Source organism: Clupea harengus, chromosome 12, assembly GCF_900700415.2.
Source record: "Clupea harengus chromosome 12, Ch_v2.0.2, whole genome shotgun sequence".
In the NCBI taxonomy this organism is placed as follows: Eukaryota; Metazoa; Chordata; class Actinopteri; order Clupeiformes; family Clupeidae; genus Clupea; species Clupea harengus.
The window spans coordinates 13977285-14049373 of record NC_045163.1 but is presented as its reverse complement, the minus strand read 5'-3'; the positions used below and the strand labels follow the sequence as shown (position 1 = coordinate 14049373).

At 42.5% G+C, this 72089-nt stretch overlaps 3 protein-coding genes and 1 pseudogene across 5 annotated transcripts; 2 read left to right on the top strand and 2 right to left on the bottom strand.

The window, feature by feature from the left end:
- The first annotated feature begins 16060 nt into the window (after positions 1-16060).
- On the top strand, positions 16061-23840 carry LOC116222878 (predicted GPI-anchored protein 58). Its single transcript, XM_042709318.1, has 2 exons — positions 16061-16520; positions 22972-23840. Exons 1-2 carry the CDS (start codon positions 16403-16405, stop codon positions 23796-23798), a joined length of 945 nt encoding a protein of 314 aa, XP_042565252.1. The 5' UTR covers positions 16061-16402; the 3' UTR covers positions 23799-23840.
- A 4727-nt stretch (positions 23841-28567) lies between these two features.
- Positions 28568-32967, top strand: LOC116222877 (annotated as a pseudogene).
- Positions 32968-55946: 22979 nt separating this feature from the next.
- LOC105901700 (interferon-induced protein 44-like) lies at positions 55947-61330 on the bottom strand. Of its 2 annotated transcripts, none has more exons than XM_031577899.2 (9): positions 61090-61330; positions 58948-58980; positions 58425-58694; positions 58188-58221; positions 57709-57907; positions 57185-57334; positions 56789-56960; positions 56518-56618; positions 55947-56236 (listed from the first exon to the last, which is right to left on the bottom strand). In XM_031577899.2, exons 2-9 carry the CDS (start codon positions 58970-58972, stop codon positions 56060-56062), a joined length of 1128 nt encoding a protein of 375 aa, XP_031433759.1. In that variant the 5' UTR covers positions 58973-58980; positions 61090-61330; the 3' UTR covers positions 55947-56059. The 2 variants fall into 2 exon arrangements, with proteins under 2 accessions (XP_031433759.1, XP_042565251.1); XM_042709317.1 differs by lacking the exon at positions 61090-61330 and adding an exon at positions 59784-59975.
- A 67-nt stretch (positions 61331-61397) lies between these two features.
- Positions 61398-67053, bottom strand: LOC116222862 (interferon-induced protein 44-like). 2 transcript variants are annotated; one of them, XM_031577898.2, is made up of 9 exons: positions 66695-67053; positions 64478-64510; positions 63954-64223; positions 63722-63755; positions 63242-63440; positions 62718-62867; positions 62322-62493; positions 62045-62145; positions 61398-61764 (listed from the first exon to the last, which is right to left on the bottom strand). In XM_031577898.2, the coding sequence occupies exons 2-9, from the start codon at positions 64500-64502 to the stop codon at positions 61588-61590; spliced, it is 1128 nt and encodes a 375-aa protein (XP_031433758.1). In that variant the 5' UTR covers positions 64503-64510; positions 66695-67053; the 3' UTR covers positions 61398-61587. The 2 variants fall into 2 exon arrangements, with proteins under 2 accessions (XP_031433758.1, XP_031433757.1); XM_031577897.2 differs by lacking the exon at positions 66695-67053 and adding an exon at positions 65510-65609.
- Between the last annotated feature and the right edge of the window lie 5036 nt (positions 67054-72089).

The following is a 72089-nucleotide window of genomic DNA, read 5'->3' as shown; positions in this document are numbered from 1 at the left end:
GTCATCGTAGACTACTTTTCCAGATTCTTTGAAGTGGTCAAACTCACCTATACAACATCTGAGGCTGTGGTGGAGCACTTCAAATCCATATTTGCGCGTCATGGCATACCAGATGTGGTGCGCTCAGACAATGGGCCACAATTTGCATCTGAGTACTTCAGAAAGTTTGCGCGAGAGTGGGGTTTCAGCCATGTCACTTCCAGCCCACACTTCCCACAAAGCAACGGAGAGGCAGAGCGGGCCGTAAGGACAATCAAAGGTATCCTGAAGAAATCCAGTGATCCTTACCTTGGCCTCATGGCCTATCGCGCCGCACCTCTGGCGAATGGACACAGTCCAGCAGAGCTCCTCATGGGCAGAAAGATTAGAACACCTATCCCTGTCATCCCATCCCAGCTTAACCCAGGCTGGACAGACATGGACAATCTGAAAAGAACTGAACAAACATGCAGACAGAAGCAGAAACAGAACTACGACCGTCGTCACAGAGCACACGACATGCCACTCCTGCAACAAGGTGACCATGTGTGGGTCAAGGACATCCTTGAGAGGGGCACAGTGGTGTCCAATGCAAGCACTCCGAGATCCTACATTGTAGAGACGCCTAGGGGCACTCTGCGAAGAAACCGATACCATCTCTCGCCCACTCCTATAGCACCAGCAACACACCAACGTACCCGAGGATGCCGCACCCGCTGCAGTGAACACACCTGTCACACCTGCAATCCCCTGTGACTCTGGGCAGCGGACACCAGTAAAAGAAAGACATGTCCCTTCCAGAGTGAGAGTACCTCCAGTGTACTTAAATGACTATGACTGTTCATGAAAAAAACAAAAAAAGGAGATGAGAACTGTACAAATGTTGACTGCTGTTTGTTAAAGTTATGATTGAATGATGTTCAAAAACATGAGAGGTGGAATGTTGAAAGTGAATGTCAACTGTTAACATTGGATATGATTTCATATTTCCAGTAACACTATTTCATAAAGGTTAAAAGGTTATGAGATTAACACAAAACAGTCTTAGTTTATAAACCTGTTTATGCTTGAATATGTGAAGTGTTGAGTTAAACATTCAAGAGGACTGAAAGAAAAATATTCACTTATTGAATATTGAATATTCACTCACTATTCTTACAGCATCTTGAAGTCAGAAAGGGGGATGTAGTATTAGTTAGAATACGGGGTAGGAACCTTCTGCATGTAACCCGTGTAACCACTAGGTGGAGGGCAATAAAGGAACACAGTTCTTAAGATGCAGTCACGTCTCTGCGAGTCTCCCTGTTATAAGTACCTATTGCAAGGCTAACTGAACAGGTATGTAGTTAGATCTCTCCTGTTGGCATGATTTTACATTGATTGTTTTTTAAATTATTCAATTCAATTGTATTTATATAGCACCAAAATAATAAAATTGTCTAGTCTAGGGTGGAGCGACTACAGCAGCGTCCCATAGCGAAGATAGTCAAGGAGAGGAAGAAAGACAGAGTGAGTCGGTAGAGTTTGGCTGTCCATATGCGTAGATGAGGAGTAGTGCTGGTGAGGAGCAATGCTTCCACATCCATCAGCATTTGAGTCATGCTATAGGTGGAGAGAAAAAAACTTTTGTTAGTGGACATCAATTTGATAAACAGATACTTATAGGTAGTCAATTAACAGTAGGTAATATTACCATTTTATCAGTGTTAATATAAGCATTAGCAATATGATATAAAAGGAGAGGGAGAGAGAGAGGCTGCCTTGGTAGGTGTATGGGAATATTATTAGCATTTAGTTTTGTTATGTTTAGTTATGGTTGGGCGACATGGTGCATGCAGATTTTAGTTAGGATGGCAGTATACACAACAGTGCCCATTTGGCTGGTGACAGCCGCAACAAGCGCTGTATGCTGTACCCGGGATCCGTAAAGGCACTCCTTCACGGTACAACATATACTGTCTGTAGCCCAGTTTTATTGATTTTGAGGATTTTATATGTGTTTAGTTATGTTGGCTGGCTGGCTGGCTGGCCCGGCAGGTGAAATTAGTGTACTCTTGTATATTTGTATGTATGCTGAGGATAAATTCATACGTACCTTGTAATTGTCTTTTTTTTTTTTTATTGGCATTTATTATTGCAATACAGTATATAAAAACATACAGACAAGAGCTCATCATATCAGTCATAAAACAAGATCAGATAAGTAATATCAGATAAATTAATAAATAATAATAATAGAATTTTATAATAAATAAATTTTATAAATGTTATACATAACATTGTAATTGTCTTTTACGTGGCCTTTTAATGCACTGATGATGTCACTAGGGTGTGTCCCAGCAGAATTCCCTTTCTCAAGACCCATGACATCATTTACAACAAAGGGCAGGTGTCAAAAATACCTCTATAGGCCAAATTGACATACAATGATGCTGTAAAAGTATATGAAGATATAATCAATTCACACCAGGGTTATTATGGTTAACGAAAACTAAGACAAAAACTAAAACTAGCTGTGAAAAAAATCAAGGCTTGAAAAACAAAAATGAACTCTAAAACTAATTTAAAAATAAAATAAAACTACTCATGCCCACAAATTTAATGTAAAAAACAAACAAACTGAAAGACAATGACAACTAATGACTCTTAACTCTGATTCAGTGTAAGTGTGAACTGTGAAAGTGTCAGTTTCAATTCTCTATCTTTGTAAAGGTCAAATAAACTGAAGGGTTACCACTATTGTGGGACCTCAGCATGGCCTAGAACACTGTTCACTGCACAACAGCAGTAGGACTATTCCATACACTGGAAATCGCATAAGACCCCAATTTAGTTTTTTAGTTATACACAGGAAAATTCCTGGGGCTATTTAGAAAACAGTGTTGGTGAAGACTCCAGTCAGAATCCTCAGGAGGTTTCAAAGGTGGGGGCAGGGGATGAGGTCGGCTGATTGACGCACTGGGCCCTCCCTGGCATGCACAAAGGATGAGGGTAGAGAGAAGTCAAAATAAAAACGAGAGGTTAAACATTTCAATTAAGATGAGGCCCACAATTCTCCCCTCAATTTGCATCGTAGCTCTACCACTTTGTCCTGATCTGTTTGACTTCTTGAGAGACACGGGCCTACTAAAAAGGACCTAGGATGAATGTCATGCATTCTGTCATATTACCTTTTTCAGATTCTATAAATCAAGGCCTGAAAAACTAAAACTAACATGGGATGAACAAGGGAGGAGGGTAGAGAGAAGTCAAAATGAAAACCTTTCAATAAAGATGAGGCCTATAATTCTAATCCAATACACTTTTTGTTATACTTGTGTCTCTTCTAGCTGTTCATTCACTGTGTTTACTCAAACAAACTCCAGTGCTCAAACTCCAGTGCTCATTGCTCTCTGAGCAATATGCATGGCTGATTGGAGATCATAGGCCAAGGACCTCACATAGGTAGGCGTAACATTGATAGAAACTAAATACATAACTATTTTATTGTATCATTATATGACTCATACTTCTGCATTGTTAGATTGTCCTCCTGTGTGTGTGTGAGTGAGAGAGTATCTGGGTGTGCCATGTGTATTGACCGTCTGATAATAACTTGTTCAGTGATTAAGGTGTTTACCATGGTGCTTACCAGCTGAATGCTGAAACATCGTTGACCAGTATTATGACTGCTACGCAGACTCTCAGCTGTCAGTTTTAGAAATACATTTTAGGCTTACAACATTGGTGCAATGGGTATGTGGCTGTCTTTTAGCTCATATTTTTGGACAGCTCTTTCTGCAATTTGGCTCTCTTTGTTATTTAGATTCAGCCACTCCAGAGAACATTCTGGGCACACCCCACGCTATGCCACTGTTTACTACTGAATGAAAGTAAGAGAATGTGAGACAGTGAGTGTGTGCGTGTGTCTATCGGTGTGGTTAGGTAAAGGAGTATAGTAACAGGTTGTGTGTGTTTGTGTGTGTGAGTGCACGCATTCTGTCTGTGAGAATCAGAGATCCTAAAAGAGAAGAATATTACTTGTCAAGAAAAAGGATGTAATAATGTCAACAATATCAACAGCAATATATACACAAACGTTTTATATAGAATATTGTTTATTGTTTCAACTGTAATACATCAATACCTTTGGCTTGCGGCTGTCGCCAGCCAGTTGGGAACTGCTGTGTGCCCTGCCACCCTTTCTATCCTAACTAAAATCTGCCGAGACTGATTGTCTGATATTGTCAGCCGAACTCTCCCCACTCACTGTGTTTCTTTGTTCCCCTCCTAGTCCAGACTGTAGACCGTGTACATTTACCACGTGTATGCTAGCATGCTCCTCATGTTACATGAATGATGTCTTCTCCTATGTACCTGATTGTCCCCCCCCCCCCCCAATATTTGATTCATCAAGAGATTCATATTTAAAGACGTAACTCCCACCAACATTGACCTTCATAGTTCACATCTAACCCTAACCCTAACCCTAGGTTATCTAGAATCTATGCATTCATGAGAAAAATGAACAATCTGTCTCAAAGCAGTTAAGATGAGACAGTCCATCTCCTGATCCAAGTCTGTCTTCTCATGGTAGTTTTTCACTGGGAAGATGCAATTCATGGGGATACCAAGTCTGTAACGGCACCTTTGCATCTGAAAAACACACACACACACACACACACACACACACACACACACAGGGGGGGCTTTTACTTTGCTGTTACATATTGAAACAGTCATTCATGAATATTTATGGAAGTAAATAATTAATAAAGAAAAATTCAATCAACTCAATGCAAAGAGGCTCAGAACAACAAACTATCACACTGCCATTAAAACGGTCCAGTCAAGATTAGAATATAGGTGAAGATATCAATTTATAGCAGCAGATGGGACAAGTTGGATCAGAATTATGTGACAGGGTCTTTATGTGACAGATTTCTGATGGTGGGGGAAACGTCTGCAGAGGAAGTGTGAGAACGTGAAATTTCCCCTTTATCACCGATTCGCACAGGAATTGTGTTGGAGTCTGATTCATGTTGCCCTACAGAAGCAGGAGAGAGACTTGGACTCCCCCACGTCAATGGTTCGGTCCTGTAGGATGGCCGGCCTCGCGGCGAGGTAAAAAGAAATGGAGGCAGTGTCTCAAAAGTTTTGACGTCTGATGTATAAGCCTATCATGCATCTACTAGGTTGCTAATATTTATGACTTCGTTATTGTGCCTCATCTCCTGCCCCCCTACTGTCCCCCTGTATTGTCCCCCCCCCTTTTATTTAGCAGCGTGAATCTAGCCTGAATACAGAAAGACGCTTCCGGTCTCAATTTCTGGATGGGAGATGTTAAAAAAGTAAAAGCCCAAGAATAGTGCAGTAGAACAGTATGAACGAAATTCAGCTCCAAATGAAACAAGTAACTTTCAATAATAATGAGTTAGCTTAACCAGTTATCGCTCTCCAATCTAAACAATTTACCTATAGTTGTCTGGAGGGGTTGGAAGTTGTTCCCCTCAGACTCGTCGCTCCTGATACCTGTTCTGCACCGGTATTTTATCTAACCGGCCTGAACCATTGCACACAGTTAAGACGATACCGACTGCGTCGAAGTAACCGTTAAGAATATAAAAGCGAAATTAAGAAGACTACTACAGCAGTAGTTCGAAGGTTGAGCCACTTTTAGCTTTAGTGTACCTAAGGCTTTTTTGTTTTTATTCAGCCAACAAAAGGGCACAGTATTGTATGTTTTGTTTCGAATATTAGCTAGCTTGCTCAGCATGGTGAACTGATAGCTAGTGCTAGCTAATCTAGTAGAGGAGTACTGAAGTGAATACTGTGTACCGCCGTCATTTTGCAAACGAACGTGCTGCTCAAATAGCACCCGAGTAATCCGGACACTCGTGGTTCCTTTGAGGCAGCCTACGTGGTAGCCACGCCACTGAATAGCGCTCCTAGCTACCAGGACCGTTAGCAGTTCCATTCAGCTACGTGGGAGGACCAGTTTGCCAGGACCGATTGGCGGCTAGCTACGTGGGATTGCAAACAGACAGACTGGATGCAATATCAACGGTGCACGCGGCACAAACGTGGTGGTCGTGAGTAGCCCTTATTGGACGCAAAAGAAAACATTTAACAGGCCTGCAACGGGGGATGAACTGATTATTTTATTTGTTGTTTTCCATGCCGGCTTTTGTATTTTCTTTTATATCTGTATGCATGTCCCTGTTTGTAAGAGGTGACTAATTTCATGTGAACACATGCCTAAAGTTATGTTATACTAGGGAGAGTTTTTGACAGTTACTATTTTGTGTGGCTTATTATTAGCTCCCTTATTGATAATTTAGTTTCAACTGTAAGTTGCTGGTTTATTGCAGTTCATTGATTAGGGAGGTTGCTATTTTCATTATTGACCTAGTGCCCATATCAATTGAGTTTGCTATACATTTCTTCAATATAGTTTAAATAGCCTAAACATAACTAAATCTTATTTGTGGTAGGGAATCATTATTATTTCAAATACATGACTATTTTGGTTAAATAAATTATTTGTAGATAATTGTAAATGTGTTATGGACTCCACTCACTTCAATTAGTTGACATTATTCAGGTGGCACAAAGTGAACTCAGGTAACAGCCGAGTCTTAACAGGGAATTGACTCTAGGGCTACACTTATTTATCTCAAATGCTATGTATACAGTTCAACATTTGGAAGTGCTAATCCACCGCAATCTTGTGAAGTTAGTAGTTTCTTAAGTCTAATTCTGGGCCTTTTCCCATTCCATAAGAACTCTGTAATTAACTTGTTATATTGCTTAAAGATTCCATCAGAAACTGTCACTGGGATCATCATATAAATGTAATTCAATTGTGGAGCCACCACTATCTTAATGATACTCATTTTTCCCCACAAAGTCAGTTTAAGTAGCTTCCATTTGTCCAAATTCAGCTTAATTTTCTGTATTAAAGGGGACAAGTTAATATTAATTATGTTTTCCAACTCTGGACACAATCTTATACCTAAATATTTCAATCCAGTTTGGACCCACTTAAACTGAAATTTGGCAAATATTGATTGACTGCATTCTTTCGATATCGGCATACATTCAGATTTCTGCCAATCTATTTTATAGCCTGACAGTTTTGAAAAAGACTATTGATGCCAGAAGATGAGGTATTGACAGTAGAGGATCCTCAATAACCAATAAAATATCGTCTGCATAGAGGAACATTTTGTATTCCTCTTCCCCATGTGAGACCCCTTTTAATTCTGCTCTCGGCAATAGCTAGGGGTTCCAGAAATAATGTAAATAGCAGAGGGCTGAGAGGATCTCCCCGCTTAGTTCCACATGTCAATTTAAAGTAACAGTATGCAACAATTGTACCTTAAAATAACAGCTTGAAAAAAATTGTGCCGCTACAATGACTTTTAATATGGCGATTTGCGCCTCCGCCATTGCCATCGGGGGTCTGTGGGGAAATAACTCCGCTATGTAGGATTCTGAGGCCGCCCGATCTGGGGGCGGATGTACTTCGACCTGCTTTCTGGCAGTGATTACGCAATGTCATATAGTGCCAGTCCACGCTCGCAGCTACAGTATAAGGGAGAAGCAAGCGAAGTCTCATCAGTAATCATCATGGAGAACGCACCAAAGAAACAGAAGAAGACGATGTCTGATGAAGCAAAGAAGAGAAAAAGAGAGGCCGACAGAGCAAGAGATCGGACTAGGGTCACAATCGGAACAGCTTTTACTCGTTGGAGAGAGAGCTGAAAGACACATTTGGATACAAGTTCGATTCACAGCTAGCCATCTTTCTGCTGGATTAGTAAGTAATTTGTACTGTCTCTTGCTTGATGTTTGACTGTGTTATCAAAGTTGTTGACTGGCTAGTTTGTCATACTCGAGGAAAGCACATTTCAATGGGTTTTGCTAGGCTTTAGGGTGTCCAGATTTGAGTTTGTAAAAAAGAGGACGTAGTCGCTGGGGGAGCGTGCGGGGTCCAGCATGCTAAACACTAGCCTACCCTGCCTTCTCCCCTGCGACGAAGTGTCCTCTTTTTCACAAACTCAAATCTGGTCACCCTATTATAACACTTTTGGACATTGATGCTAGGTTTACGTCCTCTTTTTTGTCCAGGTAAAAGAGGACTTGTCCGCCCGGGTAAAATAGGACGTCTGGTCACCCTAGCTTAGCCGCTATCAAGACATCTCGTTAGCGATATCAGACATCTTGTTATAACACGCTTGGACAATGATGCTAGTAATAATCGAGTAGCTAGTAATAACGTCGTATACACTTCTTTGTAATGTTATTGTGAACGCTATCTGGCTAACTTGCCACCCAAGCTCCACTAGTCTCAGGATATTCCAGATATTTCCAAGGAATTTAGCAATAGTTGACTTTGTCTGCTAGCATTCCCTTACAGCCAGTTGGTCTGTGGTTCATGTTTCGTTAGCTTAGTATGCTACTTGTGTGTTACCTGACTTGAATGCCGTGATTTGTGAAAACATATATAAAGATGTAGCGGCAAACATACTGAATTGGTTCTTTCTATCAAAAGCGGTAGGGAATGTCTACTCCCAGCAAGGGACATGCACAGCCACCACCGCCGCCTGTATCTAGTATTTCAGAAGAGTCCGACCGAGATGGGTGTATCTTAGAACTGCGTTTCTAAACCAGCCATGCAGGACATTGTAAGTTGTGACTGACTTATTTATCTTTTGAATCAGGGACAAAGAATTCGCTATGCAAGGTGTTCAACCGTTGGGCAAAGAAACCGAAGCGGTTGGTGTGCTAGAATCTAGGTGAGTTCGTCTTACAACTGCGACCGTAATGCATTGTTTTGTTGATGAATATATTTATTTAGATTCGTTTTATATTCACAGCATGCACTCCTTGAGCATTGCTGAAGAGGAGCAGCATGACTCTCTGGATGAGGAGGAGGCGAATTATATGAGGAATAGCATGTAAGTCTTGCACATGAAACCATCTTAGTTCGTGTTCTTTTGTGCTTCAAGTTTATGGTGTTGTGGGTGTGTGTGTTTTGTAAATCATTTTTATTTACAGTATTGACATGGATGATTGCTGGGAGGATCCTAATCAGAAGGGCTTGGAAGAAGATCGGGACAGCTCTGATGAAGACTATAGTCCTTTTCTTCATCTACGGTATGTTTCAGTTTCTAGTTGCATTTCAGGTTGAACTACTGCTATGTTGAAGGGTGCAATCACAAATATTTTGGTCTTTCAGGAGAAGACAACGTTTTAGGAGAACATGATGCAGTTGTTCCTTTTTGATCTTCAAATTGATTCTATGTACATATCTTGCTGCTTTGCAGTGCCCCAGCTATGACTGCCAACATAAACCAACTCCTGGAGATAAGCATGGATAAAGCCGTGCTTGATGTGGCAACACCCAATCCTCCAGGTGAGGACATACAAGAAACTCCAGAACAACAAAAAGTTTCAGGTATGCCCCTATAGTTATGCAAATGCTAGTAGTTGTCATACATTTGCACATACACACAAGCACTTATGATCATATTTCTGAACTTTTTTGTCTGTCTTGTAGAACCATTACCAATACAATAATTGTATAACTCTGGGTGATTTTCCATGTTTGTTTTGTGTGCAAAATCAGCTGCTTAGGCCTGACTGCTAATCAGTGATGGGCAAGCTACTTGATATGTGTAGTGAGCTAAGCTACAAGCTACTCTACAATAAATTCAGCTTCACTACACAGAAGCTACCACTCATAAAAATGTAGCAAGCTAAGTTACAAAAACCTGTCAAAAGTAGCTTGATACATTAGTAGCTACTTTCAGTTAAACAAACTGCATGCCAAGTCAATGCAATTTTAGTGATCAACACAACTGTCAGTCAGATAAAGGCTAAAATATGTTTAGATTTATGTATTGAACAATAGCCCAATACACAAAAAACAAATGCATGAGTTTACATATTAACATCACATGAGTTTACAAATTAAACTTTGCTAAGAACTGTCTCCGACCTCTGTTTAGGAAAACAATCGTGACTACCACTACCATCATACAGCCTTATGTGAGTGTGTGTGTGTGTGTGTCCGTGTTGCCAACTCCTCTGTGAGGAAACTAGCTCTCCCAAAAATCGCCAGAAGTCGTTAGATGACGCATGACGCACAATATGCAATTCTGAGAGAGGTAACATTTGTGCGCGAATACAAAGTTCTGATATTTTGCCCGCAAATACAAAGTTTTAATATTTTGCTGTTATCTACAGCATGCGCACGCGCAGCCGCTGTGTGAGTGGAGATGAGACGATGACAGCCCTCGCTGTACTCAGCTCTCGTGAGATCGGTTGTAACGTGAACTGCAGAAAGGCATATGTGAGATGCTTTTTCAGTGCTTTGTCAACACAATAATCCACCAAATGACAAAAAACATCAGAAATGTCCAGGAGAAATTAGCTTTCGAGGACGCTACTGCGCTACTTGATCAATAAAAGAGCTTAGCTACTGAAAAGTTACTTGGTTTTGTAAATAGCGACGTTACAGTCAAGCTACTGGCAAATGTAGTTAAGCTAGTAGCGTCGCTACAAGTAGCGACGCTACTGCCCATCACTGCTGCTAATCACATTATAATTGAAATTGAAATGAAGCCTCATCTGATACTTTTCCTGGAGTAGCATCTAGTGGTGAGAAGTGTGTCACTGACTGGGCCTTTCAGGGTTATGTATGTGTTTTTCAGGACAACTTCAGATTTGGAGAATTTCCAAAACCACATACTCATGTATGCAGGAAAGCGGTTTGCCTACAGCCCCCCTGTTTACAAAACCCAGACATTGCTTGCAGCAATCGATTACAACTATCACAACCACCGCATTCCTGCACGTGGCAAGGATGGACACCGAATGTAAGCTTTGCTATAACAGTAGTGTACTACCAAAAATAATTCATTAGTTCTTATCTAAACAGTTGTGGAATTGTGCAATTACTTTACTTTACTAGGTACAGACAGTACTTCAACAAGAAGTCCGAGCGCTGGAGTGTATATGTGTTGAAGGAGAGCAAAGGCTACCATTACATTCCAGACCTGCAGAAGGCCATCCTTGCTGAGTGGCTGGGAAGTGGAATGGGCCTTCCCAGAATACAGGGTCTAAGGCCTGATGATCCCAGGCGCTTGGGTTTGCTTGCCGCAACACAGCCTCCATTCACATTTGAACTTGTCGCGGCTCAGGTTTCACGGGGAGAGGGTGGTGCCCAAAGTGAATTCTAAACTATTCCATTCTTTCATAGCTGTGTATGTAAATAATTTGCAAATAATTCAAGAGTCGTAAAAAGAAATATTTTTTTATTTATATGTAAATAAAAAACAATGAACATCAAACTGTACATGTTTTTTGACATTGAACATAAATAACAAAACTATTTACATATTTACACCAAACGGCGCACCCTGAAGCCAACATATTGACCCAAGGGGTCAGGAAATGCAGTTCTTATCTTCCAAACGCAGCAGCTCGGAATAATAACCCTATTGCCTTCACCCAAGCGGCCATGCTGCCACAGTACAAATTGGCGGTATGCCGCATGTCTGTACTGTCGCTGCTCCACCCCTGGTTCCTGTTCGTCATCAACAGCAAACACATCGTTCCATGCAGCCCATGCCAGCCGTAAAACGCCCGGGTCAAGAACATATAACTGCATATGTGCCATGCTGCTGACAGAGTTTTCAGGGGCCTGGCGGCAGCAGAGCCTTTCTTGGTCTGTTGTCATCTCCCTGCAATTACTGCAGGTGCACCAATGTAAAGGTCCCTACCTGTCTCTACCTCAGAAGAGGCAGATGTTGACAATGATGTCGATTCCTGCAATAAAACCATAGAAAAAAACTTGTTGACATCCAAACCTCATACACCATTAGCCATGCATGAATTATCCTTTCGAATTTAGCTAATACAGTGTTATAATAAACTGTTTCTACTGTCTTTGACGTTAGCTATTGTGATCTGTCCTATGTCGATAAAACAACGAAAATTGATGTATTGTGATGTACATCCCTGCCTATGTAATTAATGAAAGAATAGGCTGTAGCCTTATCAGTGTCATCCCTGTCTCACGGAGATTTGTAGTTTTAGTTAGGGTGACCAGATTTTAGTTTGTGAAAAAGAGGACACTTCGTTGCGGGGGAGGGGTAGTGTATAGCCCTCCCCCGCGACGAAATTTACCAAAGGCTCAGAATGATCGTATTTAGAGGATAATTATCGTACATCTGCCAGCACTGACAAGGCTATCGACCATTGACAGTTCTCTCTACAGTCAGAGCTCGCGCAAGAAGGTGGAACGTAAGGGAAATACCCTTTCCAAACCTTGTAAGGGCGTAATAACTAGTTTGTGAAAGACCCAGATAAACACAGATATCCGACAAGGCAAAATCCCGGACGTTTTTGGAATCCCTGCTGGACGCATTTTTTAGGTCTCGAAAGAGGACCTGTCCGGGTAAGAGGACGTCTGGTCACCCTATTTTAGTAGATGCCAAAAGTCATCGACCGTCTCAGACTAGCATGCAAATCAGTGTCTCACACGCCAAGGATTTCAGACGTTAGTCTTAGTCAATCACACGCAAGGTAAGCCTTAGAAGTTTGCAACCTTGGAAACCTAACTTCGCTAGCTTGTAATGAATTACACGTTCCAATGTAAATGATGAATATGTAGCGTTTTGGTGTTTTCAATAATATTGTATTCGATCACAAAATGTATAGGCTGAAAACGCGATCGGTATTTCATCTAAACTAAATGTTGTCATTCATTTGGTTATGTTAGCATTCATCTCCGATATCACAATGAATAAAACTATGCAGTCATATTTATGTAAAATCTTTGAATATTCTTACCTTATCGGTTGACATAATTTGTTGGTTTCTGACTTCGTCTGGTCATCAATACAAGTGTATGCGAGGCTGCATCTATCGTAACTGGGTATTTACGACACTGAAGTAAACGTTAAATACCTCCAAACCTTAAGGGGGAGCTCCAAGGGAAAAACTCCTTACTGGGGCTTTAAAGAAAGGGGATATCATGCCATTTGTCATTACTGCCGCCCTTGGGTCAGAATAAATTACATTCACCCACTTGATAAATCTGTAAAACAAATTTTCGAAGAGTGTAGTGCAGATAGCTCCATTCCACTCTATCAAAAGCCTTTTGGGCATCCAAAGATATGGCGACCGACGTCTAACATTATCTGTAGATGACCTGCCTTTTATGAAGCCTACTTGATCGGGATGTACTGTGTGTGGTAAGATGTTTTCTAGTCTAGTAGCAAGAACTTTTGTTATGATATTACAGTCCACATTAATAAGACTGACTGGTCTAAAACTTTCTGGATCAGTAGGGTCTTTACCTTTTTTTAAGAATTAAAGATATCAGAGCTTCATTAAATTTGGCAGGTTTCCAACTGAGAAAGATTCCTGATACACTTCTGTTAAGATGGGAGCCAGTTTGTCACTATATTCCTTGTAATATTCCGATGAGAAACCATCCAAACCAGGCGATCTCCCAGCCTTCATAGATGAAATGGCCCTTTTGACTTCATCTACTGATATAGGACGGTCCAATGACTCCTTCTGATCCTCTGATATTTCTGGTAGTTCAATCTTGGAGAAAAAAAGCATCATAGTCACTCCTCCCTAGGTTAACCTCGGATTTGTATAACTGGTTATAAAAACTCGCAAACACTTTGTTAATATCACTAGTGTTCATCATCAAGTCCCCTTTTAGAATTTTTAACAGCTGGTATGGCGTAACTAGCCTCTTTCTGGCGTAGTTGTCTGGCTAATAATTTGCTAGATTTTTTCCCACTCTCATAGAAATTACCTAAAATAAGTCTAAACAGGGCATACTCTGCCTTTTTATTGTATATTTCGATTTATTTGAAATTTCAAGTCACATACTTGTTTCAGTAGAAGATTACTATGTTTCTCAGCCAGAGCGTTCTCCAGATCCTTAAGTTGAGACTCTTTGCTCTCTTTTTTTCTTACTTGAATGTGCTATAATCTTGCCCCTGATATAAGCTAGAAGAAATGGCGCGCCCTGGATGACATTGTTGATAGAGTTGATGAAGGAGCTCTTCTCAGCACCCACTGGGCCGTGCAGCAGGATGTGCAGGTGTTTGAGGTCGGAATTCAGCAGACGGAACTCTCTCAGTTTGTTCTCCATCCTGTTTCTGCTCACGGTGCTAGAGAATAGAAGAGGCCAGTAAACAAACAAACTGCTGGAGTTCAAGTGATCCCCCTGATATTTCACGCTTGACTATGGAGCTTATTTAAAGTATCAAAGTGGTTGTGGATTTGATTCATAGAAACTACCTCCATTCATCACTGACCTGACATTATCCTCTTTAAGTAATACATATTACAATGTCCTTATCCAGATTATACATATCACAATTACAAATTGCAGTTTACTTTTCAGATTTTACACATGAAACAGTCATGGTTACATTCATGACCATCAGCATCACCATCATCATCAACTTCATCACTGACAAAACAACAGCAACATGTTAGTTATCTCAGTTGCAAGAGTAGCTTGTAACACTTGTTGAAGAGTTAGAGATAGTCACTTACACTGACACAAATTACATGTCTGCATATATCATTTCTGCTAATAATTATTTGATCCCTGATCTCATCAGGCACCCATTGATGGGGAATGATCTGATTCTAGAACATTCTCTTCCTCTCCATCTGCAGCTCTGGGACACGGAGCAGCTGGATGGCACCATCACGCTGGTGCGCAGCTCCAGCATGCGGCAGTTCAACTGGGGCTACACCCAGTTCTCTCCTACTGCTGGTGTCGGGGGGTCTACCTGGGCCCCCATCAGTGGCGGTTCTACACGGAGGCCTGGGGTGGCCCGTGCCCCTGTAGACATATCCCTGGCCACCCCGTGCCGACCAAATAAAAAAATATGAATTTATTATGATTTTTACACCCGAGCGCCAAAAGCAGAACTAATACGACGCAACGTTCTACACGGGTAAATTGTAGTGTGGTGCTCGTCGTCGAGTGAGAGCTCAGCAACTACTATTCATGGATACCATGTGACGTCACTGTGTCTAAGCGCCGCCATATTTGTGTCCAACACGGACACAGTAGACTAGCTGTGCGTCGGTCACCCACAGAAAGTTCAAATGCCCGGGATATGTTTTGCTGTTGGATGCGACAACTGTCACCAAAGAAACCCAGATATACAATTTCTTTATATTCCAAAAGATTTAGGGAATGACTGACCTGTTAAGTGAAATGTAGCACGTTGATACAATCGTGAATAATTACTGTGTCTTATTAAAGCTAAACTCTCCTGAGCAAGCTAGAGTGCTAATAGCTAGCGAGCTGTTTTGCCCTTTCCTAAAGGCTTTAGCTACAACTCGTCAGCCCATATTGGCACTCTTAACCACCACTAAAATAACACGGTTGATAATCGCTGTTTTAATTACTTACATGACCTGTGATCACATACATATTTTTTGTCTCCAGATGCCATATCTTGGTTTCGTTCACCCATCCTGCAACTGCATATTGATAGGCATTTGTACTCTTGAAATTTCAGGTGTTTGGGGATGGATTATGTACAAGATAAATGTAAATGTCGGGAAAAGAAAGTTGGGGCAGACGCTTTGCAGACTTTAAGGGACAAAATAAAGTTGAAGTTAATAAATATGGATCGCAGCCAATAATCAATGCCTTTTCCAAATATCGCTGTCCTTCTGTCTCATTTAGATGTGCTATCAGCTACAGCTCGCTAGCTTGCTCAAGAGAGTTTAGGTTTGATAAGACACAATAATTATTCACGATTGTATCAACGCCAAAAAAAAAATCCTAAAGGAGACATCATAAAAAGCACATGCTTAGATTTTAGTGTGAATAGCAGTGGCGATTTTAGCCCGAAATTTCTGGTGGGGCAATTTTGTATGACGATATGTTTGTTGTCATGACTGTTGGCCAGCTAACCAACCACTAGAATAAAAAAAATGTCTAAATTTGAAGAAACTATAAACAGAAAACAATACTATTATAATATTATTATTATATTATTACTATATAGTATTATATATGACTACCTAGCTACTATTGGTTAAAAAAAAAATCTTATAATTTTGATGTGCCCCTCTGGTTAAACACTGGCCCCTCCTTGGCCCCCCTAGTAAAAATTGTCTAGAACCGCCACTGGCCCCCATCACTCCTCCTCCGGGGAGATCGCCGTCATCAGCTTAGGTGGGAGTTTGCTTTCTTTCTGTCCCCCTTTTTAGTCTCTCTGTCTCTGGTTTTTGTCTTCATTCAGGCTATTTGCCTGTTTTGGAGTCAAGTGTGTAAACCGCCTCTCTCACTCACAGACCTACTCTCTCTCTCTCTCTCCCTCTCTCGAGTGCATGCTGGGAGCGAGTGACAGACGCCCCTGCGGATGGCCCTGCCATGTTGGACCCCCTCGCGCTTCCGGCTGGTGGACCGGCCGTGGGTGGGTCTGTTGTGGTTGAGCCTGTCGCGATTGACCTTGCCGTGAAGGAGACTGTTGTGGCAGGTTGTGATGTGGGTGAGCTCATTTCCCTTGGGTCAGTCACAGATATTTCTAGGCCTCGTGTAGAAAAGACTGAAGGATTAATGTCAGACGTGGTGTCAGAGATGGAAACTGAGACATCTTTCAAAGTACCTACAACTACAAAGAGAAAATTGCCGGACCTTGAGAATACGAATAAATCTAAGAAAGCTGGATGTACTCAGGATGATCAATCCGTAGACGGGTACTCATCTGATTCCAGCTGGTCAGGTTGTTCGCAGACTGAAAACCTGCCCGTTATTTACAAAGCTGAAGAAATAAGTACGTTTCTACAAGACACTAAGGGGTTGAGGGGGGGCGTGTAGAAGATAATTTTCAGGATAGAGTGCAGTTTGTAAATTATGTTAACTGTTTACTGAGAGATGGAGTCTTTTCTAAACCTGAAGTCTATCGACTTCGGAAAAAAGTAAATGAGGTACGAAAACAACTTCGGAGCGGTAGTGAGGCTGCAGTTTGATTTTCCTGCCTACTGTTTTACGGTTGTTATGATTATTTTTTTATCGAATGTAAATATGAATTATAATCTCAATATCGGAACTCTGAATGTAAACGGCGCCAGAGATAGTAAAAAGCGAATGGCGGTTTTTGAGTTCATAAAGTTAAAAAGCATAGACGTGATGTTTTTGCAAGAAAAAAAACGAGGTTGACTGGCGGAGAGAAGGGGATGGTTTAACTATCCTAAGCCACAAGTCCTCCATAAGTGGAGGTGTGGCGATTATTTTCTCTAAGGCCTGTATACCCCTCTCTTATGAGGTGGATAAGATCGTTCAGGGACGCTGCGTCAAAGTTGTGGCAAAGTTTGAGAATTTGAACATAGTTTTCTTGAATATATATGCACCCACAGGAGGGCCAGACCGAGTTTTATTTTTAGGTATAATTGGCAATACCCTAAAAAGCTTAAAAAATGACGATTTGTTATTTTTAGGTGGAGATTTTAATTGCACACAAAACGATGAACTGGATAGGAATCATTTGGAACCGCATACTGCTTCCCAAAGGGCTGTAGTCCAAATGATTGAAACGTACGATCTCTGCGACCTTTGGAGGAGCATGCATCAAAGTGCAAGACAGTATACAAGGGCACACAGTAGAGGTAATTCCTTATCTCTGGCCAGGCTTGATAGGATGTATGTTTTTAATCATCAAGCCAGCTCTTCAAAATCATGCAAGATCTGTCCAGTTAGCTTTTCAGATCACTGTGCAGTTATTTGTTGCACATCTGTGGCTTCTTTTAAGTCCAAAAGTGCATATTGGCATTTTAACACATGTCTTCTAGAGGATAGACATTTTGTAGATATTTTTACTTATTTTTGGGAAAACTTTAAAGAGCAGAAGAGTGCGTATGTTTCTTTGCAACAATGGTGGGATTGTGGAAAGGTACAAATGAAGCAGCTCTGTCAGCAGTATACTTTGAATGTTTCTGGGCAAATAGCCCGGTCAATAAAAATTTTAGAGTCAGAAATTGTGGATTTGCAAGAGTTAACAGCTTCCACAGGATATGTAGATCATGGTAAAGTTTTAAAACGGAAAAAGACTATGCTTGCTGGGTTGATGGTGTAGGTGAAATCGGGGTTGTTACATTAAGGTAATTAAATCAGTCTCATAAAATGTTATAATTATTAAATTTAGTATATAATATTTTATAATTAAACTACTAAACGATGGAAAGCTCTAGCTGTACCACTATGCTACAGTCTACGTATGGTATCACAATACTATAGTACTACAATATCATTACACAGTCTATAACACTTCATGAAACAAGTAGAGAAGTGAAGGCATTTGAAGTACTTGATTGGCGGAAAATGGCTTTCAGTGGAATATTGGAACAATAACAGGCAAGACAATTGTTTAAGTATAAAATAAACAATTTGTTAAAAGTAACAACGGTGATTAATAGTAATATAAAATCAGGTATAATAACATACATACTGGAGTAACACAATTGAGCAAGGCACAAAGTGGAATTGGTGAATGAGGTAATCTGTTTCAGCAATGCAGAGGAGGATGCGTTAGCTTCCTCGTCTCTGTCTGTGTGTGTGTGTGTGTGTGTGAGCGGGTGCGTGCGTGTGTGAGCAGGTGCGTGTGTGGGTATGCGCAGTTGCGAGTAAACGCGGTCGCGCGCTCAATGGAGAGATGGGGGAAGTGAGAGAGAGGCTATGCGCAAGCGCACAGGTGAGGGATGCTATGTGCGTGAAGTCAAGAGTGTCTCAGGCCCCAACTAGAGGTAGAATAGTCACCGGATGCGGCTGCGGGTCTGAGACAGGAAACTTTAGTTGGGGGGAGGTGCACGAGTATAGAATGCCTGGAACAAAGGATTCTTGCCTGAAGGACAAATCCGAGCTAGGCCTTAATTCAATACAAAATCTTCAACAACACTGAAATTGCAATGTGTGCGTGTATATGTTCAGGTGGTGATGCAAAAGGGAGTTAGAGAGAGAGAGAAAGAGATAGAGAGAGGTTTGTGCATGCACCATATCTAATTACTAGCAAAAAGAACTAAGCAAGATTATCAACGGTCAAAGACCGGGTAGATTGTGAATTTCCGTTTGCATTTAAATCTTAACGAAATCAAATAACAAAACTTATCACACAGATTAAAACATACATATAAAACTCAATTCTGCCCAGATATTAGCCTTACTTCGATCGCTCTTGTGTAGCGACCAAGATGTTTTCTGCGGTTTTCCGTGGAGCAGCGTGGAACGCAGGCGTCGTGGAAATAGCCGGAGTTCTTCCTTCTTAAAACAGTTCGTCAACTGGACCCTGTGTAAGGTCTGTGTTCTGTCCGTGTTTAATTTCTGAGTTTGTCTCCCTTGTGTTGTCACATGTTTGTTCCCTTGTCTAGTCCTCGTGCTTCCTTGTTCCCGCCATGTGCTTTCCTATGTTTGTTTGTCTATGCCATGTGCCCTCTTGTTGTTGTTCGTGTCTCCACCCCTCACCTGTTCCCAATCACCCGGTTTGTTTGTATTATTGGTTTCTCCTGTGTCCTGTTAATTCCCCTTGTTTAGTCCACCTGTGTCATTGTCTGCCCCGCCTTGATTGTTCTCACCTGTCCCTCGTTATATGTTGCCTGTGTGTATATATAGTCCTTGTATTCTTGTTTCTCGTTGCGTCTTCGTAGTTATATGTTACCTGGTATGTTCATTGTTTTTCCCGCTGTTCCTCGTGTTTCCAGCGTTTCCTCCTGGTTTAGGGCCAATGATTTTCCGTTTCAAAAAAATGCATTTTCCGTTTCAAATTTGGTGAATTCTGTTTTTTTTCCGTTTCAGCTCATTTTGTTCACCCTGAGGTATATTGATGGCTTAAAATGGGTGAATAATATGTGCCCTTCTTAGATTGTTGTTTGCCAGCATTAACAGAACAGACTAAACATTTTTTGTTTTGAATGCGATTGGGAAGACGGGCAAGTGAATGTGACTGAATGTGGCTTTAGCGGACGTGTGTGGGTCAACCGTTAAAAAGGGGGGCGTGGCCGGAGCAGAGTTCAGCGCAGACGTGACATTTTCTCAGTGGTTTTGTTCTTTAATTAATATTTGTTCATCGTTGCAATCGTTGTTGTGTTTATTTGAAAGGAATATATCCTTGCAGCCCAAAATACAGGGGAATTTGGGCGATTTGTATGCACAAAATTATGTTTCCGTTTGAAAGTTGCAATTCCGTTTCAAAGGGTTCATTCCGCGAATTCCGTCCGTTTTCCGTTATCGCGGAAAATCATTGGCCCTACTGGTTAATGTGATTTACTCGTGCTTCTGACCTCTGCCTGTACAACGACTATTCTCCTGCCTATTCCGTTTGGATTTGTTTGCTACTCTTGGACTGCCTACCTGTGTACCGAACCCGGCTAGTAAAACGTTTAACCCTTTCATTCTACTCCTGTGCTGAGTCATGCGTTTGAGTCCTGCACATCACCCACCATTCGTAACAGTACGAAGACGCCAAGGATGGACTCAGCCGACTTAGACTCTGCACGTGCAGCAAGTTTGAGCAAACAAACCTCCTCTATCTACCTCGTGATGAGGGGAATGGAGGAGCAAGGGAGAAGTTCCCAGAAGTTCCTGAGCCTGCTGTGGGGACAATTCCAGCAGCTCCTGGCTCGTTGGGATTCCCTCGATGCACCTCCCTCCTCTCCAGCTTCGGTTTCAGCACCAGCTCCATGTCTCCTGTCGCCCGCCTTCGAAAGAGCCTCTGCCGCCCTCTACGCAGCCGATGCCGCTGTCAACCTCGAGGCAGTCTCTACCGCTGCCACCATCAACGCGGCCTCTGCCGCCTTCAACGCAGCCTCTAGAGCTCCCACCCTTGAAGCAATCTCCGCCGCCCTCGAAGCTGCCTTTGCAGCATTTTAAATATTTTCTGCCGCCCCCAAAGTAGCCTCTGGCGCTGCCTTGCTCGATGCAGCTTCTGCTGCCATCGATGCAGCCTCTGCCGCCCTCGAAGCAGCCTCTGATGCTGCCGCCTCTGAGGGCGTCTCTGCTGCCTTAGAGGTAGCCTCCGTCGCTACCACTCCCAAAGCAGTCTCTGACGCTGCCACCCCCGAAGCAGCCTCTGACGCTGCCGCCCCCGAAGTAGCCTCCGTTGCTACCGCCCCAGAAGCAGCCTCTGACGCTGCCGCCTCCGAGGTCGTCTCTGCTGCCCCAGATGTAGCCTCCGTCGCTACCACTCCCAAAGCAGCCTCTGCCTACCCCGAAGCAGCCTCTGTTGCTGCCACCCCCGAAGCAGCCTCTGACGCTGCCGCCCCAGAAGCAGCCTCTGACGCTGCCGCACCCGACGTAGCCTCTGTCGCTACCACCCCAGAAGCAGCCTCTGACGCTGCCGCCTCCGAGGTCGTCTCTGCTGCCCCAGATGTAGCCTCCGTCGCTACCACTCCCAAAGCAGCCTCTGATGCTGCCACCCCCGAAGCAGCCTCTGACGCTGCCGCCCCCGAAGCAGCCTCTGACGCTGCCGCCCCAGAAGCATCCTCTGACGCTGCCGCCCCCGACGTAGCCTCTGTCGCTACCACCCCAGAAGCAGCCTCTGATGCTGCCGCCCCCGAAGCAGCCTCTGACGCTGCCGCCCCAGAAGCAGCCTCTGACACTGCCGCCCCCGACGTAGCCTCTGTCGCTACCACCCCAGAAGCAGCCTCTAATGCCCCCGACGTAGCCTCTGTCGCTACCGCCCCCGGAGCAGCCTCTGACGCTGCCGCCCCCGACGTAGCCTCTGCCGCTACTGCCCCCGAAGCGGCCTCTGACATTGCCGCCTCTGATGCCCCAGATGTAGCCTCTGTCGCTACCGCCTCTGCTCCGCCGATGACGGCCACTCCCAGTTCCATTGACGTCTGGTCTCTTCCTATTCCCAACCTCCCTGCTCCTATGGTTCCGCTGCCACTCCTGAATCAAGCAATAACAGCACCCCCTGTCGAAATCGCTGATGGCGACACCACTGAGGTAGGGATGTCACGAGAACCGATACTTACGGTACCTTTCGGTACTAAAATAACAAAACACCGACGATGCCCATTTTTTTTAAGTACCGTAAGCACCGTGAGCGCCGATACCAGCTGTTTTTCACATGCAGATGTCATTTACTATTGTAAACGATGAAACTAGTGGAGGCGGCCAGGTGCGCAGTGTTGCCAGACTGGAAATGGCGTATCGTATCAAAGGCTCAGTTTGGAGGATAATTATTATATCTGGCAACACTGGGAAGGCGGTTGACCAATAACAGTCCTCTCTACAGTCAGAGCTCGCGCAAAAAGGTGGAATGAAAAGGAGATACCCTTTCCAAAACTACGTAGTAACTAGTTTGTGAAAGACCCAGAGAAACACAAATATCCGACGAGGCAAAATCCCGGACGCTTTTGGAATCCCTGCCGGACGCATTTTTTAGGTCTCGAAATTTGTTTTATGTCCGGGTAAAAGAGGACGTCTGGTCACCCTACTATGCAAACAATGCTACCGTGTTCTTCAGACCAAAGGAGGTAATACTTCCAATTTAGCAAAGCACCTGAAAGACCGTCTTCCGGATTTGTTTAAAGAATTCAAGAAGAGTTTTGATTCATATTAACAACATCCAAAGAATGCACTTTTTCAGTTATTTTTATCTGTCATACTGAAATACACGTTACATGATGTTTAAGATGGTGGGCACGTGTGTTAAGCCATTGTATGTTATGTACGTAGTTTAGGTTAGCTATGCTGTAGTTTTAACGTTAGCCTATAGCCTACCTTGGTTAGAAGGAGAGAGAAAGAGAGCATGTATCTTGCAAGTATCATGTCAAAACTAGCGAAATTCACTGAATGTCCTAGTTTAATATAGTTACAACTGAATATGCAATTGGTTTGAAAAAACACGATTACCCAATTTATTTATTGTTTTCGATGCCATAGACTCAATGTAGCCTAAAAGACGATTTGCGAGTAACAGCTGGAATTTCGCCGCGACCCTGCAGACCCGGCCGTCGCTGACCCTGCAGACCCGGCCGTCGCTGACCCTGCAGACCCGGCCGTCGCAGACCCAGCCGACGCTCACCCAGCCGGTGCGTACCCCACAGCCAGCGCTGCGGACCCGGACCCCGCAGCCAGCGCTGCCGACCCGGACCCCGCAGCCAGCGCTGCCGACCCGGACCCCGCAGCCACTGCTGCCGACCCGGACCCCGCAGCCACCGCTGCCGACCCACACCCCGCAGCTGACCCGGACCCTGCTGCCACAGCTGCCGACCAAGATCCCCCAGGATCCGTTTCCGATGCAGGCCCAGCAGCACCCTCTGCCGACACCGGTCCAGCAGCACCTCCTGATGGCGTCGCTGCTGATGGCTCTGCTGCCCCTGTCCCGAGCGCCCCTGTCCCGAGCGTCCCAGGCGCCCCTGTCCTGAGCGTCTCAGGCGCCCCTGTCCCGAGCGTCTCAGGCGCCCCTGTCCCAAGCATCCAAGGTGTCCCTGCGCCGGTCCCAGGCGTCCCTGCGCCGGCCCCAGGCGCTCCTGCTCTGCCCGTTTGGCCACCCACCCGGCCGGCCGCCAAAGACTCTGCCCCTGTTAGGCCACCCACCCGGCCGGCCGCCAAAGACTCTGCCCCTATTTGGCCACCCACACGGCCAGCCACCAGATACTCTGCCCCTACTTGGCCACTGGTCCTGCCGGCCACCAGACATTCTGCCCTTGCTTGGCCGTCCACCCGGTCGGCCACCAGACCCTTGGGTTCTATCCAGCCTTCTGTCTGGCCCGGCCTACCCTACCTAGCCTTGCTCTGGACCCCCTCCACCCACCCTAAGTGGATTTGATCTGTTTTTTTTTTTTTCTGGAATCCGGCCCTTAGAGGGGGGGTACTGTAAGGTCTGTGTTCTGTCCGTGTTTAATTTCTGAGTTTGTCTCCCTTGTGTTGTCACATGTTTGTTCCCTTGTCTAGTCCTCGTGCTTCCTTGTTCCCGCCATGTGCTTTCCTATGTTTGTTTGTCTATGCCATGTGCCCTCTTGTTGTTCGTGTCTCCACCCCTCACCTGTTCCCAATCACCCGGTTTGTTTGTATTATTGGTTTCTCCTGTGTCCTGTTAATTCCCCTTGTTTAGTCCACCTGTGTCATTGTCTGCCCCGCCTTGATTGTTCTCACCTGTCCCTCGTTATATGTTGCCTGTGTGTATATATAGTCCTTGTATTCTTGTTTCTCGTTGCGTCTTTGTAGTTATATGTTACCTGGTATGTTCATTGTTTTTCCCGCTGTTCCTCGTGTTTCCAGCGCTTCCTCCTGGTTAATGTGATTTACTCGTGCTTCTGACCTCTGCCTGTACAACGACTATTCTCCTGCCTATTCCCTGTTTGGATTTGTTTGCTACTCTTGGACTGCCTACCTGTGTACCGAACCCGGCTAGTAAAACGTTTAACCCTTTCATTCTACTCCTGTGCTGAGTTGTGCGTTTGAGTCCTGCACATCACCCACCATTCGTAACACCCTGGGACCTGGTGGAGGTCTTGGTGAGTCTTGAAGGGGATGAAAGTATCTTTCGTCGACTTGAATACAAGGGAGGAGGGAGCCGGTCGCCTTCTCCTATTCAATAAAACTGCGGGGCTGCAGTGTAGCATATCGATATAAACTCAGGTTGTAACTAACGATTTCAAATAGATTAGAACTTTGATCAGAAGTCCTATGAGCTACGTGTCGTCGTTTGTCCTGATGAGGGATCTTCTGCAGGTATGGTATCTCTATTTGATGAATGGAATTCACTGCTGCGAAGACCAAAGCGAGAGAGAGAGATTTTCGGGTTTGGCGCGGTCTTAAAGGACAAAACGCGTCACCCGGTTTGATGACCTTGTTGCGGCCAATGCTGAGTCAGTGAAATGCAGATAAGGGGTACAGGTGATAAGGGGGACTCTGGGTAATGTAGTCTATGGTGAGACCACCTACAATGGACTTTAAAGCTCAAGGGGCACTGGTCCGTTCGAAGTTCCAAGGTGTGGTGCAAATGGATGCTCCATCCAAAAAAAAAATTCAACTTGGAGAGGAAAAATGGTCAGACCAGAGTCATACATGCTCTAAGGTCTGTAACAGGCCAGGAGCTCACAGATCCCGCTCAGATACGCAGCTGTGCTACGCGTTTTTACTCAGAACTTTATAAGAGTGAGTTACTGCAATGTGACGCTTTTGTCAATGATAATACTTTCTTTAATGGGTTGTCCAAAGTGGATAAGGACTCTTGTTTGGAGATGGACAAGGTCTTGACACACCTGGAGCTTGAACAGGTTCTGTTTTCTATGACGAATGGGCGTTCCCCTGGAATTGATGGGTTACCGGTTAGTTTTTACAAGGTTTTCTGGTCCATTATTGGGAAGGATCTGCTTGCGGTACTAAGGGAGAGCCTAGAAAAAGGCTTACTACCTCTTAGCTGCCGTAGGGCGGTCATTACACTGTTGCCTAAGAAAGGAAACTTACAAGATATGAGTAACTGGCGGCCTGTTTCTCTCCTATGCACAGAATATAAGATCTTGTCTAAGGCCCTGGCGATGAGACTTAAAAAAGTAATGGCACAGGTTGAATTTAATCTGCTTTCCTCTGCAAAGGTGAACTGGGGGAAAAGCGAAGCTCTCATAATAGGAGAGTGGATTGGACAACGCCCAGGTTTACCAGGGGGCTTGTCTTGGAAGAAGGGGGGGTTGAAATATCTTGGCGTCTTTTTAGGTGATGACACTGTGACTAACAAGAACTGGGAAGGGGTTTTGGACAAGGTCAGAGGACGCTTAGATAAGTGGAGATGGCTGCTCCCCCAATTGTCGTACAGGGGACGCGCAATCATCATTAATAACTTGGTGGCCTCTGCACTATGGCACAAATTTGCTTGTGTCGAACCTCCTGTTGGGCTTATTGAAAGCATTCAGAAGGAGATGGTGAATTTTTTCTGGGACAAGTTGCATTGGGTCCCCCAAGCAGTTATTTTTCTTTCGAAAGAGGACTTATACACCTGGCCAGCAGAAGAGACACTTACAGGTTACAGTTTATTCAGAAACTGTTTACTGGACTGAGTGATCTGGCGTGGAGACCGCTAGCTTACAGCATTCTGCGTGGAGTTGGTGGTATGGGTCTAGACATTGCGCTTTTCCAAATGGATTATAAGCAACTTGGCTATAGTGGATTACCAGCTTTCTACACACGCCTGTTTAAGGTCTGGGGACTGTTTACCCATCGGTGGTGTGATGCATTATCCTCCCTACATTGGCTGTTTGAGGAGCCCATTGTGTTTGGGGCTCGGCTGGACGTGTCTGGTGTGGACATTTTCTGAACACACACTCATTGGGAGCCTCCCTGTACTTGAAGAACTTGACACTGTTATTTTAAATGTACTGCCATATGAACTAAAGTGCCATAACATTTGTTGTGCAAACACTTAACGTCAGCATTTTTATATAGTAGCAGTTAAATTAAATAAATACTTTGTGTAATTCTTAACTTAAACAATGTTATCAAAACAAACACAAAACTAAAGCTTATTGCCACTGCCAAGGCATTAATGTTAGAGTGTGGTGAAGCACCAAAAAGTTCACTGCTGGCAGTTACTCTGCTGTACGTAGTCTGCCGAAGCCTCCCTCCACTGTCTGTTTCGTTGAATGATTTGCAATTATCACATGGCGATTTTAGCCTAACTATCGAGATTCTAAGTAACATGGAGACCAAACTTAGCTTGGTACTCCACGTAGATCATAAACCCTTGAATATACAAACGACTCAATTAAATCAGTTGAGAAATGTAAACGCTATAGTGCTTTTTATCCAGCTCCACCGCAGCTCCACCGTTCACTTGCGTTTGTTTACAGTCCAGCCTTTACCTTCCCAAGATGGCGGCGAGTTGGCACGTTGCAGCAATCATAATCATATATATATATGTCTATGGCAGAAATGCCCTTCTCCATGTTTGTTTATCCGCCCATTCTTTCTTTTCCGGTTCCGCAGCAGTCAGCAGCAGACTTTTACAAAATAAAAGCCTGTGAGCAACAGACTTTTACAATAATAAAATAAATAATAAAACCTGCGTTAACGCGCGATAAAATAATTGTCGGCGTTAATTAATTGATGCGTTAACGCAATAATAAGGCGTTAACGTGCCCAGCCCTAATTTTAACGCAGTTAACGCAACTTTGTTTACTTCCGGCGTGCGTTGACCCCTGACACGAAACCGCCGCGTGCCTGCAGTCAGTTAGATAGGAGAGACCAAGACGGTAGTTGAAGATGGAGAGAGCTGAGGGATTGTTGGGCGGAAAGATTCTGTTTAAGAGGCAAAATTACGGAAACAATCGACAACTAAAGTTGTATGTAGCATTTGTCAAGCTGAATTTAGCTATCACAGAAGCAGCTCGTCTTTAATGTCTTTATCACCTTAATGCAAAGCACCCGACAGCAAGCAGTCCCAGGTTAGATGGTCGCCAACACACACTCCACGACTTCTCTAGGAAAATAACTAGACCAGTCCGTGAAAATGTTACCAACGCTTTAGAAGTTTGGGTTGCCGGTGACTGTCGGCCCGTCAACATAGTTGAGGACGATGGGCTGACTGAGGTGATTCGAATTGCTTCAGGGGACAATTCATACGATTTACTGTCGAGGGGCACTGTCATGGCAAAAAGTGACCGGGTGCCAAAAAGAGCCCGGGTGATGTAATATTGGCTTTCGAACGACTCTTGAGTGACAGTTGCTAAACCCATAGACATAGTATACATGTATACTATGTCTATGGCTATACCAACGCTAGCATTATGTAACCCGGACACTACGTAACCCGCGCACTTTTTGGTCAGTCTCAAGAGTCGTTAGAAAGCCATCAGCTACTTGTTTAGTCACTTAATATTGTGCCTAAAACTAGTAAGTATTCCGTTTTAGCTACACCTGCCGGTATCCTGTACATCAACATTTGCAGTCAATACTACTTTTTGAATCGCTATATATTGTGGCTAAACAAATATTTACCCGGTAAATAAAGTGTTCCATTTTAGCCGTTTACATCATCATTTGCATTTCAATTGGAATTGTTTAGAGTAGAAATTCGTTTTTATAAAAAGGAGAAAATATACTGACATACGGTGCTTGTTTATCTACCTTTTTAGCAAGCCAGCCAGTTAATTTGCTAACATCTTAAATAATATACGGTGCTTGTTCATCTACCTTTTTAGCAAGCCAGCCAGTTAATTTGCTAACATCTTAAATAATATACGGTGCTTGTTCATCTACCTTTTTAGCAGGCAAGCCAGTTAATTTGGTCACATCTTAAATAATATACGGTACGGTGCTTGTTCATATACCTTTTAAGCAAGCTAGCCGGTTAATTTAATAACATCTTAAATAATATATGGTGCTTGTTCATCTACCTTTTAAGCAAGCCAGCAAGTTAATTTGCTAACATCTTAAATACTATACGGTGCTTGTTCATCTACCTTTTTAGCAAGCCAGCCAGTTCATTTGCTAACATCTTAAATAATTTAAGATCTACCATTATTTGTTGATATAGGCCTATTTAGAAAGACTTGGGAGAGTTCATACTAGCTTGCTAGCTATACACGACAAAGCAAAATAATGTGCCCCAGCTAACGGAGGAATTGCTAATCGCTAACGAGATTCTAGCAGCGAAACCGGTTGAAATTGACTTACTTTGACATTATAACAAACTTGTGAGTCAACAACTTTCCTAACACAGTCAAACATCATGTTGTAATGTTTACGATATCAGTCTTTAGTTATACCACTAGGTGGAGCTCTAGTATAAATTAACACCAGTTTAGCACTTCCCTGTTCTCTGTATGCACGAGTAAAGTACCTGAGTATACTCTGTATTGCAACCTCTGCTATTTCATATAAAGCTTCAACTCGAAATATCATTCTTCGTGGTCCGTGTCTTTGGCTAGGTTACCACATATTTTGGCGACGAGGTAAATTGGAAGATGTTTTTTTTACATTCCGTTTTTGTTTGTTAGCGTTAGCTAAAAAACAGTGTGCAAGCTAGGCGGCTATCTCCATGAGTGAAAGCAGTGAAGAGGAGCTTGGAGACGAGAGCCAACAGCTCAGAGTACCAGTGGCTGCAGGAGAGCCTCGCGTTTCAGATGGCTACGTTTGGAACGATCAGTGAATTCGTGGAGGGGGACGAGGACTGGACGGAGTATGAGGAAAGGTTGGGACACTTTTTCACTGCTAATGGAGTAACAGAGGAGGCTAAACAGCGCTCCATTCTCCTGAGTGTGTGTGGGGCAAGGACTTACAAACTGATAAGGAACTTGGCCACACCGAGGAAACAGGGGGAAATTCCATATGCTGACCTGGTCAGGCTCGTTGGGAATCACCACAACCCAACGCCATCGGTAATCGTCCAGCGGTTCAAATTCCACAACAAGTTTAGGAAGTCAGGTCAGTCTGTAGCTAACTTTGTTGCAGAATTACGGCAGCTTTCAGAACATTGTGATTTTGGGGCAGTTTTAGACATGCTCCGGGACAGATTAGTGTGCGGCATTAACAATGACGCCATTCAGCGCCGTTTGCTGGGGGAACCCCCACCATTGAGTTTCAAGAAGGCACTTGAAATGTCGCAAGGGATGGAAATGGCGGCAAATAATGCCAAAGACATTGGTCAGATAGGATCGCCATCACAGGCTGTGCACCACGTAAAGAGAGAGGCTGTAAAACCAGCAAGGAGAGTGGAATGTTTTAGGTGTGGAGGGGCACACTATGCAAATGATTGCAAATTTCAAGAAGCTGTATGTCATGCCTGTAATAAAAAGGGACACTTAGCGAAAAAGTGCAGGAGTGTTGAAAATAAGGCAAAGAATGAAAAATGGAAAGCCCAGCAGAATGAAGCGCCCACACATTATCTTGAAGGAGATGAAGGAGATGCAGCCTGTGCATTCAACATGTTTGCTGTGGATACCAATGAGGAACCGTCTATGCCCTATTATGCAACAGTGACTGTTGAAGGAAAGGACATAATGTTTGAAATTGATTCTGGGGCTACAGCATCAGTCATCAGTGAGGAGACCTACAGGAGGACATGGGGACACAAGCCACCTCCTATTAAGCCATCAACACTCAGACTAAGGACATACACAGGTCAGGCTATACCTCATTTGGGGGTGTTAGATGTAAACATTTCAGCTGGAGGTCAGAGGGTTCAAGGCAGATTTGTAATAGCCAAGGGTAAGGGGCCTAGTTTATTGGGTCGGGACTGGCTTTGCAAAATTAAACTGAATTGGCATGAGATTAAGTATGCTCACACTACAGAGGACATTTTGCAGCGCTACAGTGATGTGTTCAGAGAAGAGCTGGGCACACTTAAGGGCGTGACTGTGAAGCTTCATGTTGACCCCGAGGCAGCGCCACGTTTCTTTAAGCCCAGAGTGGTGCCCTATGCAATGAAAAGCAAAGTGGAGGAAGAGCTGGAACGTTTGCAGGTGCTTGGCATCGTGGAGCCTGTCCAGTTTTCAAAGTGGGCAGCGCCCATCGTTCCTGTTTTGAAGGCAGATGGAACCGCAAGGATTTGTGGAGACTACAAGCTGACCGTGAATCAAGTCTCAAAGCTGACGGAGTATCCGTTGCCACGGGTGGACGACCTGTTTGCAACACTGGCTGGAGGTAAGCTGTTCACAAAGCTGGATATGAGCCATGCTTACCAGCAACTACTCCTAGATGAGGATTCAAAACAGTATGTCACAATAAATACACACAAAGGATTATTCAAGTACAATCGCCTAGTGTTCGGAAGTGGCGTCCAGCCCGGCCATTTTCCAAAGGACAATGGACACTCTATTGCAAGGGATTCCACATGTAGCCGTGTACTTGGATGACATATTAATCACAGGGGCTACTGAGGCTAGGCACCTTGAAAACTTAGAGCAGGTGCTCAAGAGACTCTCAGACGCAGGGCTGCGCCTGAGACGGGAAAAGTGTGTGTTTATGGCAGAGAGGGTGACTTATCTGGGACATACAATCACCGCAGAGGGGCTCCGTCCAGTTGAGGACAAAGTGAGGGCTATCAAGGAAGCTCCAAGCCCTAAGAACGTCACAGAACTCCGCTCATTCCTAGGTATGGTGAATTACTATGGAAAATTCCTGCAGGATCTATCGAAGGTGTTAGCCCCACTGTACAAGCTGCTGCACAATGACACAAAGTGGCAGTGGTGCGCAGAGCAGGAGAAAGCGTTTAAAGAAGTGAAAGAACTCCTTCATTCAGCAAAGCTGCTCGTTCACTATGATCCAGATAAAGACATTGTGCTCTCATGTGATGCCTCGCCTTATGGAGTGGGGGCAGTCCTTTCACATGTCATGGAAGATGGCTCTGAGAAACCTGTGGGATTTGCTTCAAGGACACTGACAGCAGCAGAGAAAGGTTACTCACAGTTAGACAAAGAAGGTCTAGCCATTGTTTTTGCAGTAAAGCGTTCCATCAGTATTTATATGGCCGTGTTTTTAAGATCTATACTGACCATAAACCCCTGATGAGCCTGTTCAGTGAAACGCGCGGCTTTCCGCCGCTAGCATCAGCAAGAATCCAACGGTGGGCACTCATCTTGTCAGCCTACCAATACAGCATAGTGTACAGAGCAGGGAAGGACAACGCAAACGCTGACGCGTTGAGTCGCCTGCCATTGCCTGAGACACCAGTCTCAACATATGTGCCTCTGGAGACAGTTTTTTCATTAGAGAAGTTGTCACAGACACCTGTAAAGGCAGCCCAAGTCAAGCAGTGGACAGAGAGAGACCCGGTGCTGTCCAAAGTAAAGACTTACCTGCTACAGGGCTGGCCCAGTGTGGTCGACAGTGAGGAACTGAAACCATATGCCACACGCAAGACTGAACTCAGCCTACAGGATGGCTGCATTTTCTGGGGTGCGAGAGTAGTCGTCCCTCCCCCAGGTCGCTGGCAGATTGTGAAAGAGCTACATGAGACCCATCCGGGTGTGTCGCGAATGAAGAGCCTGGCAAGGTCCTATGTCTGGTGGCCAAAGATGGATTTAGACCTAGAGAACAAGGTGAAATCATGCACACAATGTCAGTCTAATCAGCACATGTCGCCACCAGCCCCTTTGCATCCCTGGGTGTGGCCAGACCACCCCTGGTCTAGACTACATCTGGACTTTGCTGGCCCGTTCATGGGGGAGATGTTTCTCATAATGGTGGATGCCCACTCCAAGTGGATAGAAGCGCACATCATGAGCAACATAACAGCCCCCAAAACCATAGACAAGCTCAGACAAATATTCGCAATTCATGGGTTGCCTGACACTGTGGTCACGGATAATGGTCCGACGTTCACCAGTGAGCTGTTTGGTGAGTTCATGGAACAGAATGGAATTCGGCATGTTCGTACAGCTCCTTTCCACCCAGCCTCGAATGGATTGGCGGAGCGCGCTGTCCAGACGGTGAAGGAGGGCCTGAAGCGAATGAAAGGTGACACTCTAAGCACCAGGCTTTCCCGTTTTCTGTTTAAATACCGTTTGACTCCACAGACCACTACTGCTCGTGCTCCAGCAGAGATGTTGATGGGGCGTAGGCCTAAGTCAAAGTTGGACCTGCTGCGTCCAGACATAAAGGCCACGGTGAGGAGGAAGCAGGAAAAGCAAAAGGAGGGACATGATCAACATGCACAAGAGAGACAGCTGAAACCAGGTAACAATGTCTATGTGAGAAATTTCAGCAGCAACTCTAGTCAGAAATGGCTACCGGGGGTTATCCTGATGCAGAGAGGTCCTCTCTCATATGTTGTTGAGCTGACTGATGGACGAGTGTTTCGCAGACATCAAGACCACGTCCGCCTACGTCATGACCCAGGCTCAGAGATCATCAGCACCTCAGAGTTTCCCCTGGTGAGCCAGCCTACTGTGGGGAGTATCACCAGAGGAAAGGTCACTCGGGGAAGTGTCTGCGCCCCCTGGAGAGGAGGGACAGTTGACTATGGACCCACAGACACCTCCTGTGACCCCGTCACCTGAACCACTCAAAACACCTACACCGGCAGTGCCAGCTACAGCCCCGGAGATGGTGTGCAGGTCACAGCGTGCTCGAAAACCTCCAGACAGACTGATTGTTAGTTAATCACTGTATGTGTTAAATTGAATTGAATGTGCCAGTTGTAAGTGTATATGCTAAATAGAAATGTTGTTAAAGTTAAGGTGTATAAAAGACAATGACACTAAATTAGCTTAATTTAACAAGTTGATTTGTATTCGTAGAATGTTGGAATTTAGTGGGGGAGGAGTGTTGTAATGTTTACGATATCAGTCTTTTGTTATACCACTAGGTGGAGCTCTAGTATAAATTAACACCAGTTTAGCACTTCCCTGTTCTCTGTATGCACGAGTAAAGTACCTGAGTATACTCTGTATTGCAACCTCTGCTATTTCATATAAAGCTTCAACTCGAAATATCATTCTTCGTGGTCCGTGTCTTTGGCTAGGTTACCACAAAGCACATGGTTGTTTTGCTTAGTTTATTGCAGGTAAAATACAGGCAAGCTGGTCTCAGGTAGCGAAGTATAATGCGAGATGCTCTGGGGTAAATCGCTTTATTGAGGTAGTCTGACTTCCAAAAAGAGCCCGGGTGACGTAATGCTAACGTTGGTATAGCAACTGTCACTCAAGAGTCGTTCGAAAGCCAATATTAGATCACCCGGGCTCTTTTTGCCATGACAGCACCATTGTATTTCGCATACATTTCTTGTATGACGCGAGAGAGCACAAACAAATACAATTAAACAACAGTGTCTAAAATACACGCTGTCTGAAGTGATTACTCATTAATTTATAAGATTTAGTCTGTAGAAGAAAAACTAACTTTTAATCTAGATTAATGAATTTCAAAACGTGAGATTAATTAGTGTTTTTTTTTTATCTATTGACAGCCCTACCAAAAACACAACACCACAGACTTTAAAAAGTGAATTAAAAGGCAAAGGTTAGTCAAGAGGTAAGCATGTCTTTGCTTGGTCTGGGTTTCTTCTCACTCACTCTACCCACTCAGCACTGGTACCCTCTACTCCAAAAAGGCAGAGGCTCTGACCATCAATCACGTACATTATGCTTAGCGTCTCAACATACCCTCCTAATGTGATTGTTGGGAAATATAGATAATTTACAGTTTGGTACACTCTGTCTCAGTTTTATCGCCATTACACTCCCTGTGAAGTCTTGCTGTCTGCTTTCAGTACACACACACACACCTGACTGATTTGCCACAATCATTGATTAGCAGTGGTGCTGCCCCCAGGTGGATAACAACAGCATTAATCCTACTTTGGCATCACGGTGCCTCCGGTGGATGACAGTTGCATTGCTAGATATTCTCATGGTTGAACTCACTCTGAGTGCTGCAGTCTCCCATTGTTATTGTCACAGTGGGTGTATGATTTCAATGTTATCTACTACTGAATGAAAGTAAGAGCATGTGAGACAAGTGTGCATGTGTCTATCTGTGTGGTTAGGTCAAGGAGTAAAGTAATAGGTTGTGTGTGTGTGTGTGTGTGTGTGCTCGCTCGCACATTCTGTCTGTGAGAATCAGAGATCCTACAAGAGAAGACTATTACTTGTCAAGAAAAAGATGTCAACAATACAGATGTAATAATGTCAACAATATCAACAGAAATATAAACACATAAACATTTTATATTGTTTATTGTTTCAACTAATACATCAATACCAATGGGTTGCCAGTTGGGAACTGCTGTGTACCCTGCCACCCTTGCTATCCTAACTAAAATCAGCATGCACCATAACAGCGAAACAAATAACTTATGAAAACTAAACAAATACAATTCCCATACACCTGGAAAGGCAGCCTCTCTCTCTCATCTGACCTACTGTTAATTGCTTACCTAAATGTATCCCCTTATCTGTCTATTAAATTGATGTCTACTAAAAAAAAAATGATATCCTAGTGGTTATACTGATTGTTAATATTCTACCCACACTGGTTATTATATTGATTGTTAATAGGCATATTGTCAGCTGAACTCTACCCACTCACTTTGTTTGTTTCTTCCCCTCCTAGTCTAGACTATCTTCGCTGCGGGATGCTGCTGTAGTCTCTCCAGCTGATCTACTTGTAGAAACCCTCTGCCTACACATCCCCATCCCCACAATACTGTCATACAATTATTCTACCCCATACTCTATGCTAACAATTTCCTACAATGTAAACAATTGTCATTCCTATTCTACTTACCCTTGTAATAGTAACCCTATGAGCACACTGTATACCCACTTACCACATGCATGCTGTGTACATTTACCCATGTATGGTGTGTACATTTACCACATGTATGGTGTGTACATTTACCACTTGTATGGTGTGTACATTTACCCATGTATGGTGTGTACATTTACCACATGTATGGTGTGTACATTTACCACTTGTATGGTGTGTACATTTACCACTTGTATGGTGTGTACATTTACCCCATGTATGCTAGCATGCTCTTCATGCTGCATGTATGATTTCTTCTCCTATGTTCCAGATGGTTTACCCTCCCCTTCTGCCCCAGAACCTTAGAAATGGCTTTGTAACCCTTTCCAGACTGATAGACCCTTTGTAACCCTTTCCAGACTTTGTTTGTCATCTGTTCTGGAATGTATTTAGATCGTGGCATCATGTACTGCTGTAGTGGCACTCCGTCTGTTCTGAGTCTTCTGTACCACAATTTTGAGTTCAGTCTTAGAAACTATTAATTGACACGCGAGTGAGACAAGTAAATCTTCCATAAAAAATGTTTACTAGAAAATTTAGAGTTACAAGTTCACACGGTCAAAAAACTATGTCGCTTCCATCATCTCTGAGCTCAAATCTAAACTAAAAGTCCATCACGCAGGTATTATACTGACGTAACGTCATCTGATTGGAAGCTTACATTCTTACAAGTTATTCAGCTTTTAAATACAATACTAAATTATATAGTTTAACCTAAACATTCTTTCAAATCCTAATGAAATTATTTATCTTCAGATACCTTTTTAAATCTTCTTAAACTAAATTATTATAACACATGAAATCATGAATTTGGCTCTTACATTACCCGGCCCCTAATTGGTTAGACAGGAGGACTAAGCAATTATACTTAAACATTATAACAACAAACAAGAGCCACAATACTTCAAATGTCCATAAACTTTTAAACTAGTATCTTCTCTCTTCACTCTTCTGATATTGCCTCTTCCAATAGGCACAGCCTGTTTACAGGCCTTTCCAGCGTGCTGGTTTTAGTCTTTATCTTTACTCTTCTCACTGTTCCATTTGAGTCTGGCAATGTTTCCACAACCTTCCCCATGAGCCAGGAGTTGCGTGGAGAGGAACTGTCCACTAGTAGCACGACATCTCCGGTCATGAAGTTTCTTCTAGGCTTCAGCCATTTCTGGCGCTCCTATAGAAGTGGAAGATACTCACGTGTCCATCTGGTCCAGAATAAATCCACGAGATATTGGACTTGTTTCCATCTTCTTCTTGTGTATGTGTCGTCTTTGCTGAATATGCCTGGAGGCATGCTGGGTTGACATTTCAGCAACAACAAGTGGTTTGGTGTCAGAGGCTCAACATCATTCACATCATCCGAGACGCTTGTGAGCGGCCTGCCATTTATGATGCTTTCCACTTCACACATTATTGTGTGTAGACAATCATCATTCACTGTTTGTTCTTTCAATAATGAATTAAGGATCCTTCGCACTGTCCGGATTTGTCTTTCCCAAACCCCACCTTGGTGAGAGGCTGCTGGGCTGTTGAATATCCACTTTATCCCTTTTGGTTGCAGGACTCTTTCAATCTTGATGTTATCCAGCTGTTGGATGGCTTCTCTCAGTTCTCTTTCAGCGGACACAAAATTAGTGCCATTATCCGACCTCATGATGGTAACTTGGCCTCTTCTGCTTATGAAACGTCGAATTGCATTAATGCAAGAGTCAGTGTCAAGGCTATCTGCAACTTCAATGTGCACCGCTCTGAGAGTGAGACAAGTGAACATCACGCCGTATCTCTTGACTGTACCCCGGCCCCGTCTGACATCAAACGGTCCGAAGAAATCAACACCGGTGTTTGTGAAAGGAGGTTTGTCTGGCAATAGGCGATCTTCAGGCAAGCTTGCCATCTTCTGCTCTCCAACCTTTCCGTTGACCCTGCGGCATGTTGTACATTTGCTGATTATCTTTCGGATCGCAGAATTGGCCTGTGGGATCCAGTACTTGCATCTAAGCTGTGCCAAGACATAACTGCGTCCACAGTGTCCTGTTCTTTGGTGTACGTCTCTTAAAATCAGTGTGGCGACTCTGCTATGCTTAGACAGAATCACTGGATGTTTAGCATTTTCTGGCATGGCAGACTTGTTGAGTCTTCCACCAACCCTTAAAGTGTCGTCTTGGAGAATGGGGTCCAGTTTGAACAACTGACTGCTGCGGCTGAGCTGTCTGCTCTTCTGCAAGGTTTTGACCTCTTCTCTGAACTGCTGTCTCTGGCTGCATCGGATTATCTCTGATTCAGCAGCTACTAAATCATCCAAGGTAAGTGATTTCTTTCCTATTGTTCTTTTGTATTTCTTCATGTGTTGTTCTAATTTTGACCTTTGCTTTTCAGGGTCCTTTTCAGTTTGATGGATTGTTTGTGGTAACTCTTTTCTTTCTTCCTTCAGCTTCCACAGAGTTTCCTTTACTTTCAAAATCCAGGCTACTGATCTTTTCAATTTATGCCAATCTGAGTGGTAGTTTATCAGTTCGTTCAATGGTTCCATATCTTCTTTGATCTTGATTGCGTTGACTGTGACTTTGTTCTTGACTTCCGGATCGTTTGGAAGGCTTTCTTCTTTTCTGTCTGGCTGCTCTGGCCAGTCACTTTCACTGTTCAACAAAAAGTTTGGCCCGTTGATCCAGGTTCCCCCTTGGACCAAATTCTTTGCCTTCAGGACTCTGCTGGCTTGATCTGCAGGATTCTGTAGGTGAAATTGGTACCAGCCTCACATGGGAGTACCAGACTATGTAGGTAACTTACCCTGTGAGCAGGAGCCGGGTGAATGTGGGTGCAATTGTGTGTAAATTGTGATACCGTCTTTGCGAGGGCCACCAAGACACACTGGTGCTGTCCTTGCAACAGCAACAATATGTTGGTAGTCTCACCCGATTGGACAGGCATCAACCATTCAACACAAAGGCAGATCAATTAAGTTGAACACCTAGGGGGCGCCACACAAAGTGTAGTGTCCTCCACGTGGTCAAAATAATGATAATCCACAAATCAGTCTCGTTAAATATATCAGTCTCATAAAATATATCATACTATCAATTTGGAACTCCGATTAATAATTAAATTAATAATTACAACCAAAGTTACCTTACTAATAGTATAGTTGAAGGTCATTAGAATTCTGAATAGAAGAGGTTGGCAACGTCCATTCTTGTGTAACATTAAATAAACCAGCGTATATAAATCAAAGTATTTATTTACACAATGATAAGAAAATAACACACAATATGTAATCTAGCTAAATGTAACTAACCAATGAATTGAAGGAATAGGTGTATGTGTAATCGAGAGGGAGTGTGTGTGTGAGCTTGTGAGCTCGGGGTTGCGCTGTTAGGAGCGCGCCAGAAAGAATGTGTGTGTGTGTGTGTGTTCCTTTGTCTGATCACCGTAGTTCCGCGTGCATGTGTGTGCACGCACGCGAACATACATGTGATGTGAACAAGGACGAGCCTATATGCAGCGCGAAGTTCGAGTATTCTCTTCGCGTGTGAGGCTATGTGAAGGCCAATGTATGTGTAATCGTGCGCGATTAAGATGCCATGTTAGGAAAGAGGGAAATGGTTAGTGATGCATGCAAGACCCGATGTGTCTGAGAAGCAATCCTAACGATAACCCTTAGATGGTGTGGCGAAGCCAACTACCAGCTAACAATGAACATATATATAAACAGTTACGTTCAGTAAACAAAACATATGAAACACATGAACAATGGCATGTAAACAGTCTTATGCTTAGCCAGGTTGTGAATAGCTAGGATAGCTAAATGCCCAGTTAATGTCAGAGTTACCAGTCCTTTGGGAAAAGCTGGTCCGACGTGGATGAGGCAGAAAAGAGATGATGCCGTCCGTAAATGGAGAAAGTTGTCCTTGCTGTGATGTCTGTGTCCCTGCAGGTTAGATTCGGAGGATTTGATCGCTCAGAACGTTGCAGTCTGCCTTTTGTTCCCGTTGTGTGGAGTTAGCTAGCAGGTCTGTTGTTAGCTGCTTTCGCTAAACTTACTGCGTCTCACTGAGCAGTTCGTTGACTGAGAGATCTTAGGCGTGTGTCGGCCGTAAGACGTGAGAACAAAGAGAGTAGTTCTTCACCGTGTGCAGGCGATGCCTGAGGTGAGAGGAGGTCAAAGAGGCTTGCTCCTCGGTCGAGGCCGGGAGGGAGAGCTGAAGAGGTCCTGGCCAGGTGGGCGCCGACAAAAAGAGAGTCACATCTGGGGAGATGCGGCTATTATCCACGCTCAGGTGGGCGTGGTTAAGAAAAGCATCAGGTTACATTTTTATGACAGGTAAAACCTGACGTAGTTTCCGGGGGAACCCATAGACAAGTTACTGATTAAAGTCAACCACAATGGACGAATTCCAGTGTACCTACAATTCTCTGTCGTCCTAACATGCTTCCATTGTGACGGCTTGGTTGCTTCTCTGATGAGTACAATTCTGTTAGCGACGAATGTCTTGAAACGGGCTGTTTCGCTGTCGATGTATCTGAGCACCGTAGTGCTATCTGTCCAGAAGATGGATTGTTGCAGTGGGATCCTAAGTTCTTGCTGTAGCATCTTGTCTACCTTCACTGCCACAACCGCTGCAGTCAGCTCAAGTCTTGGGATAGTGATCAACTTGAGTGGGGCTACTCTTGATTTTCCCATAAGGAACACACAATGTTTCTTGCCTTCTGTATTCTCCAATAACAGATAAGACACAGTGCCATATGCATACTCTGAGGCATCTGAATAATGGTGCAACTGCGCTGCAGCAGTGCATCCTAAATCCAAAGGCTTCAAACACCTGTTCACGCGAAAGTTGGAGAGGTGAGTAACATCTTCGATCCACTTTCTCCAATGTTCAGCATGCTTCTCACCGACGTCTTCATCCCACCCATGTTGTTCTTTACAGAGTTCTTTCAACAGTAGTTTAGCTGGCAAGATGACCGGGGCCAGAAAGCCGAGGGGGTCGTAGATGGAATTGACAACTGATAAGATGCCTCTTCTGGTCATCGGTTTGTCTTGCAGCTTCATTCGGTAAGTGAAATGATCTGATTCCGTGTCCCACTGGACACCAAGGGTCCTTTCAACTGGCAAAGCGTCATGTCTCAGATCCAGGTATTTCACTTCACTAGCTCTGTGAGCCTCTGGGATTGACAGCAACACCTTCCTGCTATTACTCATCCACTTCGCCAAAGTAAAGCCTCCACTGGCACACAAAGTCCGCAGATCTTTTGCTAAGGTCACTGCATCATCTTCTGTTGCTAGGCTCTTCAAGCAGTCATCCACATAGAAGTTACGGAGGACTGTCTGAACGGCTTCTGGGGATGCAACGTCTCTGTGATCTTCAGCAGTTCTTCTTAGCGCATATGAGGCAACACTCGGCGAAGAGGTGTCTCCGAAAAGGTGCACTGCCATCCGGAATTCTTCCACAGGTTCAGTCAACTTGCCGTTTGGCCACCAAAGAAAACGTAGAAGGTCTGCGTCATGTTCTGGCACTTTTACCTGATAAAACATTGACTCAATGTCTGCCGTTAACGCCACAGGTTCCTCACGGAATCTTAAGAGGACACCAACCAATGTGTTGGTCATGTCGGGCCCTTGAAGCAACTCACTGTTCAAAGCTCGATCCTGGAAGGAGGTGGTGCAGTCAAAAACCACCCTGAGCTTTTTCTTCTTCGGGTGATAAACACCGTGGTGTGGTATGTAGAACACCCTGTTGTCGTCACGGTTCAGCTGATGTGGTGGAACTTGAATCGCATAGCCCTTTTCAATGATCGTGTGCATGAAGCTCTTGTAGTCCTCAAAGAACTCAGGATTCGTCTGTAGCTTTCTTCTCAGACAGGTTATGCGCTGTTCAGCAACGCACCGGTTGTTGGGCATTTTGACCTTCTCGTTCCTGAGTGGCAATCCAACACAGTAATGCCCACTCTCGAATGTTATTGTCTTCTGCACAGACTGCAAAAACTGTTTGTCTTCCTGGGACATCTCTTCTTTGTCGTCGTAATTCCGCTCTGGAAAATCAGTGTTATACTGTTCGACTAGAAGTTTCTCTATTTCCATTACAGAGATCCTATTCACTGAAAGATGAGGTGACTCACTCTCTTCGTCTTTTAGTTCTTTTCTTACAGGTCCGTTTACCACCCAGCCAATGGCGGTCTTGACAGCATACGGCCCTCCATCTTGACTGTTGATAATGTGCCATGGCTCCATTGCTCTCGAGCAGTTTGCTCCAATAAGTAGGCCTATGTCAGCTTTTATCTCTGGCAAGCTCACTTCTCTGAGGTAAGGCCACTTCTGGATGTCTGACTGCTTAGGTATGTTTCCAGTGTGCACAGGTATGTTTCTGTGTGTGAACACCTTCGGCAGGTCAATGAAGCTGGTGTCTTCCCATCCGCACACCTTAAGGTCTGAGATAGCTAAACTGTTCATGAGCTTTGGTTCTTCATGTTTGTCTTGTCCCATGGTGCTGAGAAGTATTCGTGTTGGTTTTCCTTTAACACTCAGTTTTCTTTGCAGGTCTTCCGTACAGAAGGTTGCTGTGCTTCCCGGGTCTAAGAAGGCGTATGTTTCTACACACTTGTCACTCTTCTTTGATTTAATTTTCACCGGTACTATTGACAACACACATTCAGCTTCTCCGGCCCCTGTGAGGCTACAAGACTCCTGTTGGACAGAAACCTGAGCACATGATACTTGGCTTCCATGAGCATCTTCTTTCTTTTCAGGCACAGCAGATCCTTCTTTGATTATGTGCAGAATGTCCGGATGCTTCAACTTACATTCTTTATATTCAATTCTTCTTTTGAAGAATTTGCTGAGATGGCCAGGCATTAAGCATCCGAAACACAAGCCCTTTGACTTCAAGAAGTCCACTCGTTCTTTGTGTGGTTGAGCTTTGATTTTACTGCATGCAGCAAGAGTGTGAGGCTGCTGGCAGTACAGACACGGCTTATCAAAGGCGCTTGTGGTTTTGCTTGAGATTGCTGGCTAAGCATGCGTTTCTTGAGGCCCTTTGCTTTCAGCTGAAACATTGGTGGCGAAGCTGCTTCCACGTATTTCTTTCTTTGGGGGATGCCTCTCTTTCTGTTCTGTTTTTCCACTTGTAGTTGGGCGGCTGTCTGGTATATTACCAAAGAGGGGATCTGATGCTATTTTAGCTTGACGGTCAATGTATTTCACCAAGTCAGCAAACTTCGCTCTTCTGCCACTTCGCTCTTTGATATCGAAAGCTCCAGCCCGCCAACGTTCTCTCATTTTGTACGGCAGTTTGGACACCATTGTCCGTAGATTGGTAGGGTTGTCCATCTCGTCTAAGTATTCAATATCCATCATGGTGTTGAGACATCCAATTAGGAACATTGCATAAGCACTCAATGCCTTTCCATCCTCAGACTTCACTTGCGGCCATGTTAGTGCTTTATCTATGTACGCGCTGGCAATCCGTAGTTCGTCCCCGTAGTGCTTATGAAGTAACCGCTTTGCTTCAAGATAGCCTTTGCTTTGTGTCATATGAGTGCAGCTGCGGACAAGCTCTTGGGGTTCACCAGCTGTATACTGTTCCAAGAAGTACAATTTATCTTGTTCATTGTCAGTCTTCTGGTCTATCGCATGTTCGAACGCTCTGATGAAAGATTTGAACGGTAGCGCATCGCCCTTGAACACAGGAATGTCCTTTGTTGGTAGCTGAGACAGCTGCTGTTGTTTTACAAGTAGCTCTGTGATTACATTCTGCTTTTGCATGACCTTTAGTATGTCATCACCTCTGTCCACTTGAGTGTTAGGCCGATGACTTGTGGCTGACTGAGATGGTGGTGGTTGAGAGTGCAGCATTGATGGTTGAATGTGAATGTTTGCGTTAGCTTGTTGCGGTATCCTTATGCTAACCCTTTCCTTCTTCACATTCCCAAAATGTAACTTTTGCACTGGCGTATGGTAGCTGTAACTATCTTCAGATCTTTCATATTCTTTAAGCACCTTTAATTTTGCTTGACTTTCAGCTAATGCAGTTTTCATCTCTAATTCCTCTTTTTCAGCTTGAATTCTAGCAGTTTCAAATTCTTTTTCAGCTTGGATTCTAGCGGATTCAAATTCAAGCTCTTGCTTTCTCTTCAGTCCTGCAGCACGCGCTAGCAGGGCTGCATGTTGTGCTTCCTGCCTAACCCGTGTTGACGAAACACGTGATGTGGATGTTGCGTGACTTACTTGTGTTCCACATAGGCTACCACGTTCTGTATTTCTATCTCCTGCCTGTGAAATACTGTCACTTGGTCTAACATCTTCTTGCAGGCTATCCACCATATCAAATTCTTTTTGCTGTACATTTTCCATTGGCAGCACTGGTGTTGATTCATGCACAGCTGCTATCCATCTTTTTGTTTCTTTCATAAATTCTCTGATTCGTGCCATTTTAACTTCAAACCAATTCTCTTGGTCACACGTTCGTTCATCCTCACTTAAAAGATTTGCAACTTCACTGTTGAGACTTTTGAACTCTCCTACCAACTCTGCAAAATCTTTTCCCATTGCATCTTGCACATTTTGGACATTTCTAGCATCACACATTAATATCTCAAACTCCCTTATTGTGCTTGTCAGAGTTCCTAATTTTCGTCTCCTCAATGCAATGTATTTCTGCAACTTGTCTTCTAATGCCTTCTCAGTTAGCTTACATGATCTTCCCCGCGCCATCATATCCTCCACACCTCTCTGTTCTTCCCCATCAGCCATCGTACACGTTGCCGAGTTAATGCTCAAGCTGTATGCCACAGTTCAAAAGCTCTTTTCTTACACAGAACTTCTCTAAATAAACAAGTGCAAAACAGCTTCTCAAAAATCGCTAAAAACTCCGCATTGACTGATTATAGGCTTGTTATCAGCGTAGGTTCTTGCTAGGGGTGAATCCCGTTGCTATTTCCAGCATGGAGCAGTTACGGTTTAACCTTCGTTTTCTTCCAATCTCACTAATTATCTTCATTCACCCGTAAATCTTCGTATCTTCTTAATACTGAAAGATAAAAAGGAGTTTTCGATACCTGTTCTCGTAGAATAATTCAATTGATTACCAGTTCCAACGTTAGCTTCCAGTCCTTTTTACTCCACCGGCAGGCTAGCTGCGTTCTTCTCCTTGTTCAGGTAATCGCTCAGGCTCAGGTTCAGGCTCGGCTAAGCTAGTTTTTTGACTAAATGTAGTGGCACTCCGTCTGTTCTGAGTCTTCTGTACCACAATTTTGAGTTCAGTCTTAGAAACTATTAATTGACACGCGAGTGAGACAAGTAAATCTTCCATAAAAAATGTTTACTAGAAAATTTAGAGTTACAAGTTCACACGGTCAAAAAACTATGTCGCTTCCATCATCTCTGAGCTCAAATCTAAACTAAAAGTCCATCACGCAGGTATTATACTGACGTAACGTCATCTGATTGGAAGCTTACATTCTTACAAGTTATTCAGCTTTTAAATACAATACTAAATTATATAGTTTAACCTAAACATTCTTTCAAATCCTAATGAAATTATTTATCTTCAGATACCTTTTTAAATCTTTTTAAACAAAATTATTATAACACATGAAATCATGAATTTGGCTCTTACAACTGCTTTTTTAGACATTTTAGCCTACTTCACATTGCCAGACATGTTCTATTTAAGTGATGTTTAGTCTCAACAGGGCTGCCCTACAATAACAACCTACACATCTACAAAAGCATGTGTTATATGTTTAGATCCCAGTTACATTACCATTGGTTATAATACATTTTTAAGAAAACTAGTGATGTTTGAATGTTTCCAGACAGTAGTCTAACTTTAAGGTATACCTATCTTATTTATAATATGCCTGGTGTTGTCTAAGAACTTCCTCTCTTTCAGCGACAGTCAACCACATTCACACTACTGCGTTTTTGAGTGCGTCTCAGAAATGTCTACTCGGAAATCCACTCATTACGGGAAATGGAAAGTGAAAGGACCCGGGACAGACTGACCACTAGAGTGTTCCATTTCATATTCATTTATTTATTTTTAATAGCGAAACGTAATATTTTGCTACATCTTCGATGCAGTAAATATTTATGGAGTTATTATTTTACCTCATTCCCAAAGCAGGCTGTGGGCAACTTTGGGCACAGAAAAATATTTTTTCACGTACAACATTTTATTTTGTAGAGAATTATTTTCTCCCGCAAAGAAAAACTTGGTCTGAGCGCACAAATATATATTCCATCAACTTCCAATGTACACTTCCCTCGCACAACATATTTCTCACTTGCTTGCTGTCTAGTCTCTCTGCGTGCTCAAATTGCCTTACACAGCATTTTGTATAGATTATTGTTTCAACTGTAATACATCAAGCCCAATGGGTTTCGGCTGTCGCCAGCCTGTTGGGCACTGCTGTGTATCCTGCCATCCTTTTCTATCCTAACTAAAAATCCACATGCACCATGTCAGCCAACCATAACTAAACATAACTCATCAAAACTAAACAAATATAATTCCCATACACCTGGCCAGGGAGCTTCTCTCTCTCCCTCTCCTTCTATATACTATTGATAATGCTTATACTGATATTGAAAAAGTTGCAATATTAGCTACTGTATACTGCTTACCTAAATGCTTAATACCTTATCTGTTCATCAAATTGATGTCTACTAACAAAATGTTCTCTCACTTATAGCGTGACCTTTGCTCCTAAATGCTGATGGATCTGGAAACATTGTTCCTCATCACCATATCCATCAAGTAGATTTACGCAGTGCCGCTGCTAGCCATTTTGGTGCCCTAAGCATAACTCCTTTATGATGTCAAGGGGGGGGGGGGGCGCTATTTACCTCTTGTCAGATCCATAACTTTGCAGCTAAAGTTGTGATTTCTGGTTGCTATGGTTATCTAGCTAAGGCTATGGTTAGCTAGCTAAGGAAACTTTTAATAACAAACGATTTAAATGGAAGATTTCCGTTTGCATGAAATGATAGCTAGTTATCTAGCTAATGTTATAGTCTCCTCGATTTAACTTCTACAATTATAATTGGTGCCTGTGACACTTCGTATGAACGAGTTCATATTCATGAGTTCATATTCACACATATTAACACCAGTTCATTATGTGTAAAGAATGCTGATATGAAATATGAAAACAACCAGTAGTCAATGTGCAAGCTTCCAATTTAATCGTGATTTAAGATACTCTATTTGAGTTGGGGAAGTCTGTCCTTCAGTCGAGACATGATGATCTCTCGCTACAAGTTTCACCTGTTCGTGTTGGCGTAACAAATGCTTGTGGAGTCAAGTGCAGTTGAGAGGCGCTTGTCTCCAGGGCACAGATTACTCTTAACTGTTATATTATTGTTACTGTTATATGAGGCCATTTTCGAAAAGTTGACCTAGCCTACTGTCAAAGTTCGTCAGGCCACTGAGATAGGAAAGGGCACCATGTCTATGGCACCCACAGCCTGGGAAGTTGAGTGTGTTTTTATTTTGGGGGGGGGGGGGGCACCAGCGTAACTTTTTTTGAGCAATTAAATATATCTCTTGTTCTGCCTGTTTTGTGATATACATGCCTAAACGGTGCCTAATATTTCTATATGAAATAATATCGGCATTATAATTATTATAACTATGATGATTTTTCAGTTGCCTATTTTTTGGTGCCCCCACAGGAGTTGGTGCCCTACGCACAGCGCGTAGTGCGCGTTATGGGAGCGGCGGCACTGGATTTACGCAAACTATTGATATGTGTTGAAGTAAAATGAACATTATCAAGCTTAATTTCACTGTAAACTAAGCATTGTCTCGAGACTTGCTCAGGTTCAGTGCCCCCCCCCCCAAAAAAATACACACTCAACGTATACATATCTATGGTTGAAAAGGCCATCATCTAAGCTCTTCAATGACCCCTCGCTTATCACGATAACCGTCAACTTATAACCAATATCATAGGTTGACTGGCCTGTCATAGTCTAGTAGCCAGCCCATAGAGCCCCATTGTGAACCCGGAAATGTTGAGTACACCAAAGTTTTTATGCAGAAATGTGAAGTATGGGTCCCCAGTATACAGAAACTGCCGGATGCTAATTTGCATATGTTGAGCAATTTGCACATCTAGCATAATTAGCATTATTAGCTTAATCGTCCAATTTGACCACATATTTTGCACTGTGTGACCAATTTCTACAATATTGGAGTTTTATTAGAGGTTGTAGAGGATGCTGAATTCAATTCTGGCACTTTCAGACATCAAAATGGTAATTGTATAACAATTTTGGATACATTTAGACAGGTTTTTGATAAATTTCATCGGAAATTAAAGGTTATTTTCATGGTGAACACAATAAACTCACATTTCAGAATCACAAGAGCTCCTACGCTTTTGATGTGAATGTTGATAACCTACATTTGTTTACATTTGTGAGGTACGGTCATGTTTTTGTGCAAATAAGCTGTTGTAAAGCAAGGGAGCATAATCTAGATGGATAACTTGGCATATACGTGAAATGAAGCACCTTCCTTTCATTGCCAAAGATGACCTTCTTTCCGGAAGTCATGTGTGCCGCCATTCAGATGGTGCACTTGCAGTGAGTGCAGATATGTTTGGGGAGCAGACATGCATCAGGCAAGGGAAGGGAGCAGGGGGCATGAAGGGTATTTCAACCAACCCTAAACAGGTTGCAGTTTGCATCCAATCATTTGGCATATGTTCACATCTTTCTCAGTCATTGGATGACATGTACAGTGATAAAGTAGCATCAGAGAAGACTCTGTCCAACAGACACAAAGAGGAGGGTGAAGCACGACGGGAGTTGGATGCTGAGGACCGCTCTAAAATTGTGAGGATGCTGTGGGAAAACACAAATCTACTCTTGACAGAGAGCACTTTGCTCTACCACATCATAAATGGACAGGTGGCTGATGAAAAGGTGAATGTGCAGGATGCGCTGAAGATTGGCCAGGCTATGTGTAAAAAGTTTTCTTCATCACTTCCGGAGGCATTTAATGCACCCATCTCTCACAAGGTAGTGACTATGAAGTTCCAGAAAAAGGGAATGAAGGTCAGTGGGAAGGTTGTTTGTGACCTTGAGTCATTATTTGCTCGATTGTTGGTGGTGGTAGGCCAGAGAAAAGTGGAGCTCTCTTCTCTCTTCAAATATGAGCTTAGCCCAGTCCCCTTGTCAATCATTGAAGACAATGGATGCCTTCCGAAAGGGCAATATGTCAGTGCTTGTCCAGCCGCTTGGAATTCCAGTTTGCAATCCCCAGCCACCAGATGTTGTCATTGTGGATGCATCTCAGCTCATTTATCACGTGGTTTGGCCATCGTCTGGGACAGTGGCAGATCTTGCAGCCAGCATGGGACATCGGCTTAGTTGTTACACCCAAACATTTGTCATCTTTGACAAAAAAATTTGCAGGTGTCTGCCAAGGACCATGAGAGACAAAGAAGAGCAGGGGAGAGCTCCACAGAGTACAAGCTCTCATTGACTACACCTCTACCTAGTCGAGCACAACAAGCAAAGGCTGAGTGAACTCCTGTGTACTTTCAATGTAGGAAGTGTTACGTCCCTGAACATTTTCAATGGCCTATGTATACTGTTGTGTGCCTTTTCCGTGTTTTACAGACAGCCCAGCATAAGGCTTAATTGCTGTTCTATTCCCATTGGGTGCCCGATCAGAGACGGCCCCTTAAAAAGGGCTTGGTGACGTCACCCAAGAAGGATCGTTCTGGAAGAGACGCAGTTGTCGTTGTGGCGGCCACCAGGATTGCCGCATGATCTAGGAGCCTCGCCGAGGCCTTGAGACCTACCTGTCTCGGAGTGAGAGTTCGAGAGGGAGGCTCAGGATTCTTGGAGGCTTAGTTCTGGAGGCCTGTTTGTTGCTTTGTTTCTTTGCTACTTTGAGCTTTTTGTTGTTTCTATTTTTGTTGTCTCCCCGTTTTTCCACTATTCCATATATTTTTGGTTTAGTTTAAAGATAATAAATGAATGATTATTTTTGTCTTATCCGACGTTGTCTGCCCGTTTTCTTATTCCCACGAACTTGTTTTTGTTTACGTTGCCTGGCCCTAGCAGGGATCGTAACAGAAGTAAGATCGTAATGGTCAGTAAAGCTGACAGCATTGAGACTCATGATGAGGCTGATATATCAGTTACAGTATATCTTACATGTTAGATGCTGTCAGACATGGGGCTTCAACTGTTCACATTCTTAGTGATGACACAGATGTCTTTGTGATTATGGTTTATTGGTGTTGGAAGGCTGGTATCACAACTAACCTACAGATGGAAAAATGGAATGGCACTGTTCTCAGCATAAATGCAACTGCAAAGAACCTGGGTGACCATTGTTGTTCCATTCTGGCCATGCATGCTCTTTCAGGATGTGATACCACCTCATATCCTGTTGGGAAGGGGAAGGTATCTGCACTCAAGGCCATGACAATTGTACCTGGCAAGCTTCTCCACTGTATTGGAGAGGCAGAAGCCACAGATTTACAGATCACCAAAGCAACAAGGACTTTCTTTCTGACTCTGTACAATCAGAGTAACTCTGTGACCTTGGATGCAGCTCGGTATGACATTTACCGAAAGCGCAAAAGGCCCCCAGCACTGAAAAAACTACCTCCTACAGAGCGTAATATGCACCTTCATGGAAGACGTGCCCACCTACAGGTGCTCTTATGGAAAGCAGCAGACCAGGCTGATCCACCGGCTGTGGATATCACTTTGTTTGGATGGGACAAGAAGATGGGCCTAAAGGAAGGAGAGGAACTGATTATGCCCACCCAGGATTCAAGTCCAGTTGCTCTTCCGGCTTTGTTAGATGTCGTCAGCTGTGGTTGCAGAGCCGGGTTGAAACCTTGCACATCAGCAAAGTGTAGCTGTGCAGCTGCAGGTCTGGACTGTACCAGTTATTGTTCCTGCAAAGGCAATGATGGGATATGCTGCAACATACTCACTCAACAGCAAGAACACAAAGAGAGTGATGAAGGATCTGGAGAAGATGATGACAGAACAGACGAGGATAGTGAAGATGAGGAGGCTGCCTTTTGTTGATTAATTGTGAGGCATAGCCGTTTGCCTGAAGGTGGTAGCCAGTGTGTGCTATTTGTGGTGCAGAGGTGAGGCCCTCTTGATTAGTCTTGCGTCTGGCGGGCTGACCCGGGTTGCCCAGACTCAGTTTTAACTTTTGCGTCTGGCGGTGTTTTAACTGGGTCCTCGTTGGATCTTGCGACTTGCGGATCAACCTGGGCAGCCTTTCTGCCTTTCGGGCATGACCCTAGCGATTTAAGGGGCCTGTCTTGTATGGCATGTACAGTATATAGTGTATATTTGTACATAGTTCGTTGATCGCACACGGGGGACATTCAACAGAGTTACATTACATACCTGTTCGTCATGTGGTTGGTGGTTACGATGCACACCGGTGCCCAGCAGCTTTTGAGGTAGTTTAACCGCGTTTAGTGGGTGTGCCAGAAGTGATACCCAATCACCATCAAAGTGTTTACATTGTGACTGTGGTGACATCTGTTCACCCTAGCCACCTCACAAGCAGACTGGCCTTCTCATCTTCACCGCTCACATGAGGCAACAGGGTGTTTAACCCCAAGGAGTTTATTGCAATTGCAATGCTTTTTCCTCCAGCAATGCAAATTTGAATCAGGAGTCAAGTATCAGGAGGGGATTCAGCTTCACTACACCCTGAAAAAAATGCTTTAACATTCACAAGAGCATTCATGATTCTGAAATCTAAGATGATTGTGTTTACCATGAAAATAACCTTAGATTTCGTCCAAAATTAATAACAAATGTGTCTAAATGTATCCAAATGTGTTATTCAATTACCATTTTAAAGTATGAAAGTGCCAGAATTGAATTCAGCATCCTCTAAAACCTATAAAAAGACTCCAATATTGTAGGAATTGGCCATACAGGGCAAAATATGTGGTCAAATTGGACGATTAAGCTAATAATGCTAATTATGCAAATTGCTCAACATATGCAAATTAGCATCCGGCAGTTTCTGTATACTGGGGACCCATACTTCACATTTCTGCAAAAAAACTTTGGTGTACTCAACATTTCCGGGTTCACCTAGTTGGCTACTAGACTATCAGTCTGACACAACGAAGTCGTGCGAGCATGCACCCAATACTCTTTTGCAGTTGCTATGGTAAACTACGTGAAAAACGTATATACTAATACTTTCCCTGACTGGTCCATGCATGTGTCAATCATGACTTCACACCAATTAGATGTAAAGGTAACAGAGAAGGTGGGAGGTAAACAGTAATTCACGTGCGTTTTTTATACCGGTGAGCCGCTCAAGGATTTGACAGTTCTATAGCGAAATTTACAATAGTACGAGACACGTCTTTTCAGCATCGCCATGGCTTTTACGAAGAAAACTGAGAAACAGCTAAAAAAGGATTGTTTTTATGGGGCAAAAGCAGTATTGGAAGAGCTTCAACGTCTGGATGATGAGAATATAGACATTGAGAGTCTGATTGAATCAGAAAGTGAGGATAGTCACGACTCAGAAGAGGAAGAGGCATTTATGAATGGAGAGGACCTTATTCTTGACAGGTATGTAGAAATGTCAATTTTATTGTGCTATGATAGATTACTATCTTTTAGTGTTTGTACTTTGAATTATAGTAAAGAAAAAATCTGTTCATTGACACATTTAGAAAATAAATGGGATGGATTGCTTATAACTCAAGCTAACCCAGTAGCAAATTAGTTATTATCTTCATTTCATGGTATCTTCTATGAAGTGACAGCTATATTGTTATTGTTTTCACTTAGGGCTGACCCAGACTCAGGAGAGGAACCCTCTCCACCAACAAAAAAACGCTGTCACACATCCCCCACCCACCCTTGCTCTTCAACAGCTGCTGGCTCCTCAACCACTGCAGCAACTGCAGCTAAGAAGGGAAAAGGAAAAGCTCCCAAGACACAAAGAGTAGCCAAAAAGAGAGCCAGTGCTCCAACTCAGCTCTATGTGGGGGAAGATGAGGACAAGTGGCATAATGTCAGTGATGAAGATGAACAACCTCATCTCCCTTCTTTCCAACCAAAGAGGGCACCAGGACCCCAGCTAATATCAACAGCAACCTATTCCCCACTCCAGCTTTTTCAGTTGTTTTTTAGCATATCTGTGGTCACCTCAAAAGCTGAAATCCATGGTGCGGAGGTGTGTATGTGAAACCGAAAGGCAGCCGTGTAGGTGTAACACCAGATAACCTACGTGTGACTGATAAGCATATAAGGGCATCTGTTCAGAAAGCCATCCACTGCGAGTGCAATAACTCCTCGGGCAAAAGGCAGATGCGTACGTGGAACACCAGATAACCTACGTGTGACTGATAAACATATAAGGGCCAGAATCTGCAATAACCAGTGCCGCGCCCTGGAAGACATTGTTGATGGAGTTGATGAAGGAGCTCTTCCCAGCACCCACTGGGCCGTGCAGCAGGATGTGCAGGTGCTTGAGGTCGGGATTCAGCAGACGGAACTCTCTCAGTTCGTTCTCCATCCGGTTTCTGCTCACGATGCTAGAGAATAGTAGAGGCCAATAAACAAACAAACTGCTTTTGAGTTCAAGTGATTCCCCTGATACAGTGCTGTGAAAAAGTATTTGCCCCCTTCACGATTTTTTCTATTTTTGCTAACTAATTATAATATAGGTTAAAGACAATGTGAGTAAACGCAAAATGCAGCTTTTTAATGATCATTTAATTTATTGAAGGCAAAGAGTTATTCAAAACCTACATCACCCATGTGAAAAAGTAATTGCTCCCCTAAATCTAATAACTGGTTGTGCCACCTTTGGCAGACAACAACTGCAATCAAACATTTGCGAGAACTGGCAATGAGTCTTTTACATCGCATTTTACATTTACATTTTTGGCCCACTTTACTTTGCAGAATTGTTTAAATACAGCCACATTGGAGGGTTTTCAAGCATGAACTGCCCGTTTAAGGTCATGCCACAGCATCTTAATCGGATTTTCAGTCAGGACATTGACTAGGCCACTAAAGAACCTTTATTTTGTTTCTTTTGAGCCATTCAGAGGTGGACTTGCTTGTATGCTTCGGATCATTGTCCTGCTGCATTACCCAACTGCGCTTGAGCTTTAGGTCACGAACTGATGGCCGGATGTTTTCCTTCAGGATTTTCTGGTAGAGATAATTCATGGTTCCATCAATTATGGCAAGTCGCCCAGGTCCTGAAGCAGAAAAGCAGCCCCAGACCATCACACTACCACCACTGTGTTTGACTGTTGGTATGATGTTCTTATTGTGGAATACTGTGTTAGCTTTACGCCAGATCTAACAGGACCTATGTCTTCCAAAAAGTTCCAATTTTGACTCATTTGTCCACAAAATCTTTTCCCAAAATGTGGTGATCAAGATGTTTTTTGGCAAATGTGAGCCAAGCCTTTGTGTTATTTTTGGTCAGCAGTGGTTTTTGCCTTGCAACTCTCCCATGGATGCCATTTCTGCCCAGTGTCTTTCTTATTGTGGAATCGTGAACACATGAGGCCTGCGGTTCTTTAGATGTTAGTCTGGGCTCTTTTATGACCTCCTGGATGAGTTGTTGATGCACTCTTGGAGGAATTTTGGTTGGCCCGGCCACTCTTGGGAAGATTCACTACTGTTCCAAATGTTCTCCATTTCTCACTGTAGTTTCGCTGGAGTCTCAGAACCTTAGAAATGGCTTTGTAACCCTTTCCAGACTGATAGATGTCAATTACTTTGTTTCTCATCTGTTTTGGAATTGCTTTAGATCGTGGCATCATGTACTGCTTTTTTAGACCTTTTAGCCTACTTCACATTGCCAGACAGATTCTATTTAAGGGCTGTTTAGATTCAACAGGGCTGGCAGTAATCATGCCTGGGTGTGTGTAGTGAAATTGAACCAAATGATCAACTACATTTGGTTAATTTGTTGATTCAGTAACTAAGTGGGCAATTACTTTTTCACATAGGGCCACGTGGGGTTGGATAGCTTTTTTTCCTTCAAAAAATCACATCATCAATAAAAAACTGTATTTTGTGTTTACTCGGGTTATCTTTGTCTAACATTAAAATTAGCTTGATGATCTAAAACATGTAAGTGTGACAAATATGCAAAAATAGAAGAAATTGGGAAGGGGCAAATACTTTTTCACAGCACTGTATTTCACACTTGACTATGTAGCTTATCTAGAGTATTAAAGGGGTTGAACCTGTGTTGTGGATTTGATTATCAGAAACTACACCCATTCATCACTGACCTGACATTATCATCTTGCAGTTACACATATTGCATTGTCCTTATCCACTCTTTGTTCTGTTGTGGATCATTTCTTCAACTAATTATGAAATAAAGTCTCTTCAAGAAGATTCTGAGTCCGGAGATTCGTTGAGTAGTAATGCTTTTATTGAAGATCAACAAAGGGAGACACCATTTTGTGGAATACTACATAGTTTTCTTGTTAATGCTCAAGATGTCAGGAATTCAAAGGAGGACCCAAGACATGTTATGCTATCTGGCTTAATGGGGACTTACAGACACCATTTTGTGGAATACTACTTCATAGTTTTTTTGTTAATGCTCAAGATGGTAAAGGCGATCCACATAGCTTTCAGCAAAGTTTACAACGTTCTTCAGAGCATCCAGTATCAAGCTGTCCATTTTCCCGTCCAGTTTGTTCTCCTCGTGGTAGTTCTTCACTGGGAAGATGCAGTTCATGGGAAGACCCACCGAGTTACTGCACTCCTGCATCTGAACACACACATTCACAATTGTATTACATTTTATATTTGAATATTTGTTTGTCCGGGTTAATTGAAAAAATATATTTTTGAAGTAGATAATAACCCTATAGCAACCAAAGGACTTCAAATACAAAAACTAACTTCCTATAAAAACACACCTGAAAAAGGATTGCTACATACTGTTCACTGTTACACATTTCCGGCGAAAACTAGAGTAAGTTACTGTCGGCCAGTGTAGCTCTTTTTTTAGTATTGTACCGACATAGTATTCACAGTAAGAAGATACTTGCTGTAAAAATATTTTTTTTTACTTTATCTCCAATAAAATACCAAAAGAAAGCAGATACAGACACTGGTTAGAAAAGAAAGAAAAAAAAATGTCATCCAATATTTTTTTTATGTTATGTTTGATATGTTTACGTGAACAAGCTACAAGTCTACCAAGAGCATGTTTGTTACATTTTTTAGATAGTCCGGATACATTACTATTGGTTATTCATTTTAAAGAGACCTAGTGATGTTTTAATGTTTCCAGACGAAGTAGCTTGACTATAAGGTATTATTATTTTATTCATAACATACCTTGTTTTGTCCTAGAACGTACTCTCTCCCAGCGTCAGTCAACCACCTTCATCCACTTCAACCACTGTTATCGTCTACTCCTAGTTTCACGGGCGTTTTTATATGTAGCTTATCTAGAGTATTAAAGGGGTTGAACCTGTGTTGTGGATTTGATTATCAGAAACTACACCCATTCATCACTGACCTGACATTATCATCTTGCAGTTACACATATTGCATTGTCCTTATCCACTCTTTGTTCTGTTGTGGATCATTTCTTCAACTAATTATGAAATAAAGTCTCTTCAAGAAGATTCTGAGTCCGGAGATTCGTTGAGTAGTAATGCTTTTATTGAAGATCAACAAAGGGAGACACCATTTTGTGGAATACTACATAGTTTCTTGTTAATGCTCAAGATGTCAGGAATTCAAAGGAGGACCCAAGACATGTTATGCTATCTGGCTTAATGGGGACTTACAGACACCATTTTGTGGAATACTACTTCATAGTTTTTTTGTTAATGCTCAAGATGGTAAAGGCGATCCACATAGCTTTCAGCAAAGTTTACAACGTTCTTCAGAGCATCCAGTATCAAGCTGTCCATTTTCCCGTCCAGTTTGTTCTCCTCGTGGTAGTTCTTCACTGGGAAGATGCAGTTCATGGGAAGACCCACCGAGTTACTGCACTCCTGCATCTGAACACACACATTCACAATTGTATTACATTTTATATTTGAATATTTGTTTGTCCGGGTTAATTGAAAAAAATATATTTTTGAAGTAGATAATAACCCTATAGCAACCAAAGGACTTCAAATACAGTCAGAGCACATAGTGAGACATGATCTTGTACATGAACATTATCATATAGGTCTTAGCTCAGTTACATGAGGCTTACACAAACCCACACACACACACAGATACACATACATATTCACAAATACAGACACTCATACTCTCAACCAAGACAACATACTTTCCGCTTTATATTTTTGCTTGAATAGATGCACTGCAGGTCATCCTTTACTAGAGGACAGGCCAAGTCCACACGCGTCATGAAAACCACCTGAGGGATATCTGTAGATCCAACACACACACACACACACACACACACACACACACAGGCACACAGGCACGCACACACACATTGCCAGACATAACTATTTCTCAAATCAATGAATAAGTTCATTAAAAAAATGACATATAATAATTTTGACAGTTCTATTAGACAATAAAGTTAATCTTACTCATGCCACTGGCTTTCTTTCTGATGACATCCATCTTTTCAAAAACCTTTTTCTCCATCAGAGATATTTTATCAGCTGGGAGCACACTGATCAGACAATGGATCTTATCACCCGGAGTAGGACTGCTGTTGTAATTTTGGTTGTTTTCGGTCAATGCGCACCTAGGATTTAACTGAACACCAGCAAGCAACATGCAGTCCGTTAATGAGTGTTTGGCACTCTACACTGCTGTGTGTGTGTATGTGTGAGTGTGTATGTATGTATTCGCCCATATGTGTGGGTATGAACACGAGTGTGGAAAGCTATGCTGATCATTCACTGAAATTGCATACATGCAGAATTAGTCAAACAATGTGTATCATCATAATTGTTTCAATGTGTGTGCTTTCATCATACCCTGTAACCCTCTCTGACATGTCCTTTTAACATACTGATGATGTCATCAGGATGCGACCCTTCCATATCATCATTCTCCAGACCCATGATGTCACTGAATACATACGGCAAAGCTTTGTTTTCGCTGTTTTTAATTTGATAGTTGTTGTACTGAAAGGTAATACAACAAAAATGACAAAAAATAAGATTAAATAAATATATGGCGCAGTCCTTCACCCTAGCGAAAGGCTGTTGATGTTTGAGTCAATCATATACACCCCTAGTTTCTGTTCTCCTGAAGCAACATTGTTGATCTGCTGTAAAAGTGTATAGCCTGGTCTGAGCCACTTTATTTACCATTTACAGAGCTTTTTTTGAGAGTACACACTGGACAGACAACTAGAGGGATGTAAAACTATTAATAATGGTTTACCCTGTTAAAAGTGTAACATTTAAAAAATCATTCAAAATGTATGTGCTCTACATTCGGAAGTACCACAAAATGTGATAACCACTCAACACCCCCTTAATTTCGAATTACTCACAGCTAACGTGAAACTTGTGCCAGCCTCTGCAGCGACCAGCGCCCCAACTTCGACTCTGTTCTTGAAGACGCTTTGGATGGAGTTGATGATGCTGGACTTCCCAGTCCCCACAGGGCCAAGCAGCAGGAAGTTCAGGTGTTTTACCTGTGGGTTTTTGAGTGTGAGGTCCTCTAAGTTGTGCTTGATGTCCAGCTTTTCCCTGTAAAAGAAGCAGAAAGTTACTTTTAAATCAATGTTTTAGCATTCAGCATAATCAGTATTCAAATCTCTCTAACTTCTCTACAGAGCTGAGGTTGTATTTTGTGCAAGCAAAGAGCACTGCTCTATCAAATATGTTATGCCAGCTGGTTTGTGTTGAATATTCCTGAAGAGTACCATAATATTCAGTATTCAGCACTCAGTACTAATGGGTTAGTGTAAGGAAACTAGCAAACACAAATGAGAAAAGGAAACTGTAACTGAAAGAAACTGGTATTTACCGCCATTCTATGGACCGCCAATTCTTGTCATACTCTGTAAGACACACAAAGTCACATCTAGTATGACCGTATACTCTACTTACCATAGAGTCTACTACCTTATTTCTCCACATAGAAGGTGGCAACCCTCATATACTGATACAGAACTTAAGAGAGGATTGAAGTATAAACATACTGTATATACTATTATATAGCTATGTATTAAAAGCAAATTTAGAGTCTGTCATCACAACGTACCAAGAAGAGTGACTTTAACTGAGTGTGAGACACTGTCTGAACCTTTCCTGAGCCATAGGGTGTAGTTGCCCTCATCTTCTCCCTTGGCACACTTGATCGTCAGACTTAATTCTGTCCCACTCTGATTGATGCAGATCCTATAACTTTTATGCAACGTCAGTCCATCCTTCTCCCATATGACCTTTACGTCCTCAAGGTCGTTCGCCTTACACTGGAATACAATGTCCTCGTTTAATTTCACTCTCTGGTCCTGCAGCTGCAATGTAAGCTCTGGGAACCAGAAAGTCAGATTCTTAAAAACAAATTCCAAACGGTTCTCAACTGTTTTCTCAGGTGAGCGAAATCAGCTGTTGCTTCTGAAAAACCTAAAGTTACAAACTAATTGAATGTTGCTGTGGCATGTTTTTTTTGTTAAAATAGTCCAGTTAAATTAACATTCATGTTTAAGAGAACTAGTGATGCTCTAATATTTTTAGAAAGAGTAGCCTAACTGTAAGGTATAATTATCTTTTTCAAAACATACCTGGTTTTATATTAGCTCCTCCCATGATTGCTTCTGTGAAGATGGAAGAATATTATTATCTTAACACAAAATTAAAATTATAAAATCTAAGCAAAGTCCTATATGGCATGGTTTTGTATGAAATAATCCCATGATTGCTTCTGTGAAGTTCCAGAGGCGTCTCACCGCCTATTGAATAAACCACAAATACACTAAAAGTAGCCCGGTAATCTCACACACAGTCCTCAATCAAAGCAGCTAAATCAAGCCCATCTGTCTTCATAAGTGAAAGCAGAATTTCTTCAGGAGATTAAAAAACTACTCAAATTGTGGTCTTACACTATAGCGCAATATACCTAGAAGGCATTAAAAAAAATGGCTAATAACAGCACAGTTGGCACTGATAAAAGCTTGCCAGCATGCTAACCAGGGCCGGATTAAGACAATGGGCTTTAGGGGCTGCAGCCCTGGGCCTCGCCACCAGGGGGCCTCAGGTTGCCCGATGTCGAGTGAGTCAACCGCACCGTGCATAACGTTAGAAAAATTGAGTGAAAACAAAAATAATGTACGAAAATGTGCGGTCAAAGAAAGCACATGCAGTCTATAAAGAAACCTGCAAATACTTTGGATTTCTTACTCGACTTGAAAAACTCTCTCTCAGTGAAATACGTGAACAAAGTGTCAGATTGCAGACCAAATACAACACAGATCTAGCGGATGACTTTCCCGACGAACTAGCGCAGTTTGTGAATTTCTCCCGAGTTGCTCTCACTGACCCAGCAACACCGAGAGACCTACTTTCATATGGCATCTCCAAAAGTGTTTACCCAAATGTGGACATAGCGCTGAGGATTTACCTTACATTGCCCGTTAGTGGGGAGAGGTCATTCTCCAAATTAGGAATTATTAAGCATAGACTGAAGACATCAATGTGCGAGGACAGACTGAACAATTTGACTTTAATGTCAATAGAGCATGACAAACTGAGCCAACTGGACTTTGAAGAGCTCATTGATGAGTTTGCATTGAGAAAGAGCAGAAAACGGGCCTTTTAATATCACTGATGTGATGATGGTGATGGTGAGTCACATGTTTGTTCTATGTTAGGCCGCGGCTGCCAACACTCAACATGGATCCATTATTGTAAAATAGTTTTTTAAATAGCTTGTTTGTATGTAAGCTAATTCAAATGCTTTCCACCCTGGAGATGTTGCACTGTATATCTGACTGTCTGCCTTCTTGTGTTTGGGTTTTTGAGTAACCTAATGGTCATTCCCTGGCTATGTAGCCTTGTTTTTGCTTTTGCTTTTGAATAAATGGAAATAGGTATACATTTACATTATTGGTTTATTATTGTCTACAGTGTAGCCTACTTCACACATACATTTTGTCCTTGGCTTTAAACTGATCATATTTATAGAGTGGTTCTGTGGACTTTAAAGCACTGATGTGTCAGTGCACCTGGCGTGGGTTTGTGTGCGTGTCATGATGTGCGTCGGGGCGATATAGGGGCCTCATTCTGGTAATTAGCCCCAGGCCTCCGTCTTAATCCGGCCCTGATGCTAACTGTGTCTTTTGGTGATAGAGCTGACGATGTCAAGGATTTTGCTAGGACCACTGAATTATATAGCACATAGCCGGAGTGTGTGAACGACAGGTGAGTTTACCTGTCCTTAACATGTACCATCAAAATGAATTTAAAGAGTATACCAAAACTAACTTCCTATAAAAACACACCTGAAAAAGGATTGCTACATACTGTTCACTGTTACACATTTCCGGCGAAAACTAGAGTAAGTTACTGTCGGCCAGTGTAGCTCTTTTTTTAGTATTGTACCGACATAGTATTCACAGTAAGAAGATACTTGCTGTAAAAATATTTTTTTTTACTTTATCTCCAATAAAATACCAAAAGAAAGCAGATACAGACACTGGTTAGAAAAGAAAGAAAAAAAATGTCATCCAATATTTTTTTTCATATGTTATGTTTGATATGTTTACGTGAACAAGCTACAAGTCTACCAAGAGCATGTTTGTTACATTTTTTAGATAGTCCGGATACATTACTATTGGTTATTCATTTTAAAGAGACCTAGTGATGTTTTAATGTTTCCAGACGAAGTAGCTTGACTATAAGGTATTATTATTTTATTCATAACATACCTTGTTTTGTCCTAGAACGTACTCTCTCCCAGCGTCAGTCAACCACCTTCATCCACTTCAACCACTGTTATCGTCTACTCCTAGTTTCACGGGCGTTTTTATATGTAGCTTATCTAGAGTATTAAAGGGGTTGAACCTGTGTTGTGGATTTGATTATCAGAAACTACACCCATTCATCACTGACCTGACATTATCATCTTGCAGTTACACATATTGCATTGTCCTTATCCACTCTTTGTTCTGTTGTGGATCATTTCTTCAACTAATTATGAAATAAAGTCTCTTCAAGAAGATTCTGAGTCCGGAGATTCGTTGAGTAGTAATGCTTTTATTGAAGATCAACAAAGGGAGACACCATTTTGTGGAATACTACATAGTTTTCTTGTTAATGCTCAAGATGTCAGGAATTCAAAGGAGGACCCAAGACATGTTATGCTATCTGGCTTAATGGGGACTTACAGACACCATTTTGTGGAATACTACTTCATAGTTTTTTTGTTAATGCTCAAGATGGTAAAGGCGATCCACATAGCTTTCAGCAAAGTTTACAACGTTCTTCAGAGCATCCAGTATCAAGCTGTCCATTTTCCCGTCCAGTTTGTTCTCCTCGTGGTAGTTCTTCACTGGGAAGATGCAGTTCATGGGAAGACCCACCGAGTTACTGCACTCCTGCATCTGAACACACACATTCACAATTGTATTACATTTTATATTTGAATATTTGTTTGTCCGGGTTAATTGAAAAAATATATTTTTGAAGTAGATAATAACCCTATAGCAACCAAAGGACTTCAAATACAGTCAGAGCACATAGTGAGACATGATCTTGTACATGAACATTATCATATAGGTCTTAGCTCAGTTACATGAGGCTTACACAAACCCACACACACACACAGATACACATACATATTCACAAATACAGACACTCATACTCTCAACCAAGACAACATACTTTCCGCTTTATATTTTTGCTTGAATAGATGCACTGCAGGTCATCCTTTACTAGAGGACAGGCCAAGTCCACACGCGTCATGAAAACCACCTGAGGGATATCTGTAGATCCAACACACACACACACACACACACACACACACACAGGCACGCACACACACATATACACACACACACATTGCCAGACATAACTATTTCTCAAATCAATTAATAAGTTCATTAAAAAAATGACATATAATAATTTTGACAGTTCTATTAGACAATAAAGTTAATCTTACTCATGCCACTGGCTTTCTTTCTGATGACATCCATCTTTTCAAAAACCTTTTTCTCCATCAGAGATATTTTATCAGCTGGGAGCACACTGATCAGACAATGGATCTTATCACCCGGAGTAGGACTGCTGTTGTAATTTTGGTTGTTTTCGGTCAATGCGCACCTAGGATTTAACTGAACACCAGCAAGCAACATGCAGTCCGTTAATGAGTGTTTGGCACTCTACACTGCTGTGTGTGTGTATGTGTGAGTGTGTATGTATGTATTCGCCCATATGTGTGGGTATGAACACGAGTGTGGAAAGCTATGCTGATCATTCACTGAAATTGCATACATGCAGAATTAGTCAAACAATGTGTATCATCATAATTGTTTCAATGTGTGTGCTTTCATCATACCCTGTAACCCTCTCTGACATGTCCTTTTAACATACTGATGATGTCATCAGGATGCGACCCTTCCATATCATCATTCTCCAGACCCATGATGTCACTGAATACATACGGCAAAGCTTTGTTTTCGCTGTTTTTAATTTGATAGTTGTTGTACTGAAAGGTAATACAACAAAAATGACAAAAAATAAGATTAAATAAATATATGGCGCAGTCCTTCACCCTAGCGAAAGGCTGTTGATGTTTGAGTCAATCATATACACCCCTAGTTTCTGTTCTCCTGAAGCAACATTGTTGATCTGCTGTAAAAGTGTATAGCCTGGTCTGAGCCACTTTATTTACCATTTACAGAGCTTTTTTTGAGAGTACACACTGGACAGACAACTAGAGGGATGTAAAACTATTAATAATGGTTTACCCTGTTAAAAGTGTAACATTTAAAAAATCATTCAAAATGTATGTGCTCTACATTCGGAAGTACCACAAAATGTGATAACCACTCAACACCCCCTTAATTTCGAATTACTCACAGCTAACGTGAAACTTGTGCCAGCCTCTGCAGCGACCAGCGCCCCAACTTCGACTCTGTTCTTGAAGACGCTTTGGATGGAGTTGATGATGCTGGACTTCCCAGTCCCCACAGGGCCAAGCAGCAGGAAGTTCAGGTGTTTTACCTGTGGGTTTTTGAGTGTGAGGTCCTCTAAGTTGTGCTTGATGTCCAGCTTTTCCCTGTAAAAAGAAGCAGAAAGTTACTTTTAAATCAATGTTTTAGCATTCAGCATAATCAGTATTCAAATCTCTCTAACTTCTCTACAGAGCTGAGGTTGTATTTTGTGCAAGCAAAGAGCACTGCTCTATCAAATATGTTATGCCAGCTGGTTTGTGTTGAATATTCCTGAAGAGTACCATAATATTCAGTATTCAGCACTCAGTACTAATGGGTTAGTGTAAGGAAACTAGCAAACACAAATGAGAAAAGGAAACTGTAACTGAAAGAAACTGGTATTTACCGCCATTCTATGGACCGCCAATTCTTGTCATACTCTGTAAGACACACAAAGTCACATCTAGTATGACCGTATACTCTACTTACCATAGAGTCTACTACCTTATTTCTCCACATAGAAGGTGGCAACCCTCATATACTGATACAGAACTTAAGAGAGGATTGAAGTATAAACATATATACTATTATATAGCTATGTATTAAAAGCAAATTTAGAGTCTGTCATCACAACGTACCAAGAAGAGTGACTTTAACTGAGTGTGAGACACTGTCTGAACCTTTCCTGAGCCATAGGGTGTAGTTGCCCTCATCTTCTCCCTTGGCACACTTGATCGTCAGACTTAATTCTGTCCCACTCTGCTTGATGCAGATCCTATAACTTTTATGCAACGTCAGTCCATCCTTCTCCCATATGACCTTTACGTCCTCAAGGTCGTTGGCCTTACACTGGAATACAATGTCCTCGTTTAATTTCACTCTCTGGTCCTGCAGCTGCAATGTAAGCTCTGGGAACCAGAAAGTCAGATTCTTAAAAACAAATTCCAAACGGTTCTCAACTATTTTCTCAGGTGAGCGAAATCAGCTGTTGCTTCTGAAAAACCTAAAGTTACAAACTAATTGAATGTTGCTTTGGCATGTTTTTTTTTGTTAAAATAGTCCAGTTAAATTAACATTCATGTTTAAGAGAACTAGTGATGCTCTAATATTTTTAGAAAGAGTAGCCTAACTGTAAGGTATAATTATCTTTTTCAAAACATACCTGGTTTTATATTAGCTCCTCCCATGATTGCTTCTGTGAAGATGGAAGAATATTATTATCTTAACACAAAATTAAAATTATAAAATCTAAGCAAAGTCCTATATGGCATGGTTTTGTATGAAATAATCCCATGATTGCTTCTGTGAAGTTCCAGAGGCGTCTCACCGCCTACTGAATAAACCACAAATACACTAAAAGTAGCCCGGTAATCTCACACACAGTCCTCAATCAAAGCAGCTAAATCAAGCCCATCTGTCTTCATAAGTGAAAGCAGAATTTCTTCAGGAGATTAAAAAACTACTCAAATTGTGGTCTTACACTATAGCGCAATATACCTAGAAGGCATTAAAAAAATGGCTAATAACAGCACAGTTGGCACTGATAAAAGCTTGCCCGCATGCTATTGCTAACTGTGTCTTTTGGTGATAGAGCTGACAAGGATTCCTGTCAAATCCTGTCAAGGATTTTGCTAGGACCACTGAATTATATAGCACATAGCCGGAGTGTGTGAACGACAGGTGAGTTTACCTGTCCTTAACATGTACCATCAAAATGAATTTAAAGAGTATACCAAAACTAACTTCCTATAAAAACACACCTGAAAAAGGATTGCTACATACTGTTCACTGTTACACATTTCCGGCGAAAACTAGAGTAAGTTACTGTCGGCCAGTTATACAGTGTAGCTCTTTTTTTAGTATTGTACCAACATAGTATTCACAGTAAGAAGATACTTGCTGTAAAAATTATTTTTTTTACTTTATCTCCAATAAAATACCAAAAGAAAGCAGATACAGACACTGGTTAGAAAAGAAAGAAAAAAAAATGTCATCCAATATTTTTTTTCATATGTTATGTTTGATATGTTTACGTGAACAAGCTACAAGTCTACCAAGAGCATGTTTGTTACATTTTTAGATAGTCCGGATACATTACTATTGGTTATTCATTTTAAAGAGACCTAGTGATGTTTTAATGTTTCCAGACGAAGTAGCTTGACTATAAGGTATTATTATTTTATTCATAACATACCTTGTTTTGTCCTAGAACGTACTCTCTCCCAGCGTCAGTCAACCACCTTCATCCACTTCAACCACTGTTATCGTCTACTCCTAGTTTCACGGGCGTTTTTATATGTCTCTCAGAAATGTCTTCTCGGCAATCTTATTATGAGAAATCGAAAGTGAAAGGGACCCAGACGGACGACTACTGATAACAGAAATGCAGTAAGGTAAGAGTTTAATTTCGTATGTAGGCTATTCATATTCATATTTTCTATTAAATAGCGATACTTAATACTTTGCTACATCTTCGAGCCAGTCGATATTTACGGCATTATTACTGTGCCTCATTCCTAAACAGGCAGTGGGCAACTTTGAGCACAAAAAAAATATTTCTGACAAAATTTCAGACTAAATTATATATTTTTTTCTCCCGCAAAGAAAAACTTGGTGCGCTCAATTTTGCCTTACATGGTGTATATCATGTAACCTTACCTTTTATAATTTTCAAATTATCTGTCAGATGTATATTGAATAGGGATCCGTTGCATATACTGTATATATATATTTTTTCAATTGTAAAATGAACGTGTCCGATTCAGGGTAAACCTTAGGCCAGTTCAATGGGGAAACAATGAGCTAGCAATGTGTTAGCAGTGATAACAGTTTAACCACGTATTAAAATGCCCTGTAAGAGTAGGGACAAGTTGTGCTGTCAGGTGTAGAATTACATAAAACGAAAATCAAAGCCTAGTGTCAAGTTTTCTTGTCTTATATGAGGCTACACACTGTCAATACACTGTGTTGCTCTGCGGAATAGGCCTACATGTCCACATATGGGAACTGATTACAGGGCATAATCAGTCTCTGACTATATGGAACATATCGGATGAGTACAGCCTCGGTATACTCCCAGTAACGCATTTATTAATTTCAGTTTACCTTGTATCATTCACACTTGTTTTATCTGACGCTTTGAAACAACTTTTTAAAAGTTTTCATGAATCTAGTTAAAAATACAGTTTCTAGATACAAGAGGTAGGACAAACACCTGATTAATGTATGCCCTTGAAGAGTGTAACGGTGCGGCTGCCCGTTACTGCTAGGGTACTACATTCCGTGGCCAAAACATACACAGTTGACAGCGCGGGGTACATGGACACTGTTTATTGGCACACAAACAACAATCATACTTAACCACGATCAGTAGGCCTACCTCATATGGGACATACATCCACCAAAACATACGGGGACTGAACGCGTGTGGCTTGCAAGCAGATGCGACAGAGGAACAACCAGATCAGAAAGTCGGGAATGACCTTTGAACGTTGGGCGCATCCACGTCAGACGTGCACAGGCCAAGTTGGTGTGATGAGAGGGGGTGTGACAACTTGTAACTGATTTAGAGTGCTGTGTAGTATAATAGTATTGTATGTGTGTAAACCCGTCTGTAGTTATATAGGGAAACGTAGGGATTGAATAATGAGTTGGAATATGTATTTTATCGTTAATTGATTTGCGATGTGTAATGGTTCAGGCCGGGGTAAACAAATACCGGCGCAGAACTAGTGTTCGGGAGCGACGAGTTAGGGGAACAACTTCCAACCCCTCCAGAGGATCTATGTGCATTGTTTAGTTTGGAGTGCTACACCTGGTTATGTAACTCAGGATAATTGAGAGTTTACTTTTACCTTGTTGAAGCTGAATTGTTTAGGGAATTATTTATTGATTGAGTTCTATGGTTTGGAGTTTTTGTTCGTTTTTCTTTTCTCCATTCTGGCGTGTGTGCCTGCTGCAACCGGCATTAAAACCTTTGCCATCACCAACAACCATCTGAGACACTGCCTCCATTTCTGTTTACCTTGCCGCGAGGCCGGCCATCCTACAAAGAGGATATAGTGTTAAAGGTAAAACTGGGAAACAAAATAATTTACATCATGTGATGCTGGAGTCATGGAGAAAAATCTAAAAGTATAAAAAGTTACTCACTAATGTAACTGGTGGATTTGCTGACAATAAGGTACAGCTGCGTGTATCTCCTTCTTCAAGGAGTATCTCCGCCTTCACCCAACTTCTCTTTCCAGGAAATAGACATACAGGGCGAATGATTGTGATGGACCGAGCCTCAGTTGCCGTCAAAATGTGTGGGTTTGGCCAGAAAAGCTCAGACAGAGTGAGGGTTCAAATATAAGGTTTATTATGCTTCCAATATTCTGGAGAACTGCTAAGCCTCTCAAAAGGCAGAGGACAAAAAGCAGCAGTCTCCAGGAATATCACCTGCTCAGCCTCTAAATGGGGTAGAGGACAATATGCATCAGTACCAAGCTCTATTAACAATACATGCTAAGCCTCTAAATGGGGTAGAGGACAAAAATCAGCAGTAAAACAAAAGGTCCACATCAATGCACATACCTGACAACAAGACTTGACTAACTGATCTAGACAGAACAATGAACATATATACCTATGGCGGCCAGCACCATTTTTACACACGGGGGTAGATACAAAAACTAAACAATACACAATGACAAGACAGACCCCGAGACACTATGTAATACATAATGTCTCAAAGGTTCGTAAAACCAACCACTTTATCCAGGTGGTCTGGCCCAGACCATTTTTTGTGTCCCCTCTGCCAGTCTAGGCAATTAGCAGTTTCCATGAGGTGGATCGAATTGTAATCAGTGGTATGAGTGTTTGTGTGTGCGTGTGTGTGCAATCCATGTCTGTTGGGTGCGCTAGTGGTCGCAAACATGGGGCAGAAGTGTGCAGTTCATGTGCGGTCGCACCACGACCATCACAATGATAAACTGAATAATATAATTCATATGGGATCTAGAAATAAAAATAATATCTATCATATTTTAACAGAAGTCTCCCGTGACCGTAATAAATAAATAATGCTAACAAGCTAGCGTAGCCTCAAATGGAAATGTTTGGTAGTTAGCCAGCTAACCTAGCTAATGATGCTAGCTTCATGCAACAAAAATATATATTATGGTTGATAGAGGGCACTACATTTCTGAACTGGAGGTCACACAGATGGTCAAAAGGTCAATATGTGCAAAATCTAACTAAAACAATACAAAGAAAAAGATTTGACAGCTGGGTATAATTCGAAATGAGGTTGCCAACAAGTAGGCCGCAAGGTGAACCTCGAAAAGTCCTTTAGAAATCGAATCCCGCTCCACAGGCGTGCATCTACACAATATTTAGTTCATAAAAAAGAAAGAGTCGTGCTTAGCTACCAAAAAAAAGTTCGTCGCTGACTTTCCAGTCAATTTTTGGTGCGTTTATGTTTTATGCCGAACTAGTTTCTTCAGAGCGCACAAGGATCTTGGTCGCGAGTGCTGGCACTTTTCGACACGTGATCATGCTACACCAATGAGGTAGCTGCTTTTTGTCAACAGAATGGCAAGATGGCGGCTCCCGTGGTTAGATTCAACGTTACCGATCAAGAGGAAAACACCCGAACATCCTCAAAAGTGGGCTAAATGGATTCTAAATAGTGCTGTATACATAGCCGCGTCCAAGAAGAACAATGAGGCAAATATACGATAATGTTATGCTTATGTTAAGTCATTTAGATCAAGTTTGACATACCTGGGAATACACCTTACTGACGATCTAACATGGACTGTGAACACCCAGCACACACTGAAGAAATCAAGGCAAAGACTGTACTTCCTACGTCAGCTGAGGAAGTTCAGAGCATCAGCACCCATCAGCTGTGTGTCCTGACAGCATCATCACTTGGTATGGGAACTGTACAGCCTGTGACAAGACTCCTAACATCCTGACCATGGACTTTTCTAAACACTGAGGTCAGGCAAACATCTCTGCTGCTACAAGACCAGAACAGAGAGACTGAGAAGGAGCTTCTTTCCTCAAGCATTCCGTATCCTGAACACACACAATGACTAAAACAGCAATTACACTTTTTTTTCACACTTGCACATGGACTGTACACACACTGCACTTTATACTCCCTCTTGCTATTTATGAAAAATATTTCTTGATCTTTCTTTCTTCACACTCGCACAGAAAAAGCTTAACACCAAACGAAATTTCACTACATGCTTTACGTAAGTATTTCTATGTATCTGACAAAAAAACCTCCTTCCTTGTATCAATAAAAGGCAGTAATTGTACTTATACCAATGACCATTTGTTCGTTCGTTCATTCATTCACAAATGAAAACAACACTGATGAACCATAAAAACAATCTTTATGAAAAATATGAAATATGATATATAAAACTGAACAAAACTAAATAAGAAATAACAGATTAAGGACACTCAGTCCTCACTGTCAGTGTCAGGACGGTTATCTTCCAGTTCCTCAGTTTCTTTTGTGTTGGCACAATTACAGCAACGACATAAGTCTGTGCAACACAATCCTGCAGAAAAACAGGAACATCTGCCTGTCTCACAGGCACCTTTGCAGCCGCAGTCAGGGGCAGGGTTTCTGGTCATCCAGGTGATGTGCAAGGTCCCATCCTCTATTTGCCAACCATATCCAGCAGGTGATGGAGCACTTATATTTTGTTTGAGACAGGACCTCATTATTGCAGCCTAGTAGTTTGCCCTTTTGCAATGCTGATGGAGGGCATCAGCAGTAGGGGGAATGCATAATTCTGGCAAGGCTGATGATGCTATACAGAAAGCCTTGTACCTAGCTTCATTTACATTATCGGCAGCTGGCTGATCATATAAGTGGCATACATACTGGCAAAGAAGTGCAAATGTTGACTGCTCCAAGTTAAAGTTAGCACCTAAACTTGTAAAAGCCTTTAGGTACTCATCTTTCTCACATGCAACAGAAAATGTCTTTCTTTTTCCTTTGCCTCCACTTGTGGAGTCACACCCAGAGAATGTGTGAATTCCGATCAAGGCTGAACACACACTGGTTTCCGAGAGCTGATGACACCTTGGTAATGTCAATGATACGTGTCCTGTTGCCAGTCCCTGTGAAAACATATAAACTGCATGGCAAATCTGTCCGCACACTTACAGCAATGACTGCCACATCAGTGTCAGAGCTCTTGATAATGACAGCTTTATGCTCCCGTGCAGCATGTTGTGCATGTAAAAACACCCTTGTGTCACATTCTTCATGATCACACTGCAGGTCTTCAACATTTACATTTACATTTACATTTAGTCATTTAGCAGACGCTTTTGTCCAAAGCGACGTACAAGGGAGAGAACAGTCAAGCTAAGAGCAATAAAAAAGCAGAAACAGTTCAACAACACAAACAGACTGTACACCCTCCTTAACAGTCACACAGTGACATTGATTTGTATGTGCAAGCAGAGGTTTTTGCCCACTATTGTAAGGTCTGCATTTTTCCATACAACATACAGGAATTCGGTATTTGTTCCTTCTGAGAGAAACTTTTTCCATTGGGTTGGGGTCCTCTGATCCGGGCCAAAGATTTGCATGCGTTGTGACCCTGCATCAGCTCTATACATGACCGTTCTAGGTTTTTGATACTGATGGGGGAACTCACGAGTCAGCCTCTTCTTCAACATATCCTGTCTGCAACACAACAAAACAGTGACAATTAAGAGTCACAGGAGTATCATGAAAAGCAGAGAGTGGTGGAGGTGGTACAAGACATTACAGGCTAGAACCTATCTGCCATACAGCACATTTAACACCAAAGATGCCCAAGAAAGGCACACAACGTCACAAACCTCACCACACACACACACACACACACACACACACACACACACACACACACACACACACAACTTCTCTTTGTTGCCAAGTGGTACATGTCTGTGCAAACAGCAAGACTTAAAAACAGTTTCTCAGGCCTGTCACATACATGTTGTGTAAAGCTAGACTTGCACATGACAAATAATAAGACTTGAGAGAAAAATGCATTGCAGTTACCTGTAGTTTGAAGCTTCAAGACCTTCATTTGCTTTCACCAGTTCAATGAAGGCCTTCCTCAGCTGGCCCATTCTCTGCACCTCTTGGTTGACAAGCAGCCTTTGGCGAATGATCCTCTCACAGAATAACTTATAGCTGACATCAAACGTGGGCTCATTCCTAGAACACATATAAATGAGAAGGAAATAAATAAATTAGGGTTGTGATTGTGTGCACATACAACAGAATGCAGATTGAATGTTTACTTATATATGGTTAAGTTAGTAGCTCCTTGAAATGCAATTTAATAAATAACTTACTGTTCTTTCTCTGGTTTTTCAGGCCTCGTCAAAAACCTGGTGTACTGATTATAACAGCCTTTGTGGTACTGCACCTCCAGAGCCGAGCCACGTTTGTAGGCTTGTCCTGTATGTATTCCATCGTGTAGTGGTGAAATAATATACCTCTTCGTGCTTGACTGAAGTAATATGCATAAAACAATGTTTGTTTTTTGATTTATTAAGACATTCCGGTGTATTTTCTTCGTCTTCCGTACTGCTCGATGAAGGCATGGTGGACGCCATCTTGCAACTCTGTTGACAAAAAGCAGCTACCTTATTGGTGTAGGATGATCACGTGTCGAAAAGTGCCAGCACTCGCGACCAAGATCCTTGTGCGCTCTGATGAAACTAGTTCGGCATAAAACATAGACGCACCAAAAATTGAC

Excerpts from the sequence above, each read along its gene's own strand:
- LOC116222878 (XM_042709318.1), top strand. The coding sequence starts at position 16,403 with ATGTTGGACCCCCTCGCGCTTCCGGCTGGTGGACCGGCCGTGGGTGGG. Across the intron at positions 16,521-22,971 it reads TGTGGCAGGTTGTGATGTGG|ACCCGGCCGTCGCTGACCCT; the intron begins GTGAGCTCATTT and ends GCGACCCTGCAG.
- LOC105901700 (XM_031577899.2), bottom strand. The coding sequence starts at position 58,972 with ATGGGAGGAGCTAATATAAAACCAG. Across the intron at positions 56,961-57,184 it reads ATGTCAGAGAGGGTTACAGG|TTAAATCCTAGGTGCGCATT; the intron begins GTATGATGAAAG and ends GCTGGTGTTCAG. Across the intron at positions 56,237-56,517 it reads GCAAAAATATAAAGCGGAAA|ATGCAGGAGTGCAGTAACTC; the intron begins GTATGTTGTCTT and ends GTGTGTGTTCAG.
- LOC116222862 (XM_031577898.2), bottom strand. The coding sequence starts at position 64,502 with ATGGGAGGAGCTAATATAAAACCAG. Across the intron at positions 62,494-62,717 it reads ATGTCAGAGAGGGTTACAGG|TTAAATCCTAGGTGCGCATT; the intron begins GTATGATGAAAG and ends GCTGGTGTTCAG. Across the intron at positions 61,765-62,044 it reads GCAAAAATATAAAGCGGAAA|ATGCAGGAGTGCAGTAACTC; the intron begins GTATGTTGTCTT and ends GTGTGTGTTCAG.